General features: G+C 35.1%; 2 protein-coding genes across 2 annotated transcripts; one reads left to right on the forward strand and one right to left on the reverse strand.

The window, feature by feature from the left end:
- The first annotated feature begins 31,382 nt into the window (after positions 1–31,382).
- LOC145243608 (histone-lysine N-methyltransferase SETMAR-like) lies at positions 31,383–36,567 on the forward strand. Its single transcript, XM_080106594.1, has 2 exons — positions 31,383–31,590; positions 36,206–36,567. Exons 1-2 carry the CDS (start codon positions 31,504–31,506, stop codon positions 36,428–36,430), a joined length of 312 nt encoding a protein of 103 aa, XP_079962720.1. The 5' UTR covers positions 31,383–31,503; the 3' UTR covers positions 36,431–36,567.
- On the reverse strand, positions 32,078–48,401 carry LOC145243607 (transcription termination factor 3, mitochondrial-like). Its single transcript, XM_080106593.1, has 5 exons — positions 47,533–48,401; positions 40,817–40,982; positions 38,126–38,193; positions 35,527–35,617; positions 32,078–32,458 (listed from the first exon to the last, which is right to left on the reverse strand). The coding sequence occupies exons 1-5, from the start codon at positions 48,382–48,384 to the stop codon at positions 32,181–32,183; spliced, it is 1,455 nt and encodes a 484-aa protein (XP_079962719.1). The 5' UTR covers positions 48,385–48,401; the 3' UTR covers positions 32,078–32,180.
- Between the last annotated feature and the right edge of the window lie 23,688 nt (positions 48,402–72,089).

Raw genomic sequence — 72,089 nt, forward strand, 5'->3', positions numbered from 1 at the left:
TCGTAGAGGGGATGTAGTTCGGAGATCCATTTTAATGTATCATTTCTAAAACGCAAGACAATATCCCGGTTAGCTGTTGGTTCATTCTCCATTAATATTCCAATCTCATACGTTGTTGTTGGAGCATTGAATCGCCGTGGATGCTCTTCTTGCGGCCTTCGGTCTTCCCTTATGACAACTTTATGTTCTACCAAGTGTTCTTCTTCAATCCTCTCCTTTGTTGTTTTCAGCTGACAAATGAAGCTGTTGTTCTCATGTAAAAATTCAGTCAGACTTTGGAGAATGTCTCTATTGAGTCTACTGTCACGTCCCCGATTATGTAGTTCCTCTTCTAGACTATCCAAGAAGTAGACTTGAATAAACTTTGCTGTTTCATCTTCAGGTGGTAAAAGACTCCCAATCTGGTGGCAAACCTGGCCTCGAATTCTAAAAGAAGGATTCCACCCATGTACTGCCACAATTTTGTGACCAAATGATGTCATTGCAAAACAATTGTTATAACTGCGTAGATTTTGCAGAAAATCTTTAGAGATGGGACCATTGCCGGAGAGCAAATCTTGAAGCAACTGAGGCAGTGGTGGAAAGCTATCAAGCACAACTTTGCCAGAAGAACAACAACAACCAGGGGGTTCTCCTTTAAATTTTACAGCTGAGCAATGTTGACATACTTTGTCCATTTTTCCTATATCAGCTGTAGTGAGAGAGTCATTTTTGTTGTAGAGCAATCCTTTTCTATTGCAGTGTTCTATTTCATGGTGTCTCAAAGCAGTCATTCGTTGTCTAGCTGCCTCGTTTTCTGTCAATTGCTGGGGCAAAGTCATACTCTCTCTCCATGCAGCCTCTCGTTGTTGCCCTTGGTATAGGCGAAAGCTTCATTGGGTTTCCGATTCATTCTGATGTCGTTGAGCCACTCTCAACTGACCTTGTGTACGTCTACTTACCTCATATAATTCATTCGATCGTAATATTGCTTCTCTTTCCAGTGCATATCTTTGCCTTTCTTGAATTTCATCTTGTGATGAATTTAACCGCCTTACAGCATGTCTAGTTCTGTCAGCTTCACGTTGGGTTTCTCTTTCCAAATCTGACAGTCTTGCTCTCCTTTCTCTTTGACGTATCCTGTTAAGTTCTAGACGTCTTTCTCGATCTGGATTGTTTTCATTGGAGCGAACTGCAGCAACTCTTAGTCTATTAGCTTCCAATCTTTCCATTCTTTCTTCCTCACTTTCGTTTCTACTTCGTTTGGGTGGCATAATTTCGGTTTTAAACGGAATTGTTTAACGATATTAATGATTGTAAATTAATTAAGCGTAAAGGAAATGTATACTAACTGAAATGGACGAACTATAAATAATATTTCTGAATAGTACAATTATAAACAATTATATTGTACCTATTTACTATGCCTCCCCACGGGACAGAGTTAGACACCAGGGTCGTTTTTTAACGTGGAGAAAAGGTACAAAAATAAAAATTGTCTCAGTCGTGAAGGATTTCTCCTCCACCGAAAGAGAACAAGAAAATGAAGTGCAGCATCTGAAGAACAGATACTACACTTTGATCTTGACCAAAAGGAATGAATAAAAGCGACCTACGTGTGACTCATTACTTCCGGGTGTAAACGTCACAGTCTAAAAGTAATAATTAAAAAAAAAAAGTAAATGTAAAATAAATGTAATACCAACTTAGGTTAACTAAGTAAACAGTACAATTAAAACAGTTCTATTAAAACAAATAATTACTAAGATCTAGGTAATTGTTAGTCTCATTGTTATGGTTTTAAAGAAAAAAATGTGTAAAAAAGTTCTGCTTTTGTGAGTACGTGTATTTCTTTTAAATTACATAACCTTTTTATTTTATTATTTATATCTCTTTTAAATTTATATATTTTGTTAGTAAACTGGAAGAAATTCAGTTGAATAAAACCTTGTTCGTGTTCTTTACGTTAAACTCATATTTTTATAAAAGGTTCATCCGGTTTAAAGAAAGCACTAAGTTTAAATAAGACTGGAAATAACTAATTCAATATATAAATAGAAAAATGAAATAAATATAAGCTTTAAGTCTTAAGATAGTAATAATCAAAATGTAATAAATTATTTGTAGTTCAAATCTATGATAAGACAGGCTTTCGAAATAGGCTCGACCAGAAAGATTAAATTGGAACGAAATTATAATCTCCGTGCCATTTTCAAAACAACCCCACAAAAGTAACGGTATCCTGCAGTTGGTTAAAATGACAACGTTGGTTGTAAGAAAAATGTAAAAGAAAATGCGCTTATCTGTTTATTTTGACCTGTTTTATTTAATTAAAAAAAAATTGGCTATAACTGGAAGAGAGCGTTATGTTTTGGGGGTTGTTTAAAAAATAGAATGGAAATAAAGTTAGTTCCGTTTTAATTGTGTTTAATTGCGGCAAGCGCTAACAAAATCGAAAAATCACTGTTTACATTCGAAATGTTAACTTTTATAGGTTTACAGGTTTGCTGACAAGGCTGGGGGTGTTTAATACAATTATTTTACTAAATTGATTTTTTTCATTTAAAAATAAAATTATTTCTTTTTTAATAAAGTTTTATTTTAAAATATTTGTTTTTGTTTATTTATATAAAATTACGATAGTTGAATTGTATTCTTTCAATAATATTGGCAAGTAAAATATAAAAGATTAAAACAGAACGAAATTGAAATTTCCATTACATTTTCAATACAATCCCAAAACATAAAGCTTTCCTCGCAAATGAATTGTTTTGATAATATACGTAAAGTGAAATAAATCGAATATAAAATTAAATGAAAATATATTAAATAATTAAATGTTAAATAGATTTTGTAAATAGTACAGTTGAAATGATTAGAATATTTCCAATATGTAATAAGGTCGAGGTAATTAGTTAAAGAGATTTAATATAATGTGATATGCAAATGAGCATAAGTCATTCGATACGGGGGTGGTTTGTAGACTAGTATATAAAGAAATTAGGCAAAGATTCTTATATCTCCTATAACAGAAACATCCTAAAATGGGTTCTAATGTTTCTCTACCCGGAGAGATCTACCCTCTTACCTCCTTTATATTTCGTTGATGATGGAGAGCTGTACACACAGACCGAAACACACGAACCCTATTACTTTATAAAAATATAGATAGATATATATTATAATTATTTTTTTATTTTTTATAACTTTTCAAAGTTTCGGCTGCTAACCTCTCTCTCTCTCTCTCTCTGTCTCTTTGTCTCTCTCTCTGTGTCTCTGTCTGTCTGTCTGTTGGTCTGACTGTCTGTCTGTCTGTCTGTCTGTCTCTGTCTCTGTCTCTCTCTCTCTCTCTGGCTTCTCCGTGCCACTGCCACTAAGTTATATATATATATATATATATGTGTGTGTGTGTGTGTGTGTGTGTGTGTGTGTGTGTGTTTGTATATATATATATACTTATATATATATGTTTACATATATGTGGAAGTATATATCTAGAGAGAGAGAGAGAGAGAGAGAGAGAGAGAGAGAGAGAGAGAGAGAATATGTGCTTCCACATCAAAGAGGGGCAGGAGCATAAGCAGAGACAGAAGCACACACTCTAACACACTCGCACAAACACACACATACAGAAAACACACACATACATACGCACTTTCATAAACGCACATACAAACACTCGCATAAACACACACATACACGAACACGCACGTACACACAAATACTCAAACACACCAACGCAAATCAACTTTCCGTTAAAAGCTGTCATGAGGTGGGAGAGGTGGGGGTCATAAGTGTAAATCGAATTTGAAAGTTTGTTAACGAAATGGATTTATTTCAACTTCGTTTGACACGTGCCAATTCTTCTGCCCTTCCCCCCCCCACCACCACCACTTGCCTCTCACTTTACTAAGACTTTTCGGGTTGGGGTGTTTATGCTTGCTACGCTGGGGTATGTCGTAAAAATAACCGGTTTTTTTTTCGTTATTAAATTGTAATTTTTTAAGAAATCATTACCTTAAAAGTTAAGAAAGCCATTCTTAATGTAGAGAGGGGCATGTTAACTATTCTGGACTTTCATCCAATAATTTAATAAGCAAAAGATAGGATAAAATTGAATTTAACTTGAAAATTTTACCCAAAAATGTCGCAGAAGTTTTCTTTGATATTTCTTATTTTACAAGCTGCCCCAGCGTAGTATTAACACCTCCAATCTCTCCATGATACGAACGGCTTTCTGAAAAAAAAACACCCCCAAGAAAGCCGTTCTTAACATGGAGAGATTGGAGGGGGTATTCCGGAAGTCGTTCTTAAAATGGGGAGAGGAGGGCGTTTTGTAACTATTCCGTACTTTCACCTAACAATTTAATAAAAAACATCAAATGTTAAATAAAAATAAATAAAAATAAGATAAATAAAAAATAAATAAAAATAAAAATAAAAAACATCAAATCAAATAAAAAAAACGATCAATGTATAGTATCTGTTAACGAAAATATTTTTTTTTAATTATTAGCAAATAATTCAAAGAATAGATTTCTAAATAATACCGTTTTTATTTCGGCATGGTAGCATAACTGCATAGGATGCATATACTTTTTAACGTTTTCGTTTTTTCCTATTATAATCATACGTATATTTTCTTGTGTCTATGACGTAACTGTTCCTTACTTTGTCTGTATCAATGTTACAGCATATTCCAAATATCACATCAATCTATAGAGTGGTTTAGTTAAGTGATATTTTAAGTTTTAATTAAAGAAAAAAAAAACAGATACTACAGTTTGATTTTGTCCAAAATGTATGGATAGAAATATTTCTTTCCACGTGGCTGTAGATTCCCACTAAATTTCGTCTTATGATAAATAAATACATGTATATATATATATATATATATATATATATATATATATATATATATATATATATATATATATATTATATAATTATTTTATAATTTTTTATAACATTTCAAAGTTTCGGGTGCTACCCCCCCCTCTCTCTCTCTCTCTCTCTCTCTATCTATCTCTCTATCTATCTCTCTCTCTCTCTCGCTCGAATGCTCGCTCTCGAGCACGCGCGCTTTTCCGTGTCCTTATATATAAACAGAGAGAGAGGGAAAAGGGGGGAGAGACCGAAAGAGACAGAGAATGTGTCTACGCTCCCCGCCACCATGCTTGCACGCCAACGACACACACACCCACATACACACACACTTGCATTAACACACACATACACAGACACACACACGTCTACATGCACTCTTCAAACTAAACAAGTTTAAATCAACCAATGAAAAGGCAGCTACGTACCACAAACTCCATAAAAGGTAAAAAGTTTGTAACGTCGACTGGGAAATGTTTGAATTTCCCCGCCGATGGTGAAATATAAAAGAGCCCCAAAACGGGCTGTAAATTCAGTTTGACCGTGGCAGCGAGAAGAGTTCGAGGAGAATAGATGACCAGCCAGAAGACCCAGCTAAGCCGCCGCCCTGCCGCTGCTTTTATTTCTGCCTACTTCTCTGATGTCAAACAAATTTAAAGGTATTTATATTTTATTATACAAAATACTGTTAGAAACCTAGCTAATCGATATTACCGTGATAATTGTGCAGTTTATAAACCGTGGTGTTCTTGGATAAAATATTTTTAATTTAAATCTAAATTAACGTCTTTTAATATAATTTGTTAGATGAAAATATATATATAATATTATTTAAGGGTGGTCGATAAACTTTAGAATTACCGTGACAATTGTGCAGTTTATACACCGTGGTGTTCTTGGATAAAATATTTTTAATTTAAATCTAAATTAACGTCTTTTAATTTAATTTGTTAGATGAAAGTATATATATAATATTATTTAAGGGCGGTCGATAAACTTTAGAATTACCGTGACAATTGTGCAGTTTATAAACCGTGGTGTTCTTGGATAAAATATTTTTAATTTAAATCTAAATTAACGTCTTTTAATTTAATTTGTTAGATGAAAGTATATATATAATATTATTTAAGGGCGGTCGATTAACTTTAGAATTACCGTGACAATTGTGCAGTTTATAAACCGTGGTGTTCTTGGATAAAATATTTTTAATTTAAATCTAAATTAACGTCTTTTAATTTAATTTGTTAGATGAAAGTATATATATAATATTATTTAAGGGCGGTCGATAAACTTTAGAATTACCGTGACAATTGTGCAGTTTATAAACCGTGGTGTTCTTGGATAAAATATTTTTAATTTAAATCTAAATTAACGTCTTTTAATTTAATTTGTTAGATGAAAGTATATATATAATATTATTTAAGGGCGGTCGATTAACTGTATAATTACCGTGACAATTGTGCAGTTTATAAACCGTGGTGTTCTTGGATAAAATATTTTTAATTTAAATCTAAATTAACGTCTTTTAATTTAATTTGTTAGATGAAAGTATATATATAATATTATTTAAGGGCGGTCGATAAACTGTATAATTACCGTGACAATTGTGCAGTTTATAAACCGTGGTGTTCTTGGATAAAATATTTTTAATTTAAATCTAAATAACGTCTTTTAATTTAATTTGTTAGATGAAAGTATATATATATAATATTATTTAAGGGCGGTCGATAAACTTTAGAATTACCGTGACAATTGTGCAGTTTATAAACCGTGGTGTTCTTGGATAAAATATTTTTAATTTAAATCTAAATTAACGTCTTTTAATTTAATTTGTTAGATGAAAGTATATATATATAATATTATTTAAGGGCGGTCGATAAACTGTATAATTACCGTGACAATTGTGCAGTTTATAGACCGTGCTTTCCTTGTATAAAATTCTGGATGTGTATTTTCCCTCCTAAAGTCCAACCCTATCCTCACCGTGGTAGGGGGGTGTAACGTTGTAGTTTAACAGCTACACGGCTAAATGGGCTCTGGCAAAAAAAAAAAAAAAAATCCAGAAAATGTCGGCATGAGTTTGTTGCGTCCGTCATCTGGTCGTCTTTTTATATGCTTGCATGTGGCGAGCAAAAAGGCGTGAAGGGGGCAGGCTGAAAGGAGAACAATACCCGAAAGATGTAAACCGAACGAAAGAGAAAAATGGGCCTCCCTCCAAGGCCCTGTGTTCTCCCCAGCCTGCTCCCAGTTTCCCCGACTTTGCATGCAACTGGTTTTGAGCTTTTGGAAAGCTCTTTTCTCAGTGTCGGGGTGTTGACTCCACTTCCAAGTTAACAAATAGCTGCAAGTCTGGGTACGGTCCGATTGGTTCCGAAGCTCTTCCGCTGTGAGGTGCGCTTTCGAATCTCCCGAAGGGGGCTACCCTCTAAGCAGGCGACACGTGCTCGTGTTACTATGTAATGCATGCTTGCCTCGACTCGACTAAGGACGACTAGAGTTCGACTAGATTGTGTGCTCACAAGCCGCTTTAAGGCCGCTTTTATTATTCCTACTGTCTACGAACTCCGAAACGGTATGGTAGTGCAATTATATATGACCGTCCTCCAATACGAAATGGTAGTGCAATTATATATGACGGTCCTCCGATATGATAGTAGGAATGCCAGTTTTGTGAGCGATCATCGCCGTCTTATGAACACAAACTAGTGGTATCTTTACGAATCCTGTTGGGTAGAGAGAACACCTCTGTTTTCTGCTCCGCCTGTTATTCTGAGTAGAAACCGCTTTTTAGTAGATGTTCGCAGCAAAGCTTGTTTTTATATAGTGCCCCTCCTTTCGGGAGTTCATCACCTCGCTGCCCAGACAAGAGCTTTCCCCGGCGGAACCTGTTTTTTTTCTTTGTTTTTTTGTTTTACTTTCCAGTTTAATAGCGAACGAACAGTCACCAGCAAGTGGTCTGCACCGACAGGAAGATGAGTATAGTATCACCCTTTCTTCTTTCTATTTCGATTTCAGTCTTTGTGATTTGAAAATTTAATTTAACTGTTTCCATTGTTCCAGCTTTCACACAGCAGTAGATTATCAACACTATAAATATCATCTCTTTTTTATAGATTGGAACAAGCAATGAAACCTAGCAGCATCACCGTTCCTGTCTGCAACATGTCTTGTGCACTTTGAATCAAGTTTTTCTTTCTTTGCGTTCAAGCACATCTGGGTACAATCAAACTGTGTATGATGTATGTCTATCTGTTTCTTCCAACATTAGCATCTCGAAGTGTTGGCAGCCATCATTGTCATAGAAATAGAGTAAGTATTCTTTTTCTTTCCTTCTGTGTGTATATTTTTGTAATTTCAGGTACTCCTCTTGATCATGATGGAATTCTACTATCAGCTATTGTGAGAATTATGTGGATTAGAAAAAACAACTGAATCCAGCAGCATCAGCTATCCTAGCTGCCACATGTTTCCTGTAGTTACAGAAGTCCTCAAGTAAGTGTTTCTTTCTTTGTGTACATGCACATCTGGGTAAAATCAAATTCTAAACTATTAGCTTTATTTAAATGAATTCAGTTCTGCTTGTATTTCTTCTCATCAGCTAACTTATGCAACTACAAAAAAAAGTAGTACATGGGTGTTTGATCATAGCCAGAAAGTTAAATATATCATTTTAAAAAAATCCATTAGTTATGTTGTCTCTCTTTATTATATAAATAAAAAAAAAAGTTTTTAAATAATCAAAAGAAAAAAAATCATCACAGTAAAAATTATATATATGTAACAAAGAACACAAACAAACATGAAATTGCCATGAGTTTCAGCAAGAAGCAGAAAAGAGAAAAAGTGGAGATAACACCTGGGAAGTAACAGGTAAGAATTTTCTGTATTTCTTTTATTTCTTGTCTCGAATAGCACATAGATTTTTTTCATGTATCAATTAAAAAAAATAACCTAAGTCAAACAATTGATGGAAAAACGAAGCATTAAAGTTCAATTAAGCATTAAAAACATAACTTCTAATAATTATGTGATCTTTATACAAATTGTCTCCCTTGAATATATATGTATATTAAAAAAATAACTTCTAATAATTATGTGATCTATATACAAATTGTGTCCCTTGAATATATATATATATATATATATATATATATATATTCAAGGGAGAAAATTTGTATATAGATCACATAATTATTAGAAGAGATCAGATAATTATTAGAAGTTATTTTTTTAATTGAAATAAATATATATATATATATGTATATATATTTATTTCATTTAAAAAATAACTTCTAATAATTATGTGATCTATATACAAATTGTCTCCCTTGAATATATATATATATATATGTATATATATTTATTTCATTTAAAAAAATAACTTCTAATAATTATGTGATCTATATACAAATTGTCTCTCTTGAATATATATATATATATATTATATATATATTTATTTCAATTAAAAAATAACTTCTAATAATTATATGATCTATATACAAATTGTCTCCCTTGAATATATATATTAAAAAAAATAACTTCTAATAATTATGTGATCTATATACAAATGGTGTCCCTTGAATATACATATACATATATATATATATATATATATATATATATATATATATATATATATATATATATTCAAGGGAGAAAATTTGTATATAGATCACATAATTATTAGAAGTTATTTTTTTTATTGAAATAAATATATATATATATAAATATATATTTATTTCAATTAAAATAATAACTTCTAATAATAATGTGATCTATATACAACTTGTGTCCCTTGAATATATATATATATATATATATATATATTCAAGGGAGAAAATTTGTATATAGATCACATAATTATTAGAAGAGATCAGAAAATTATTAGAAGTTATTTTTTTAATTGAAATAAATATATATATATATTTATTTCAATTAAAAAAATAACTTCTAATAATTATCTGATCTATATACAAATTGTCTCCCTTGAATATATATATAAATAAATATATATATATGTATATATATTTATTTCATTTAAAAAAATAACTTCTAATAATTATGTGATCTATATACAAATTGTCTCCCTTGAATATATATATAAATATATATATATATATATATATGTATATATATTTATTTCATTTAAAAAAATAACTTCTAATAATTATGTGATTTATATACAAATTTTCTCTCTTGAATATATATATATATATATATTATATATATATATATATTTCAATTAAAAAGATAACTTCTAATAATTATATGATCTATATACAAATTGTCTCCCTTGAATATATATATATATTAAAAAAATAACTTCTAATAATTATGTGATCTTTATACAAATTGTGTCCCTCGAATACACACACACACACACACACACATATATATATATATATATATATATATATATATATATATATATATATATGTGTGTGTGTGTATTCGAGGGACACAATTTGTATAAAGATCACATAATTATTCGAAGTTATTTTTTTTAATATATATATATATTCAAGGGAGACAATTTGTATAGAGATCATATAATTATTAGAAGTTATTTTTTTTTATTGAAATAAATATATATATATATAAATATATATATTTATTTCAATTAAAAAATAACTTCTAATAATTATGTGATCTATATACAAATTGTCTCTCTTGAATATATATATTTATTATATATATATTTATTTCAATTAAAAAATAACTTCTAATAATTATATGATCTCTATACAAATTGTCTCCCTTGAATATCTATATATATTAAAAAAATAACTTCTAATAATTATGTGATCTTTATACAAATTGTGTCCCTCGAATACACACACACACACATATATATATATATGTATATATATATATATGTATATATATTTATTTCATTTAAAAAAATAACTTCTAATAATTATGTGATCTATATACAAATTGTCTCCCTTGAATATATATATATTATTATATTTATTTCAATTAAAATAAAAGTTCTAATAATTATGTGATCTATATAAAAATTGTTTCCCTTGAATATATATATATATATATAATTATGTGATCTTTATACAAATTGCCTCCCTTGAATATATATATATATATATATATATATATTCAAGGGAGGCAATTTGTATAAAGATCACATAATTATTAGAAGTAATTTTTTAATTGAAATAAATATATATATATATATAATTATACTAGCATATGTTCCTGGCGTAGTCCCGGTGGTTGGCGATGTATGCTGCCCCCCTCCCCAACTAAAAAAAAAAGCAAAAAAACGGTTAATTTTTTAAAATTTGACCCCTATTATTAACCCTTAAAATTTATTTTTTTTGGGCTCAAAGATATTAATTTAGATCCATGTCCAAGGAAACTATATCTAAATCTCAATCTAATTGTCGGAGCAGATTTTAGAGTTCTCAAAGGCCAAATCATTGAACTTTTACCTCTTAATCGCCAAATTTCTGTCCAAATACCAATTGCATAGATTTTCCAAAATCTCAGTACTCTGTACATCAAAATTTTGAATCTGTAGACTAAAGTTGACAGAGTTATTGCTAAGAGAAATGTACACACAGACAGATATTTTAACTTCTATAGATAGATAGATAGATAGATATATAATGAGAGACAGAAAGATAAATATATACAATGAATTAGTAGAGATAGTTGTTAAATTTTTGGAAATATGTATGGCAATTTGATGGCAAGACTTAGAGCTAACTGTTAAGATTTAAAATATATACATAGAAATTCAAATGCCAGGACTTATATGTAGAGTGCTCAATACATCAGTAGAGCAAGGTAATAAGTTAGAAAAATGCATACGTCAATTTAGATAACCACTTTTTTTGGTATTCTTGTGTGAATATGACATAATGTAATATAAATTGTAATAATTTTATTCTAAATGTTATGGTTCTCAATGAAAAATCTAAAATGTCAATATTACTCTATGTATGATAAAGCATTGACATATAATTTTCTTTCAATAAAATAAACGTTTTATAATGTCAGCTCTGTCTAGTGTTGAGCACTTATTTAAAGTGTAATTATTAAGTAAAATTCTACATAAAATGTCTTTATTGCTCTATATCTTATTGAGCACTCTTATATAAGTCTGGTTAAATCTTAATGTTTATTTAGCCTGTAATAAAATAAACGTTTTATAATATCAGCTCTGTCATGTGTTGAGCACTTATTTAAAGTGTAATTATTAAGTAAAAATCTAAATAAAATGTCTTTATTGCTCTATATCTTATTGAGCACTCTTATATAAGTCTGGTTAAATCTTAATGTTTATTTAGCCTGTAATAAAATAAACGTTTTATAATATCAGCTCTGTCTTGAGTACTATTTAAAGTATAATTATTAAGTAAAAATCTTAATAAATGTCTTTATTGCTCTATGTCTCATTGAGCACTCTTAATTAACTCTGATAAATCTTAATATTTATATCTCTTGTAATAAAATAAACGTTTTATAATATCAGCTCTGTCTAGTGTTGAGCACTTGTTTAGAGTGTAATTATTAACTAAAAATCTAAATAAAATGTCTTTATTGCTCTGTGTCTCATTGAGCACTCTTCTATACCTCTGGGTAAAGCTCTTTCGTACGTTTAAACAATATATATATATATATATATATGCCAATGATGCTTGCATGTGCTCCATAGTTTAATATAGCTGTGTAGTAAATTTAACAATTGTGTTGTTTAATTATGCAAGACGATTTTACTTTAAGAGTGCTCAATGCATTTATAGAGCTTTGTAGTAAGATTTGGAAACATTTTGCCAATTATTTTAGACAAATCTACTTCCAGAGTGCTCAATATATTAGTAGAGCTAAATAAAACATTTGAGAAACAGATATGGCATTTCAACTGCATAAATTTATTTTGACAGAGTTCAATACATTAGTAGAGCTAAATATAGACGTTCAAAAACCTGTATGGTAATTCAGCTACACGAATATACTTTGAGAGTGCTCAATACATTAGTAGACGAAAGCATAAAATTCAGAAAACATGAAGAGCTCTGCAGTATGTTTTGAAAACCTAAATGTCAATACATAAGTATAGATATACTGTAAGTTTTTGATATATATATATGTATATATATATGACAAGTATTTGAAACAAGTTTCCTATTTGAGTGCCTAATATATTTGAGAGCTCTATGGTAACTTTAAAGAACATATTTCAAAATTATGTTAGACAAATTGTCTTTTAGAGTGCTCATTTCTAAGTAGAGCTCTGTAGAAAATTTTTGAGACATGTTCAGCAATTTAAGTTCATATCAGTTAATAAATAGAGCTATATAGTGACTTCTGCAAATTTATATGGCACTTATCCTAGACAAGTTAACTCTTGTAGCTGTGCAATAACATAAGAGTTCTGCATTAGTTTTGGGGTATGGTTCTCACTTTATTAGGGCAATAACTTGGACACATTATACTCTGGACAAATCCATTGAGGACAACCAAAGGTAACCTGTTTTTTTTCCACTCTGCTGAATAAGACTCATCTGTCTTGGTGGTTCACTCTTGGGACATTAAAACAAAAAAGGTGAAGAATTAAAAAAGAATGCAAAAATGTAAATGTCTTTGCAAGTCATTCATTTTCACTTTCATAACACAAAAACATCTGTAAGAACTTGATAAAAGAATGCACAAACAATAAAATACAACTTTGCTGTCTTGGAATCTGAAATCAGTAGAAACTTCCCCTACTGAAATTCCCACACACCTCAAAAAAAAAAAAGAATCCTTCCCAATGCAATACATTTCAAGCAATTACAGTGTCAGACTTGGTACTGCAATGACTCTGTAAACTGAAAATATATATAAAAAATGTTAAGCAAAATTGATTCATGTTAACACCTCTCCCAACACCACAGATTAACTACAAACATACTTGATAAAGCAAAACACAATTACAAATGTGTATGAAAAAATAAAAATTTAAAAAATCAACCAAGCAATGGATCATGATTTTCTGGTGTTTGATGGAATGTGAGTAGGCATACAGCCTGGATATTTTTCCAAGGTAAGTGATGATATTCATTATTATTGTCTTTTTGGATTAGTTCAGATATAACTATAATTGTTTTATGTATATATTTATATGTCTAGATGTTATGTGTGCTATTTGCATGTTCCCTATAGAAAAAAATCTACATAAAATCTAAAAGTGTATTCTGATGTAAAATTAACCAGTAAAAACAATGCTTGTGTTCCTGATACACCAACTATTTCTTATTAGCATATAAGTTGAATCATGAAATTTATCTCCCTTGCCTGCCTCTCTCTCTTTATACCTCTGTATTTCTCTAGATCTGTCTATCTCTCTTTTCTTATTCTTTATCCCTATTCCCCCTCACGCCATCCCCTATGTGCTAACTGATAAATTTCAGCATGTCTAGATTGATAAGCTTCTCATTTACCGGTACCAAACTCCCGTTTTGAAGTTAGAAGTTTTAACTTGAATACACGTTGATATGTCAAGGTAACAGTAGGCATCGATGAGGCACATCCAGACGCCAACCTACACGGTGCAGAGAAAGAACAGAAAAAAAAACTAAGTCCCGATGTGCCTAGCAGATTAAAAGGCATTTTGCTACGCCTACATGCACCCAAGCTGGCAGTAGGCGTCGATCAGGCACTTCCAGACACTTACTAACAGTGTTTTGAACTTAGAAATTTCAATTGAATACACGTTGACATGTGTTGGTCTCATCTACCTATACCTACGTCCCCTCGGTTGGACTTAGAAATTTTCACTTAAATACAATCTGAGATGACTTGGTCTATAGGAATCTCATCTACCTATACCTACATCCCCTCTTGTTTGGGCTTTGAAATTTTCAATTGAATAAACGCTGAGATGACTTGGTCTAAAGGATTCTCATCTACCTATATCTACGTCCCCTCTTGTTTGGACTTAGAAATTTTCAATTGAATAAACGTTGAAATGACTTGGTCTATAGGATTCTCATCTACCTATACCTACGTCCCCTCTTGTTTGGACTTAGAAATTTTCAATTGAATAAATGTTGAAATGACTTGGTCTATAGGATTCTAATCTTCCTATACGTACGTCCCCTCTTGTTTGGACTTAGAAATTTTCAATTGAATACAATCTGAGATGCTTGGTCTATAGGATTCTCATCTACCTATACCTACGTCCCCTCTTGTTTGGACTTAGAAATGTTCAATTAAATACACGTTGACTTGACTTGGTCTATAGGATTCTCATTTACCTATAGGTACGACCCCTCTTGTTTGGACTTAGAAATTTTCACTTAAATACAATCTGAGATGACTTGGTCTATAGGAATCTCATCTACCTATATCTACGCCCCCTCTTGTTTGGACTTAGAAATTTTCAATTGAATACACGCTGAGATGACTTGATCTATAGGATTCTCATCTACCTATACGTACGTCCCCTCTTGTTTGGACTTAGAAATTTTCAATTGAATACACGTTGACTTGGTCTATAGAATTCTCATTTACCTATACGTACGTCCCCTCTTGTTTGGACTTAGAAATTTTCAATTGAATACAATCTGAGATGACTTGGTCTACAGGATTCTCATCTACCTATACCTACGTCCCCTCTTGTTTGGACTTAGAAATTTTCAATTGAATACACGTTGACTTGACTTGGTCTATAGGATTCTCATTTACCTATACCTAGGTCCCCTCTTGTTTGGACTTAGAAATTTTCAATTGAATACAATCTGAGATGACTTGGTCTATAGGATTCTCATTTACCTATACCTACGTCCCCTCTTGTTTGGACTTGGAAATTTTCAATTGAATACACGCTGAGATGACTTGATCTATAGGATTCTCATCTACCTATATCTACGTCCCCTCTTGTTTGGACTTAGAAATTTTCAATTGAATACACGCTGAGATGACTTGATCTATAGGATTCTTATCTACCTATACGTACGTCCCCTCTTGTTTGGACTTAGAAATTTTCAATTGAATACACGTTGACTTGGTCTATAGAATTCTCATTTACCTATACGTACGTCCCCTCTTGTTTGGACTTAGAAATTTTCAATTGAATACAATCTGAGATGACTTGGTCTATAGGATTCTCATCTACCTATACGTACGTCCCCTCTTGTTTGGACTTAGAAATTTTCAATTGAATACACGTTGACTTGACTTGGTCTATAGGATTCTCATTTACCTATACGTACGTCCCCTCTTGTTTGGACTTAGAAATTTTCAATTGAATACAATCTGAGATGACTTGGTCTATAGGAATCTTATCTACCTATACCTAGGTCCCCTCTTGTTTGGACTTAGAAATTTTCAATTGAATAAACGTTGAAATTACTTGGTCTTTAGGATTAATCTTCCTATACGTACGACCCCTCTTGTTTGGACTTAGAAATTTTCAATTGAATACACGCTGAGATAACTTGATCTATAGGATTCTCATCTACCTATATCTACGTCCCCTCTTGTTTGGACTTAGAAATTTTCAATTGAATACACGCTGAGATTACTTGATCTATAGGATTCTCATCTACCTATACCTACATCCCCTCTTGTTTGGACTTAGAATGTTCAATTGAATACACGTTTACTTGACTTTGTCTATAGGATTCTCATTTACATATACCTAGGTCCCCTCTTGTTTGGACTTAGAAATTTTCAATTGAATACAATCTGAGATGACTTGGTCTATAGGATTCTCATTTACCTATACGTACGTCCCCTCTTGTTTGGACTTAGAAATTTTCAATTGAATACAATCTGAGATGACTTGGTCTATAGGATTCTCATTTACCTATACCTACGTCCCCTCTTGTTTGGAGTTAGAAATTTTCAATTGAATACACGTTGACATGACTTGGTCTAAAAGATTCTAATCTTCCTATACCTTCGTCCCCTCTTGTTTGGACTTTGAAATTTTCAATTGAATAAACGCTGAGATGACTTGGTCTAAAGGATTCTCATCTACCTATACCTACGTCCCCTCTTGTTTGGACTTAGAAATTTTCAATTGAATACAATCTGAGATGATTTGGTCTATAGGATTCTCATTTACCTATACCTACGTCCCCTCTTGTTTAAACTTAGAAATTTTCAATTGAATACAATCTGAGATGATTTGGTCTATAGGATTCTCATTTACCTATGCGTACGTCCCCTCTTGTTTGGACTTAGAAATTTTCAATTGAATACAATCTGAGATGACCTGGTCTATAGGATTCTCATTTACCTATACCTACGTCCCCTCTTGTTTGGACTTCGAAATTTTCATTTGAATTCAATCTGAGATGACTTGGTCTATAGGATTCTCATTTACCTATACCTACGTCCCCTCTTGTTTGGACTTAGAAATTTTCAATTGAATACAATCTGAGATGATTTGGTCTATAGGATTCTCATTTACCTATACCTACGTCCCCTCTTGTTTGGACTTAGAAATTTTCAATTGAATACAATCTGAGATGCTTGGTCTATAGGATTATCATCTACATATACCTACGTCCCCTCTTGTTTGGACTTAGAATGTTCAATTGAATACACGTTGACTTGACTTTGTCTATAGGATTCTCATTTACCTATACCTACGTCCCCTCTTGTTTGGACTTAGAAATTTTCAATTGAATTCAATCTGAGATGACTTGGTCTATAGGATTCTCATTTACCTATGCGTACGTCCCCTCTTGTTTGGACTTAGAAATTTTCAATTGAATAAACGTTGAAATTACTTGGTCTATAGGATTAATCTTCCTATACGTACGTCCCCTCTTGTTTGGACTTAGAAATTTTCAATTGAATACACGCTGAGATGACTTGATCTATAGGATTCTCATCTACCTATACCTACATCCCCTCTTGTTTGGACTTTGAAATTTTCAATTGAATTCAATCTGAGATGACCTGGTCTATAGGATTCTCATTTACCTATACCTACGTCCCCTCTTGTTTGGACTTAGAAATTTTCAATTGAATACAATCTGAGATGACTTGGTCTATAGGATTCTCATCTACCTATACCTACGTCCCCTCTTGTTTGGACTTAGAAATTTTCAATTGAATACACGTTGACATGACTTGGTCTAAAGGATTCTAATCTTCCTATACCTACGTCCCCTCTTGAGATATGCAAGCACAAAATGGATACAATACTTCAGCTATTCTTCAAAACTGATTACTTTTGGCCAAAATATTAAGAACAGCTAAATTTTAGAATTCCCTCTTCCTGCCTGCTTCCCTGGCTGTACCGATATGCAAAAAGTTTAAATGTAACATAAACAAATATCTTGTTAATCTTTCGTAGACATGGCCCCAAATAGTCAAGTCGCTGCCTGATGATATCTGTTGTTTGATTGAAACAAGTGGCTATTTGTAGCAGCGGGATGTGAGCATGTTTATATAACAATAAACAAGTATATATATATATATATATATATATATATATATATATTTAAAAATTTTTTTATTTTATTTTATTATTATTTTTTTTTTTTTTAGTTTGCGGGGCTAACCTTGATATCCACAATTCTGCAACACCTCCCTGCAGTGACTTAGCCCACAATACATTGCAGTCTACATTGCATTAGAGAGAACCTACTACTGTAGACTTTATAAAATTATTTTTATACAATGACTTGAATTAGTTTAAAATGCAAAAGTCAAGTATCATGGTTCACTTGTGCTTTAAGCAAAAACATTCATTTCAAATGTGCCCCTGTCATTTCAAAGAATCTACTGTTGATTTTATATGCTGCTTGTGTAGTGATAAAATTTCTCAAATACATTTATGATGTTAGGTTGTATAAGAGTGTTAACTTTGGTCAAGATTGGACTGTTTGTTCTTCACTCAGATTTTTTTCAGTTATCGACTTTCAATACTTATGAAAGGTATTCCAATATAAAAGCTAAAGCCTATCTAAGGACACTCCCAGACACAAAAAATATATTTGTGTGAAATTTGAAAAAAAATCGGCCCAACAGTTTTGGAGTCCATAAGGAACGTGCTCACACACACACACACACACATACAGACACACAAAGTGCCTTTTAAATATAAGTAAAGATTCTCATTTGATTAAGTTATCAGGTTGTCAATTATTGCCACCACAGCGTTTTCATTGTCTTAGGGTGTTTGCAAAACAGCAACAATATATTTTCCAAACGAATCGATTAGAGGAACGCATCGGTTTTTCAGGGGTAAATAAAAAAGGTCATGGTGTATGAAACCAGACCCCAAGTTTCAAACATGGCGGCTGGTCTGTCAATTGAGATATGGAAGCACAAAATGGATACAATACTTCAGCTATTCTTCAAAACTGATTACTTTTGGCCAAAATATTAAGAACAGCTAAATTTTAGAATTCCCTCTTGCTGCCTGCTTCCCTGGCTGTACCGATATGCAAAAAGTTTAAATGTAACATAAACAAATATCTTGTTAATCTTTCGTAGACATGGCCCCAAATAGTAGCCCCTTACGTCCAAGTGCCTGTTTTACAAATATTTTAATGGAATGTGTTCTGATGAACTTGTTTCACTTGTACCCCCGCAACGTACATATCCCCGACAAACCCGTTTAGCAATAAGATCTCACCCCTTCACTGTTGTTGTCTCTAAATGCCAGAAAGCTTTCCATTCTAATAGTTTCCTCCCTAGAACAGCTAGACTTTGGAATTCCCTTCCTGCTGCCTGCTTCCCTGGCTGTACTGTTATGCAGAAGTTTAAATGTAACATAAACCAACATCTTGTTAATCTTTCCTAGGCATTGTCCCAAATAGTAGCCCCTTACATCCAAGTGGCGATATGCTTTGCAAACATGTGTAAAAAAAAAAAAAGTGGGTTTGTTTTACTGTACACATAGATTCGAAAAAGTTGTCAAAAAAACAAATATATAACAAATAAATGTTATCAAAGGCAAGATAAGTTACTTTTCTACCAAACTGGATATAATTTTCGTGTTTTTATTCAATGTAACATGTTTATTCAGCTCGAAAAGCATACAGTGTTTACCGATGTATTGGAAAATTCAAAATGGCGCCCGACTCTCTCTTTAACACGGTAAGTTCGGGAAAAAGTGTTATAAATAATAAACTAGACAAAATACTGTTAAAAATTCGCTCAACATATGTTACCGTGACATAACTTGACATATATTCGGTTGTTTTTTAATAGTATTTTATCTAGTTTATTATTTATAATACCTTTTCCCAAACTTACCGTGTTAAAGAGAGAGTCGGGCGCCATTTTGAATTTTCCAATACATCAGTAAACAATGTACGTTTTTCAAGCTGAATAAACATGTTACATTGAATAAAAACACAAAAAATATCTCCAGTTTGGTAGAAAAGTAACTTATCTTGCCTTTGATAACATTTATTTGTTATATATTTGTTTTTTGACAACTTTTTCGAATCTATGTGTACAGTAATACAAACCCAAAAATGTACTTAAACTCACCTTCTACCAAGAGAACTTTTAAATCATGTCTCACTGCAGCAAGCGTTTTGTTTTTGCCCATCCTCCCCAAAAAAACTTTACCAGCATCTCTCACATGGTCAGGTATTCTCGCTACAACACTTTTGTCTGTTGTCTTTTCTCTACCTTATAGCAGATGGTGAACAAGTCATTCAACAGGTCCAAGCAACACGGAGGTTTAACAAGACGCTCGAGTAGCCAACGGAGTTCTTTCACCCCAGGGATGAGTACGTGCACCACGCCCGATCAAAGTAGCTTAGCTGGACAGCAAGATGGTAGCGTGCCTGAAGAATCGTTGGATTTATCGGACGGAGATGACTCGCAGCAATGTAAGTTCACACTTTGTAAATAAGTTTATTTTATTTGTGGCATATCAACCCTCTTTTGGATTCCCTGATACTGAACCCCAGTGAAATGATTTATTACTTGTTGGATTCTGCGGAAATTCCATGATGTTTTCTATGTCGCTTTTAATTGCTTAATTAGCTTTAGTCTGACAGAAGGTGTTTGACAGAGTGTGGCATTCTGGTCTTTAACACAAACTTCAGAATTATGGTAAGGTTCTTGACATTATAAGGTTTTTTCTTTCTGATCAAAGCTTGTGAGTAACTCTACATAGTGTCTCTTCATTCTCTATTCTAGGCACAACACTGTTTTTTTTTCCATACATTCCTGAACAAATTATTCAGAAGATTAATATCTATACTAACACCATTTCTGTTCATCTCCTTTGGATCAGTTGAAATATACAGCTGATCTACAAGTTGATCTGGGTTCAGTAAGGGTGCAAAATAGCTGATCTTTTTTTTTTATATTACTAGCAGGGGTGCCCGGCGTTGCCCGGCGTTGCTCGGGTGTTTGGATATAAAAAAAAAGTGGTAGTAGGCAGGCAGACTCGAACCCGTGATGCGAAGGAGGAAAAGAAAGTGAAAGAAAAGCTTACATCTTACCGCTACGCTAAGATGTGACAGGAAGTGAAAAGCTTTTAAATTTAGCCATCTTATAATAAAAAAATTTGACTTTTTTTTTTTTTTTTTTTTTTTTACATAGGCATCACCACATTATCAAGGCCAAGAGGCCACTCAAGGATAAGGGTTAAAGAGTGTACAGTAGAAATTGGACAATATAGTAATCATTAGTAATGAAAATTTGGTAAATTTGATAACTTATATGGAACGGCTCATCAAGAGCTTATTTACGTTTGACTTGAAGACAACCATATTGTAGTCAGCCGGAAAGCAGGAAAAAGAAAAGATAATTCCACAGGCGTGCAGTTCTAAGAAAGAAGGTTTGTTCATGGAATCTACGTTTAGGTTTAGGCACAGATAAAGAGTGGGGGGAATTATTGATAGTGTTTACAGCTAGACGAGTGTTTGGCGAGGGGGGGGCCATAGACCGAAGCTCAGTCGAACACTTTCCATGAAAATAACGATACATCAGAGACAAACTCGCAATATCTCCTCTGTGAGATAGAGGCTGCAAAGAAGAGAAAAGGACATCTCCTACGAGGCTACGGAGTCTATCCTGAACTCTATCAAGGCAGGACAAGTCCTTTCTAGCAGCTCCTGCCCAAATGTGGCAACAGTATTCCATCCCTGGACGTACCTGGCTCTTATATAGATAGACTTGCACAAATAATTTAAGAATCACGCAGGTGCAGAAATGAACGTTGGCTGAAGGCCAGTTATGCTTTCAGCTTTCTGCCATTATTTGTTTCCTCACGATGTTGGGGAAAACCAGCTTCCTCTGAAAAAGGAGAACTTTCAAATGAATAGCAATTGTCTGATATGAAGGGTTTCCCCCACATTTATCAAAGCGGGAAGGCCGCTGACAGCTTTGCTTCGATGAGTTTTGCTTTATTTATACGAAAAAGACGAACAAGCACACAAATGGACGGAATAGAGGGAATATTTTAAAAGTCAATCAAAATGAATGTAGAGATGACGTCCATTCACAGATATTTATTGTTTTTTTTTTTACATGGAGGTCACCACTTATCAAGGCCCGGAAGCCACTCGGGGATAAGGGTTATTGCGTGTACAGTAATCAATTGGATAGTATCCTAGTAATCGTTAGTATTGGAGATTTGATAAAGTGTCTTACTTAAGGGGGCGGTTCATCAGGAATTTGTTTATGTTGGACTTGAAGACATCCAAGTTGTAGTTAGGTGGGAAACAGGCAAACAGAAGAGAGTTCCACAGGCATGCACTTCTAAGAAAGAAGCTTTGTTCATGGAATCGGAGATATCATAATCTAGGAAGTATAAGGAAAGTTCTAAATAAATGTAAGCTTGTCGAGAAGCCCGGCAAAAAAATTTCTTCTGGACATTTCTTCTCTGCAACCCTTCTCTCACAGACATGATGTTGCTAGTCTCAGTCTTTTCTCCAAATACTATTATGTCAAATGGTCTGACTCATTTGACTCGTTGGTCTAATGCTCTCCATCAATTCGCTGTTTTTTATACATCACTAGCAGTTCTACCCGGCTTTGCTTGGGCCCTATGTACTGTTCATATCTTTATGTGCATATGTATTAATATATTAAAATGTGTGACTTATGTCCAGGTAACCTACATCTAAAATTATAAGTGTTTAGACCCAAAATTGGTCGAAGAATTTGATAGAGTCTGCAAAGGTCAATTCTTTCAACTTTGACCTCTTAGCAGCCAAATTTCGCCCATAAACTGATTAAAAAGCTTGCTGCCTGTCTGAATACTCTTTATGTAAAGTTTCAAATGTTTACACCCAAAATTTGCTGAATAGTTTGCTAGAGACCGCAAAGGTAAAATCTTTTGAACTTTGACCCCTTAGCAGCAAAATTTTCACGCAAAAACTGATTAAAAAACTTGTGCTATGTCTGAATACACTTTATGTAAAATTTCAAATGTTTAGACCAAAAATTGGCTGAGTAATTTGATAGAGACCTCAGATGGTAATTTTTTATAAAACTTTGACCCAAATTTTGACCCCTTAACATTTATTGTTTTGGGCTCAAATGAAATTAAAAAGCTTGATCTATGTCCAAGTAACCTCCACCTAAAATTTCAAGTGTTTAGACCCAAAATTGGCAGAGGAGTTTGGTAGAGTTTTCAAAGGTCAAATCATTGAACTTTGACCCCTTGACAGCCAAATTTCTGGCCTAAAACCAATTAAAAAGATTTTCTCAAATCTAAATACCCCTTATATCAAATCTCGAGTCTGTAGACTGAAAATTGATAGAGTAGTTTGGTAGGGAAATGTACACACACACACACACAATTGCAGTTTTATAGATATATAGATTGTAATACAGCTTCCCATTCCAGCAGCTTCTTTCCAAGAACTGCAAACTTGTGGAACCCTTTTTTTACTGGCTGTTTCCCTTCCACCTAAAGCCTTGATTTTTCAAAGACTAATGTCAATAGATATTACTGTTTTTACAATCATAATCTTTTGTCCTAGTAGCCCATTACATCAAGTGCCTTCACGCCTTGTCTGGAGTAACTTCTATAAAAACGTGACCCATCTATTACAGTTTCTCTATATCACTCTCTTTCTCTCTCACCATATTTTGTTTGACCCCCCCCCCTCTTATTTTATATGGTATCTATCACTCTCTCTTCAATGATCCCCTCCCCCCTCCCTCTCTCTTTCTTTCTCTCCCTCCCCCTCTCTCTTTCTTTGAAAATAAGAATAACAAACACTTATATCCTCTGCCTATTTGTCTGTCTGTCGGTCTGTTTCTCTCTCTCTCTCTCTCTCTCTCTCTCTCTTTTCCCCTCCTTTCTCTCTCCCTCTCTCTCTCTCTGAAATAACAACCACTTATATCCTCTGACTATTTGTCTGTCTGTCGGTCTGTTTCTCTCTCTCTCTCTCTCTCTCTCTCTCTCTTTCCCCTCCTTTCTCTCTCCCTCTCTCTCTCTATTTCTTTCCCCTCCTTTCTCTCTCCCTCTCTCTCTCTCTCTGAAAATAAGAATAACAACCACTTATATCCTCTGCCTCTCTATATGTCTGTCGGTCAGTTTCTCTCTCTCTCTCTCTCTCTCTCTCTCTCTCTCTCTCTCTCTCTCTCTATCTCTCTCTGTCTCAACAATGTAAGCTAATAAAAGAAAGAATAAAAAGACAGAAATAGTTTCTGGCACACAAGTAGTAATACTATTTAACCCATAGCTGAGAGATGAGAGATGAGCACACTTCCTGGCTGGACAGATTGTTATTGGATATGCGGCAGATGGAATATGTTTGCTACTAGTATTTCTTCTTTGTAAACTAAATGATAAAACTTAAATTGCATCAGTTTTTATCTAAAAATACTTATTCCAGCTAAGAAAATAATCATACAACTGATATATGCCCACCTTGTTCCCCATGTTTCCCTATCTCTTAGGGTCCAAAAAAGTTTCCAATCTAGTAGATCTCACATTACCAACCCAGCTCCGACCCCTGTCTCATCGCCACAATGTTGCATCCCTTTTAATAGTATCTTATTGGAATGTGCTCTGATGAACTCATTACACTTGTACCCCCTCGACATACATATCCTCGACAAACCTGTTTAGCAACAAAATCCCACCTGTTCACTGTAAAGGTTCCTAGATGCTGAAAAGTTTTCTAGGCTAATAGTTTATTCCTTTAGACTGCTAAACTTTGGATTTCCCTCCTTGTTTCCTGTTTCCCTAACTTTACTGACATGCAGAAGTTTAAATGTAATGTAAACAAACATCTTGCTATATAGTCCCCTGGAAACATGATCCCAAATAGTAGCCATTTATGTGGAAGAGTAAAAAAAAAATTATGCTGAAAATCCTTGTGAACACATGAATCAACCCACAACGCAGCCATTTTGAATTTGACAAGAATCAAAGCAGGCATAAAGATTTCCATGTGAAATTGCTTATCTCTCTGGTCATCTTAATAGAGGTAATTAAAGGGTCTTGAAATTTATGATGCAACTAACCAGCCGGTGATTGTTAAATTGACTTAATAAATTAATGACACTGTACTTTTTTGTTTGTTTTTACTTACAAGACATCATTGATTAAGGTCAAAATCTGCTTGAAGATGAAGGTCAGAACAAAGATGGGGGATTCAGATCTTGGGAGCTTGCTTCAATTATTGTCAATTCTGAAGTCATCGGTATTATATTTCTTGGTGCTTGTGCACTTTTGCCACCGCGCTATTTTTAAATAGTTTTTTTGGATTAAATTCAAGTTTCACAATACTTTTTTCATATTATTTTGATTCATCGGACTACTGTTCTCATCTTGAGTGTGATTTTCACAACGTTTTTGGACCGCTTGTGAATTTCATACTCCCATGAAACTTTCTCCTTTGGAGGAAACCAGTTAAACCTGAATATGGTTAATGCTGACCGACACAATGAAACAAGTTACAAAAACAAGAGTTAATTTTTTTTTAAAAAGAAAAAGCATGGTTTCCTCAAATAAAGTTTACAGCAGAAATGACTGGTTTTAGTACACAATTAGGGATTAATGGGGATTAGTCACCATAGTACCATATTTGCTTCCACTTTTTCTTGGAAACTATGGACCTTAGGTATAATAAAGTGCAGTGAACTAAGTATTATGATATCCATTTAATGCAGAGTTAGGCATTAGTATTTAATGCAAAAATGAACACAAATTTGACCATATTAAAAACCTTAAATTTAGCATAAATGGGTTATATCTTTTTGTTGTGCCTGCACAAATAATTAACAAGAACACGAAAGTAAAGGTATACAATAATATATTAGGAAGAAAAGTTATATACATATTTACATGTCTTCAGATATACTTCAGTTGGAGATATTCCGGCAGGTGGCGTGTTGCATGTCTTACTGGAGGCAGCATAAGCATCTTGCCTATTTGACGGTCGTTGCCGGACTCCCCCGGTATTGGTGATTGATACCTTTATATATCTCACTCACCCGCCTATGTTATTTAGTGGGCGTCTCCACAACACTTTTGACCTAAAACGTTTTTATTTTTCTCATTGTGCCAATCTTCAACTTAAAGTACTTGCACTTTTCGTTTATCCTACCTTTTGGGATGTAATTTTTTCTGTCTAATGTTCTTATATGAGACAAGGCCCCCAGAGACCAGCTTCCAAGACCTCCAGTCCGTCTGACCTTATTTATTTATAACATCCATCCATACAATAATGTCTAAAGATAACTTAGTTAATAAGAATACAAGAAATAGTACAAAATTGTTTACATCGCTCTTACATATCAGTCGGGCTGTGACAACAGTATATTCTCTTCATTGTTTTGACTTTTGAGCATATATCTGTCAATATCTTATATGTTTTTATATAGACTGATGTGGTTCTCAGTTGATTAACTGTGTCAGATATATACTCGAGAGTCAAAAGAATAAAAAGAATATGCTGTTGTCACAGCTCTATCTATCAGTCACAAACATCAACTTCAACAAGTTTTCATTATTCATGTCAGGACAGTGTTTCTTTTTCTCATCAAGAAACACCTAGCAAATTTAGTTAAAATTTTGCCTCGACTAAGCCAGCAGATCTCCATATGCATACTCAATTCCTTGGAGAAGAGACTTGAACTGGCTATATACGGGTAAAGAATGAGAAACAATAAAGTTGACTATTCCAACAACAATAGTCATCAGCAGCCATATTCAAAGATAACTAATACACTAATACAATGAAAATTCAAATTTTGCAGACAATATGATTTTCAAGAAAATTTATAAATCCTTTCAACCTGCCAACCATTGCTTTTTTTCATGAAGTTGCAGCTAAATTGGCTGGTAAACAGCAAAATTAAACAAAATAAATACAATAAGCAAAAGTTCAGCCAGAACTCGTCACTGTCAACTCTCTCTCTCTCTCTCTCTCTCAGCTTCCAGCACGTGTTCCCCCAACCACCTCTGCCAACAGGCATTTTATTAGAAAACTGACTCCATTCCATTTGCATACGTGTGCAGTGGAAGATGAGATCTCGTGAGATTCCACAAGACTACACCTTATAAATCCATGGCTGCCATCTTTAATCTCTCTCTCTCAGTTCCCATCTAAAGGTAAGTTGTATAACCACACAATACACACACACACACAAGGGCGCTTTCTTCTTTGATTATTACATTCAACTTTACAGAAGTTTTAGCATAATCTATTGTCTTAAAAATCCATATTCTTTTTGACGTTAAATTTGAACTCAACCTCAGATCAAAAGTCTCAAACTCAAATCCGACTGTTGCCCAAAATAAAGAAAGTTTTAGCATAATCTATTGTCTTAAAAATCCATATTCTTTTTGACGTTAAATTTGAACTCAACCTCAGATCAAAAGTCTCAAACTCAAATCCAACTGTTGCCCAAAATAAAGAAGACGGCTCTTTTATAGAGAGACTCAACCACATCTCATTTGCATACCCCTTCTCGTCACATCACGTGATTTTCAGTCCATAAATACCAAGGGGCGGCCATTTTTATTTTCTCTTCTTTTTTTTTTCTTTCCTAACACAAGCCACACGATGCATGAGGTAAAGTTCTTTACTTTTAACCAATTTTCTTGAAATAGTTGATGATCAAGTTTCCTTTTCTTTACATGTATAATTAACAAAAATGTTTTTCTGAAAATATAAATAAATCAGCAACCATCAATGCTGATATTTACATATAATGAAACTATATTTACATAAATCAGTGCCTAAATCAAAACGTGGATTCCATGAACAAAGCTTCTTTCTTAGAACTGCACGCCTGTGGAACTCTGTTCCGTCTGCCTGCTTCCCACCTGACTACAAGCTGGATGTCTTCAAGTCCAATGTTAACAAATTCCTGATGAACCACCTCCTTAAGTAAACACTTCATCAAATCTCCACACTAACGTACTGTACTTGCAATAACCCTTATCCCCGAGTGGCTTCCGGGCTTTGATAAGTGGTGACCACCATGAAAAAAAAAAAAATCAACTATGAAATACATGTTATAACAACATAAACAAACCATGATTTTCATTTCAAAAAGGAAAATATGTTTTAGTAAAATTGAAAAAAAGAAAAATTGGGGGGGTTAACAAAGAAACACCCAATTAGTAATTTCTCTTCATTTAAAGGGAGAATACCTGAAGCATCTGCGTCCTATTAGAAATTGCTTGGTATGCCAAGTGCGGCAGGTATGTCATAGGTTTCCGACCCCCGATCTAGATAATGAGATGAAAATTAAGGGTGGAGGTCGCACCTGCAATATTACTATGGTTGTTTTGATAATTTCAAAGTTAGGAAAGGAGAACTATTTTCATAATTATGATCACTGGTCGAGAGAGAATTGGAGAAAAACGAGAACCTGGAAATCGAGGTTGATGTATGTTCCGTCTTTTTCTCTCTATGTAAAGTTGAGCGTACAAATAGAATATCAGCATATGATTAATTGGTACATTTTAGGTCAGGATTGGTTGTTGGTTGTTTTTGTTTTACGGCATATCAACCTTTTTCAGGTTATTTAATGCCGAATCTAGTTATTTTGAGGAACGATTTTTTATGGAGTATATTTTTTTTTTTAGGTCAGATTCTATTTAACCCATAGTTGGGACCCTAACAGGTACTACCACTCCGGGTCAGAGTGGACCTGGGAGCAATGCCAATTAAAGGGTGGCTCCACACTCCCCAAGGCCCACAAGGTGTGGCTTCACCATCGGACTTAGTTTTAGGTCATATCCAGGACCTTTAGGTCAGGAAGCCAATATCTTCAGACAGCCTAATCTGGTAGCAACAAGACAACAAATTGGAAATGATGTAAGACTCTTCTGGTTTTGACTCTTTGTATTTTGCTGAACGAAAATGTATATACAAACACCTCTCACACGTTATATGAGTGACATATGTGCATTCGTTGGCAATGGCAAAGGTGGGGAGTGTAGAGTGCAGAAAATATCTCTGGCCAAAGTCAGACCACCCAAGAGATATCCTCTTTGTTTAAAAAAATAAGTGCTTCATTTAATGGGAAAGTCATGCTGGGGTCAGCTTTTGTAGGATAAAACCCCTATGAATAGAGATAGTCCTAGACAGTCTTCAGTGGATGTCTCCTTTAAGCAGCCGAACAATAATTGCCAACAAAAGGCCAGGATTGTTCAGGTATAAAGAGGAAAAGAAAGAGAAAGAAGTAGGAGTTGAATTGAAAACAGTCTGATCTGGAAAACATCTCGTTTCTGCAAGTGTGCCATTCAACTTTTAGGGAGCGGACATTGTTGTTTGTTTATAGACTGAGCTTGCGGATTTTGGTTTTGTCTTTGACTGGATGAGCTAACAGACGGTTTTGGCCTGGCATAATATGTAAGAATCATGGCAATGCACAGAGTAAGTAGGTAGGGTGAACCGGGGTAATTCCACCTCCTTTACATATAATGGGAAATAACTGCTGTCAGGAATGTTGTTTCATCCCTAACTTGAGTTGTCCATTTAATAGAGTTGCTTCCCTTGAAAAGCATTTCCTTTCCAGAAGGCATGTTGGTGGGAAATTTGACTGCTTCAAGCTTGAAAACATCATCCTACTCCATCCATCAAGTAAGTAAAACCTTTCGCACTTTTTATGATGAGATCATAGAGTCAAGATGTTGATTTCTTAATCTGACACAGGTTATACGAATTTGTTATCCTTTTTTTCTTCATTTTGAAACGCTCAATCTTTCTATTTAAGGCCTAGTATAGTCAACAGGTGGGTTTTATCATTTATGCCTCTTGGTGGAAATCCACCCCCTAGCATTCTGTGGAGTCCTGAAGGATTATGCTAGTAAAAACAGTTGCCAGTTTATATGGGGAGAGTGAGAGTCTGACATCTGCTGAATTTATTCAGAGGATGGCACAAGAGAAAGAAAGGCAGCCTAAAAGAGCAAAACTCGGGCCAGCTAAAAAGAGGGAGAAAAAAGGAAGAGGGAAGAAATCAAGAGTGGAAATATCTGCTGATGACGGGTCCGAGCTGGAGTTCAATTGTGACACCGAAAGTGATGAAGATTGGCAGTCAAAACGGTCAGCCCGAGTTGGCAACAACGATGAAGATGAAACTTCCTCAGTAAGAAAGCAGAAAGTAAAGAGAAAGGGAAAGAAGGAACATGCTACCATCTCTGATGATGATTCACAAATCGGGGACAGTGATGAGGGCTGGTCAAACCAGTCACCCCATGGTGATGATGACAACAATGATGAACAAACTTTTCAGTCAAACAATAGGATAGCCTACTTTGTGTAGGGTGTAGAGCTCTATCTATATAAAAGCCAAGTACGTCCAAGGATGGAATACTGTTGCCATATCTGGGCAGGAGCTGCTAAAAACAGCCTATCCTGCCTTGACAGAGTACAAAATAGACTTTGTGGCTTTTCTCTTCCCTGCAACCTCTCTCCCACAGAAGAGACGTTGCAATCCTATCTTTGTTTTATCGTTATTTCCATGGCAGGTGCTCGTCTGAACTCCAATCTCTGGTCCCCCCCACGCCAATCTTTTACGAAAAACACCCGTCTAGCTGAATCTACTGTCAAAATCTTTCCCCACTCTTTATCTATGCCTAAATCAAAACGTAGATTCCATGAACAAAGCTTCTTTCTTAGAACTGCACACCTGTGGAACTCTGTTCCGTCTGCCTGCTTCCCTCCTGACTACAACTTGGATGTCTTCAAGTCCAACGTAAACAAATTCCTGATGAACCGCCCCCCCCCCTTAAGTAGACACTTTAAATATCCACACTAACGTACTGTACTTACAATAACCCTTATCCCTGAGTGGCTTCCGGACCTTGATAAGTGGTGACCACCTTGTAAAAAAAAAAAAAAAAAAAATGCTGGCTTTGATCATGTTAGTTACCTTTAAAAAGACACTGTAGGCAAGTTATATTGTTACTTACACTTTTGATGCTCAAAGGAGGCAAAGGGAATGGAAGGAAGATGGGGGGGGGGGGCTTTGCCCCCTTTTTTCGTAAATATTGAAATTGATTTAAAACATGTTTTTTTCACTGACCCTGTTACATGAGTTCAATTTTTTTTACATATTAAACTGTTTTGACCTATATATGTGTGTGTTAAGTTTTCTTTTAGTAAAATCTATTATTTTGTCTTTGGCAGCCATTTTTGTAAAGTTGGGGGTGGAATTACCCAGGTTCACCCTACATGTTCACAATAGGAGTAGGAAAAGAATGACCACAGCGCTATATCTCAAATGGAGTACTGTTGTTACATCTTGGTAGGAGCTGCTCGGTGCACTCTATCCTGCCTTAATAGAGTTCAAAACCAGCTTCAAAACCTAGTAAGTGATGCTCTTTTCTCTTCCCTGCAACCTGTTTTCCACGTTGCAAGCCTATCATTATTTTCATGGCAAGTGCTCGTCTGAGCTTCAATCTATGGTCCCTCCTAGCTGGAATTTCACAAAAAATAACTCGACTAGTTACAACCATTAGCAACCATTTCCTCCACTGTCTATCTATGCCTAGATCTAAATGCATAAGCCGTTAACAAAGCTTCTTTCCTAGAACTGCCCGCATGTGGAACACTGTTCTGCTGGTTTGCTTCCCAACCAACTACAATATTGAAACCTTCAAGTCCAATGTAAACAAGTTCTTTTTAAACTGTCCGCTTAAATAATCAAATTGTACTAACCTCACACCATTAACGTTTACTACACTACCACCTGACATTCATTAACTTCTATCCTCGAGTGGCCTTCAGACCTTGATAAGTGGTGAAAAATCTCACTTTAAAAATTCAAACAATCTAATCAGAGCTCAATGGCTGACTCAACGGATAATTTTTTTCTTGTTTATTTAGAAAATTAAGACAAAGATTAATATAAAAAGTCATTAAACAGACTTTTTTTCTTTCAAATATAAAAAAAAAAAATTACAAGGTTTTCAGAAATTGGTTGAATTCTGCTGTTGAAGATTTTGCAATATCAAAACAAAAGGTTTTATCATCCTGAGAGACGAGAGCTTTAAGTGATACATAGTTCTCCTTAGTGGCATCGTACTGATCACGTTTCATGTGCTTCAAGAATTCATGGCGTTCTTTAATTCGATGCAGTCGCGTTCGGAAGATCTTCGGCCACTTTATCAACTGGGCATGAGTCAGGCCCATCTCGTTGTGGACGTAGACAAATACGTTCGTCAAATTATATTTATCTGCAAAGGAATAAAAAATATGCATAAAAATGGCGTTTCAACATGGTAACAGAAAAAATAAAAATGAAAACAACAAATGATACTGTTTTTCGTAATACGTGGACAGATTGAAAAGTCAGATATGGCTGACCATATATGGAAGGAAAAGGGAAACCATCTATTGTTATGAAACCATCTATTGTTATAAAACCATCTATTGTTATGAAACAAAGCAAAAAATTATAGGTCCTGGATATGACCTGAAACTATATCCGATGGTGAAGCCACACCTTGTGGGCCTTGGGGAGTGTGGAGCCACCCTTTAATTGCCATTGCTCCCAGGTCCACTCTGACCCGGAGTGGTAGTACCTGTTAGGGTCCCAACTATGGGTTAAATAGAATCTGACTTAAAAAAAAAAATATACTCCATTAAAAATCGTTCCTCAAAATAACTAGATTTGGCATTAAATAACCTGAAAAAGGTTGATATGTCGTAAAACAAAACCAACCAACCAAAAAATTATAGACAAAGATGACTCAACAAAGAGGCAACATATATACTGAGTAACAATCGATTATTTAGTAGACTTAGTACAGAATTTAACATGATATGGGAACCATCTAATATATAAAAAGGAAAATGTATGTTAGTTTGTGTATGTCTGTGTTTTTTTTTTTGTTTTTTTTTTACATGGAATTCACCACTTATCAAGGCCCAAGGGCCACTCGGGGATAAGAGTTATTGAGATGAGTATTACTTATTAATTTTATTTTATTACGGACCGTTATCCTCATCTTTTTTTAGTTGTTGTCTCACAACGTTTCGACCAACTATTCCTCTGGCCTTCGTCAGGTGGTATCTGCGACGGGATAGGAACTCCGAATCTTCCAACTGCATTCTCGGCAATTACTGCCTTCTATAGTTGTTGTATTTGTATGTCTGCCAAAAACTTTTGACAGACGCATCGGACCATGATAAAAATTGGTATCGTTAGAAAGATCAATCTCTTGGATGAAAAATATCTATAAATTGGCCAAAAAGATTAATTCTGTGCTGGTCAACTGGGCTATTTTTTGCAAGGACGGGTCACTTTTTGTGTCGACATTTTTGCAAATCATACACCTACCAATCTCAGCGTAGGTCTATAAAATGTTATTTTGAAAGCCCGTGACGTCATAAGTCACCGTGGCCGTGACTGTGACAGCTTTTTTTCACCTCCTTTTCCTCTTTCACGTTACATGTTCGAGTCTGCCTACTGCGGCTAATTTTTTTTTGTGGGTACTTGTTACAATTTTGATTGAAACAAAAGTTATTTTGATTTTTTTTTCTGGGTGTTGGTTGCTTAATAGCCGTAGTATACCACTTCTCTCCACTCGGGCAATGCCAGGTAGTCATGATAGTCTATAATATAAATTTTAGCTGTCTGTGTGTGTGTTTATGTGCATGTTTGTATGCCCGCAAAAAACTTGTCATCTGCATCGAAGCAGCATGAATGTGGTTCCGTAAAAAGAGCGATCTCTTGAACACATAATATCGAAAAATTATAAAAAATCATCATTTCATGTAGAAATGTTGGGGGATCAGTTGTTTGTTAATTGTGCAAACAGTTCATTTGTTGTTTCATTTTAAAAAGTTAAACTTGCAATGTTATTAGATTAGGTTGTCGTGGTCCGATCGATAACGTGTTCGCTTGCGAACTTAAGTTTTGCAAGTTCGTGCCCAGCATGCAGCATTTTTTTTTCAATTTTTTCTTCTCCTATCATTTAAAATTCTCTGCTTTTTTACGGGCGTCCACAACATGACATTTTTTTTTCTTTTAATTACATGATAAGATGGCACCCAAGTCTCGTTTTTCTTTTATTTGTTTAACCATATTTTACAACCGGGCAATGCCAGGCGTCCCTTCCCCAAAGAGTTATCGCAAAGTATAGACAAACAAAATTATATAGAAATCAGTTAGTTACAACTATTCAGAAAGTTTTATAAAAATCCAAGGCATCAATTTTTTTTTAATAAGCACAAAAGTGTCAATTTTAGCCATTTTGACCCGAAAGGCACCAGAGTTTTCCCGTTAGCTAACAAACGGTTCCCCAGTTCGATACAAAACACCTGACGAAGGCCGGAGGGCAAAACGGCCGAAACGTTGTGACAATAACAACCAAGATGAGGAAGTCAGTCCGACAATCTCAATCAATGAAAACACCTCATCTAATAATTTTCAGACAATTACAAAAGTTAGCTAGTTAATTATAGATAACAGATAATATGGTGCTTGTTAAGATAGAGTTGACAAATCAATTTTTTTCAAAATATATCATTTTAAGCAAAAACAATATTACTTACTTAATTGTCATGTCGAAAATAGTAATATATCCAAAAATTATGAAAATTCACTCAATCTAGCGGGTGGATATAGAAAATCAGATTTTTCTTCAGTGAACAAGTTGACCAGAGCCCTTGAACCGGCGCCACCTCTGTTGGGCCCTGGAGAATGCTGCTATGCCTCAACTCACACCTACATTAGTGAACACACAAACATACACAATATTTAAACCTTCTTTATCATCTGCTGATCTTGAAATATTCCCAACCTTTCTCGTTGAACTATATTTCTAATATGAAAAACAATGAACATTGACTCTTATTAAATATAATTTGTATAATTCTGTAATAATTCAATTGCTGTGATCTTCTATTTTTAAACACATAAAATATTTATTTATTTTGTTTTGTTTTATCATATAACGTTTCCCGTTTTTCTCACATTTGATTATAAACCCTGTGAAACTTTTTCAATAAAATCATTTCTCTAAACCGAAAATACTTCACCCAAATCCAAACTGCAAAATGTAACCCTCAGAAAAAGTGATGACTCCCCAAAGTAGGGATCCCCAAACTGGTGACTCCCAAAACTGGCACATCCCTAAAGATCCGCACAAAGGGAAGTTCTGCCTAAGAATAAGATATCTTGGGAGTTGTTGCTAATTTCCTTTGATTAACTAAAGGTTGTAGTTTAAACCCCTGCAGTGGGAAGTACATATTTTTCTTCCTTCTTCGCCCACAAAATAAAATACTGATTTATACTAACTGGAAAGAAAAACCCGTGGAGTGATCAGGAAAATCTTTTGGAGATCAAAATTAGTAAATCCAAGGAACTCCTTCATCTGGAAGTGGATCTCCTGAAAAAATAAAAGGTGGAAATTAAAATGATGATTTTTTTTTTACAAGAATTAAAAAAGACAAAGAAACATTAAAAGAAAGTTTGAGGAGTTTTTTATTGGTACCCTCTCCCTGCATAACTATTTTTCAGACCCGTGTGACATCACATGGCCCCACCATGGGGAAAACTGATGGAGGGAAACGGTTTTGAAAGTCGATTTATCATATTTTTTTTAGGTTTTCGATTACTTTTTTTTATTGTATTTGAAAGATTAAAGCCTAAAGTTAATTCCTAAAAGGAAATAATATTTTTACATGTGAAAAAAAGTTTATAATGAAAAATGTTTTCATGGCGATATTCGGAAACCAACAAGTAAACTAAATTTTGAAGGTAAATTCATTGTAAAAATCTCTTGAAAAATAACAATTAGTTTTCTGGGACAATTTCAAATTAATAAAGGCAAGTTCTTAAATATTGAATTAAAAAAAATTCCTTGCTTACAACGAATAAATACCCCAAAATATCATTTTGAAGTGCGTTTTTTGCTCTATCAAATTGTGATATTCGTTACCATTCTCAATCTTTTTACTTTTTTTTTTCTTTGCAGGCTTTTCAACAGCATCGACAAAATTTAAATCTACACGTTTTCTTATTCCAGTTCAAACTAGGCCGAAAAACTGCTAAGACAGTTCATGATATCAATGATGTGTTTGGCACAGGAACCACTAATGAACGTGTAGAACAACAGTGGTTCAAGAAATTTCGCAATGGTGACAAGAGCCTCGAAGTTGAAAACGGTCACAGCCAGCCGACTGAAGTTGATAACATTTGAAAGCCTAAATTGAAGCCGATCCTCGCAAAACCACATGAGAAGTTGCTGTTGAACTCAAGCTCGACCACTCAACAGTCGTTCATTATTTAAAGCAAATTGGGAAGTCAAAAAAGTTGGATAAATGGGTGCTGCATGAATTGAACGATAATCAAAAAAAAATCATTGTTTTGAGGTGTCTTCTATGCTCCTTCTGCACAACAAAAACGACCTATTTCTTGAGTGGATTGTAACGTGTGATGAGAAGTGGATCCTCTATGACAACCGGCAACATTTGGCACAGTGGTTGGATGCCAGAAAAGCTTCACAACACTTCCCGAAGCTGAAATTGCATCACAAAAAGGTTGTGGTGACTGTTTGGTGGTCTGCAGCTGGTCTCATCCATCACAGCTTCTTGAATCCAGGCGAAAAAAATATGGTGAAGAAGTACTGCTGACAAATTGACAAAATGCACCAGAATGTATGTGCCCGAGATTGGTCAATATAAAGGGACCAATTCTCCTCCATGACAACATTCACCCGCATGTTGCTCAACTAACCCTGCAGAACTAATTGGGCTCATGCGGCATATTCACCAGGTCTCTCGCTCAGGGTACCAACTATGGGTTAAATAGAAACAGACTTGAAAACAACAAATATGTTCTATTAAAAAAACTTTTCTTCAAAATCTTTGGATTCGGCATTAAATAACCTGAAAAGGATTGATATGCCGTAAAACAAAAACAACCAACCAACCATCAGAAGTTCCAATGTATGTGCCCGAGATGGGTCAATATGAAGGGACCAATTCTCCTCCATGACAACGCTCGCTCACATGTTGCGCAACTGACCATGCAAAAGCTGAACGAATTGGGCTCCGAGATTCTGCCTCGTCCGCCATATTCACCGGTCCTTTCTCCCACCGATTATCACTTTTTGAAGTATCTCGACAACTTCCTGTGCAAAAAATGTTTCAAAAGCCGAGATGATGCCGAATCGGCCTTTAATGACTTCATCGCTTCCAGAACTCCTGATTTCTATGCTAATGAGATAAATAAACTTGTTTCTCTTTGGCAAAAAAAATGTGTCGATTCTAATGGTTCTTATTTCGATTAATAAAGTTTATTATGAAAGGAGTTATGATCTTTTGAAGATGAATGTCAAAAAGCTACATTATTTTTGCACTAACCTAATAAAGCCATAAAACATAGCTATCTTCATCCTTCAAATTGAGAAATAAAATCGCATAGCTTAAATAGAAATAACTCATAAGTTAAATGAAAACTTCTGTTTTTAAATGCAGATGATGTCGATCATAATAATTAAAAATAAATTAAATTAAATGTAAAATAAATAAATCAATAAAATAAATCAGCTTTATATAATATTTCTAAATAGAATACTTAAAACAATTCTATTACTAATTTGTAATAAAAATTGAAAGCTAATTATTAAAACAGATTTTATTTAATGTAATATGCAAATTAGATAACCTTTTGAATGGTGATTCCTTTTGAATAAATAGTATATAAAGAAATCATGCAGAAATAAAAAAGTATGTGCAAGTCTGTTAAACAGTGTACCTTTTGTATATATTAACCAAATCGTGAACAAACAAGATACAACTTTATTATAATAGATATATGATGTAACAAATATGGAAAAAAATAAAATTAAAATTAATTCATTGTATCCCGGGCAACACTAGTATATACTAACCTTGATTGATTTTGCATTGTAACTGACCAATTTCGGAAGATGACAAACAACTTCACGTACTTGGCTGCCTGAAATCAATGAAAGAGGAAAAATGAGCAAAACAAAATGTAAGGAATACATTTATAAATTACCCCCTCCTCAAAAAAAAAAAAAAAAATCCTCCTGACGGACAATTAATTTGTTATCCCACTCAAAAAAAAAAAAAAAAAAAAATTAATTGTCTAAATTACAGCTTTCGACCACATAAATTATAAATCTTTCAAAGCCCGAAAAATACTTTTTATTTATTTATTTTTTTAATTAAAATCGGAATTTTTAGTTATGGAAGGTCTTAATAACTTATAATCTTGTACGTTTCTCCAACTCTCTAAATATTCTAATTTGTTATTTCACTTTTTAATCTTTCTATTTTTTTACAACTATGCATTACATAGACAGGAAAAATAGATTCATGTTTATTTTTTTTGGGGGGGGGGGACTTGTCCAGACCCCCCCCCCTTATATTAAAAAACAAAATCTGCATAATGTATATCCCCATGATGAAACGAAAACATCATGTTCTTAAAGTCATGTAGATTGATCAAGTAGTTTTGTTTTTAGATAAGAGAGTCAAATTTTATGAATATCGGAGAAGTGACTGTCTCACCTGCCATTTTAAAAAAAAAAGTGAAGAAACAAAGGGAGATAACATGAACTGCCCGCCTGTGGAATTTTCTTCCGTTTCTTTGCTTTCCAACTGACTACAATATGGTCGCCTTCAAGTACAACGTGAAAAAATTCTTGATGAAACATCCCCTGATGTAATCCAATTTACCAAATTTCCACACTCATTAACTCTTATCCTCAAGTGGCCCCCAGGCCTTGATAAGTGGTGACCCCTTTGTAAAAAATCAACTGTGCTCATCTGCCATTCTGTCTCCAATAGGATCTTCCAATCACTCAAATACCGGCATTAAAATCAAAACAAAATGTCCCTCTCTATCGCAGCCTATCAATACTTAATGGCTAACTGGGAACACCTCAGATTGTTCTAGTTATACTCTTGCATTGCATGTTTAAAAAGGATGCGTTGTCCTCTACTGCATCTGACATTAAATGATTGGTTAACCATTGGCATAGAGCAGAGGTTTGCAACCTTTTTGAGCGTGAGGTCTAAAAAGTTATACTGATTAAAAGGAGGAGGGCCAAACAGCTTTGGCTAAATTGTCATGGAGGACAACAATGTTATTAAATTATTTAGATTCTTAAGACTCCTATTTGTCATTTTCACAACGTTTCAGCCGATGTAACTTCTGACCTTCTTCAAGGTCCATCGTGCAGCGGTTAGAATACTTGGAAAAAATCAATTGTAAAATGTGATAGAAGGTTGAAGGTTCGATCCTCAGTGTGGCCGACCAAAAAATACAATTGCGAATTACTTAGGACCTCTATGCAGTCAGGGCTAATGAAACGAGAGCATACTACCGCCATGAAATAAATAAAGGGTCTCATTCGAAATTCCGTCCAAATTCCTGAGTTTGACAGAAACATTCCCAAGTTCGATAAGATACACCTGAAGAAGGTTGGAGGTTACATTGATTGAAATGTTGTGAAAATCACGCTCAAGATGAGAACAGTAGTCCAAAGAATCCAAATAATATAAATAATCAATCCACATCCCAAAAATCCATTTATTGTAAATAAATTTTTTGAGCATTTCAAGAAATCAAGTAATAAATACAATTATATCCTATATTACAATGATATAATTTATTTTACTATAGAAATATAGCCTTGTAGGAGATGTCCTTTTCTCTTCCCTGCAACCTCTTTCTCACAGAAGAGATGTTGCGAGTTTGTCTCTGCTTTATCGTTATTTTCATGGCAAGTGCTTGACTGAGCTCCAATCTATGGCCTCCCCTTGCCAAACTTTCACCTGTCTAGCAGAAAATACTATCAATAATTCCCCCCACTCTTTATCTGTGCCTAAACCTAAATTCCATGAACAAAGCTTCTTTCTTAGAAATGCACGCCTATGGAATTGTCTTCCGTTTTCCTGCTTTCCAGCTGACTACAATATGGCTGTCTTCAAGTCTAACGTAAACAAGTTCTTGATGAGCCGTTCCATATAAGTTAACAAATTTACCGAATTTCCATTACTAACGATTACTATATTGTCCAATTTCTACTGTACACTCTTTAACCCTTAGCCTCGAGTGGCCTCTCGGCCTTGATAAGTGGTGATGCCTATGTAAAAAAAAAAAAAAAAATATCGAAACAAAAAAAAAGAAATTCAAATGCATCGTGAGTAAGATGGCAGAACAAACAAAATTCACTCAAGGGCTGGATTTAAAAGGTTGTTGACCCCTGTTATAAAGAGCTTCATACCTTCCAAGAAATTTCAACAGAAACCAAACTGCCAACCCTGATACACATGTACATACACATACACACCCACACACAAACATACACACGCACACACACAAAAAAACACTAACACGTGTACACACACGCACACAAATACACACATAAACACATGCACAAAGACACACACAAACACACATGCAAAATGCCTTTATATATAAGTAGAGATAGGGATATATTTGTAATTTTTCATTATTTTTGTAAAATGTCTGATGTCCCTCGGATGCTGAGAACATCCTGTATAAACATTCTTTCTACGAACCCAAACACAAAAGAAAAATGATTTACCTGTGAGTTTGAAGAGTTTCTGATAAAACCCGAGTTTTTCATCAATATTTGGAACAGACATTGACAATAAACGTGGTGCTCGGATCAGAATTTGCGGGATGTCCGTCTTTGGGAAATTTTTGGATTTAAAATATTCAATAATGGCTTCTAAGTCTTCAATATTAGCCTGTCATTAAAGAAAGGAAAGAATAGCAAAATTAAGAAAAACGCTTAGGAACATTTTGATTCATACAAAGTGTCCCAAAATTAAGTGCCTATTTTGAACTAGTAATCAAAATAGATGGGAGAAAAGACAGTGCCAAATTTTGTTACTCTGTTTTTATGAGAATTGTTTTATAAATAGAAATTAAAATAGATGGTTGGGTTTAAGGACACTCTATTTGATGAAGGACTTAAAATCGCTAAAGCAATACAATATGATACAATACAATATACAATATGATACAATACAATATACAATATGATATTAGGTTGTCCGGAAAATAATGACCAATTTTAGAGAAAAAGTAATTATTAATCAAATAGGTGACACTAAACATTGAAATTAGTCAAAGTATGATCCTTGAACAGCCATGCATTTTTGCCATCTATCAACTAGATCATTTATGCCTTGTTGATAAAAATTCTTTGGCTTAGATGCTAAGAAATCTTTGAAAAAAGATTCAACCTCTGCATTAGATCTGAAAGTTTTATTGCTTAAAAAAGCGGCTAAATGCTTGAAAAAATGGTAGTCTGTGGGCGAAAGATCTGGAGAATAAGGAGGATGTGGTAAAGTTTCATATCCCAAGTCTGTGAGTTTCTACAGTGTCATTCTCGCAACATTAGGCCACGCATTATTGTGGAGCAGGATTGAACCACGCCTATTCACTAATGCAGATCTCAATTTTTGTAAATGATGATGCATTTCTTCGAGTTGATTGCAGGTAAACCTCTGCCGTGATGCTCTGATTAGCATCCAGAAAGCTGTAATGAATAACACCAATTGCACACCACCAAACAGTCAGCATAATCTTCTGTTGGTGAAACTTTGGCTTTGGAAAATGTTTGGGTGGTTCATCATAATCAAGCCATTGACCTGATCGTTTCCGATTACCATAAAGGATCCACTTTTCGTCACAGGTGACCATTCGGTCAAGAAATTGATCATTAATGTTTCGCAAAAAGAGCATCGAACACACTTCAAAACGTCGAGCTTGTTGATTTTCATTGAGCTCATGTGGGACCCATTTGTCGAACTTTTTCACCTTGCCAATTTGCTTCAGATGGTCCGACACTGTTGAACTGCTGACACCAAGTTCCCGAGACATTTCCCTGACACTTTGCCGTGGGTTTTGCTCAACAATGGCTCTCAAATTTTCATTGTCAAGATTAGATGGCCGTCCTCTACCTTCTCCATCTTTAAGGCTCTCATTACCACTACGAAATTTCTGAAACCACCTTCGTACTGTTCTATCACTTGCGATGCCTTCTCCCCATGCCCTATTGATATTTGCAGTTGTTTGAGAAGCATTGTTACCAAGCTTAAACTCATGCAGGAAAAGTAATCGTAAGTCTTCTTTTCTCATATTCCAAATTATGGGCTCATTCGCTCATAAAACGTTTTCTGAAAGAAAAAAGTAAGAAATTATTAAAGAGCACATATAAATCAGTAATCATGTTGATGTTTACCTGAAATATAATAAAAATCCTATGATAAAATCCAATTTCAAAACAGACTTTCTGAAATGGCCATTATTTTCCGGACAACCTAATACAATATATACAATATGATACAATACAATATACAATATATCTGGCGGATTGGAATGCTGTCATGCAGGAGGAGGATACCTTTGCTGATATTGCCCAGCTTCTTGATTTTGTTAGTTACTTTAGCCTGGTTCCAGAAAACTGTGGGCATGACGTTGTCAGCGGAGGGCTGCACTCTTGCGTTCTTTGGAGGTGGTTAGTCCAACTACTTTCACTGCATTGACTGGGCTTTCAATTAGTGTTGGGACAATTAATCGGAATTAGAATCAGGAATCAGAAAAATCGAACTTTTTGGGGTATCGGAATCGATATTGGAATCAGTATCAGAATCGGAAAAATTTGTATTTATTTTCCGATGCCAAAAACGATTCCTTTAATTATCTCTGTTTTTTATTTGATTTTGTTTGAAACAAAATCTTCACTGCTGGTAGTAATAATAAAATAATGAATATTTATTGATTCTAAATTACCAGTCAAACTAAAATCTATAGATCACCCCCCCCTTCACAAGTGTATTTTCACGTTTGAGCAAAATATCTGCACACTGAACATGTGTTTTTACAGTAATCGGATAAAAATAACACCTTTATTGTAAATATTTTGAGATTTATAAAGAATCGGAATCGGTAATTGTATCGGAACCGGGAAAAATATTAGAATCGTCCCAGCACTAGTTTGGCTATGAAATCCTTCCCATCTCTCTAATCATCTCTCTAAATTTCACGCTTTCCGAGCCATGAAGTTGCTTTTGAAAGGAAAGTATTTTCCAGATGATGCAACCTTGATTTCCAAACTCATGTCAAAACGGTCCCCAGAGCTGCATTAAACGATGGGAGAAAATTTTGTTACTCTGCTTTTCCGAGAAGTGGTTTTAGCTGCCCTGATGAGTTGTGATACAACGAAACAGTACTATATGTGGATGACAATTAAAGCCCCCCCCCTCTTTGGGTTGAGCACTTTGTAAATATATTTTCACCCGACGCGTATTTAAGCAATTAAGCGAAGTCCACTATTAATTTGTTTGTAAACAAACTTATGGTTTGAGCACTGTAAGTGACGGGCGGGTGTGGATTTAATACACACTCATGGAGAAATACTTACGGCACTGATTTGTGGTCCGATAGTTAGAACAGCCGACTGTCAACTCAACAGTTGTAGGTTCGATCCATGGCTGGGGAAAGGTGTATGTCTAGCCGCACTGATGAGTTGTGATACAACAAAACAATACTGACAATAACAATAATAATAAGGATACTAGAAAGCTGCTTGGCTAACGAAAATCTCAATAGAAGATGCGCATATAAAAACGACAAACAACCACAGAATTCGCGCATAAGCCTGAAGAGTCCTAGAGTGGATGAAACGCGGAATATTCAGTGTAGCTTAATCGCCATATACATTTTATAACTTACTAACTAGCTCTACCTACGTATTGAGCACTTTTGAAGTAAATACTTAAAGTTTACGCACAAATCTATACTTTCGTATATTAATTTTATGTGAGTAAATGAAGTAGTTATATATATATATACATACATATATATATTTATATACTCATTCCATTTGTGATTTTTTCCAAGGAACTCTACCTTTTAGATCATTTTGGACCATTTGGAACTTACCTGTTGGATTGGAAATTTTTAATTCTACCGTGTTTGGATTTTACCATTCTTGGATTTTTTACCCTTCACCGGACTATCCATTCATGTGAAATCTTTTTTATCATTTTTCTTTTACCTCCTACTCCCCTTACCTCACCCTTTTTTTAACTAAGTAAGATCTGTGACTTATCTGTAGTTTCACTAAATACTTTTACATGCAAAATCCGATCCCGCATTTTGCTAATTCCTGCCCTCTGATGAGAAGGAGACTATTTCAAGATGTTTTTTAACATGTTTTATTAATCATTTGTTCATATTATAAGCTCTATTTCCTTTTCGGTTTTATTGAGCTTTTACATCTGGTTGAGATTACTTTACTTGTAAATATTAACTCTTTAATATTTATAATATATTTTGAGTTTACCATTTTGATTACCTTGGTAAACTTATTGTAATTTTTATTTATATATATATATATATATATATATATATATATATATATAAGCATTCATTCTCAGACCTTGGTCTTTGTAATATTCACTCTTAGACAATAATCTTTGTAACATTCACTCTCAAACTTTGGTCGTGGTGACATTCACTCTCAGATATTTACTTTCCATAACATTTCTTCAAATCTTGTAACTTTGTTCGCAATGAGAGAAGTTTTTGGAACATCTGTTATATTCTGGGCATGGCAACCAGTTTCCTAACTCCCACTAGGTACATCCTTCTCAATTAAAGATTTAATTTCAATCCATCTTGACGGACCTTTCATTGGGTTTTCTGGGTTTGTTGCTGATTTTAATAGACAGAGTTTTCAGCATCATTATCATCTTGGCTGGTGCCGTGGTGCTGTCATTTGAATGTTTTTAATGAAGAGTAAACAGAATCTTTAAACTTTTGCAACCTACACCGAATGGTGTAAGTCATTCAAATAAATATAGCTTTATTAAAAAGTTTTGTTCAAATAATTTTATCAAAACGTTTTATTTAAATAATTTTATTAAAAAGTTTTGTTTAAATAATTTTATTAAAAAGTTTTGTTTAAATAACTTTATTAAAAAGTTTTATTTTAATAATTTTATTATAAATTTTTATTTAAATAATTTTATTACAAAATGTTGTTTAAATAGTTTAATTAAAAAATGTTGTTAAAATAATTTTATTAAAAAAATGTTGATTAAATAAAAATAATGTTTCCTAATAAAAAAAAAAATCTTGCCGGACCATTGCCCCCCCCCTCCCAACAACTCGTTTTTTTTTAATGTTTGTTTATAGAATGCCGTGTGAAGGACAAGGTCAACCAGTGTTGACCCAAAGCTGTTCGTATAGGTTTGCATATCTGATGGGGTCTTTAAACCCTAACGGATCTAGACTTGAAAACATTTAAACAAAATTCCATCGTATACTTTATGCATCGTGACATTGTTGTTAGATCCAATTACTACAGGGTGACCCCCCCCAAAAAAACGGGCCCAACTCTAATTAGACCTCGTTTCTTATTGTTTTGTCCTAATGAAAAGAAACTTTGGTCATAACTAGTTTATTATATCCAAAACATCACATCAAAACACATGGGTCTTTGGCCTTTTTTTTCTCCATTCTACAGCATATGTTCTAGATGGCCTCCATTTAGCTTTTCTTTTTTTGGGTCACCCTATATATATATATATATATATATATATATATATTACACAAAGAGCATCGCTTAATATGCTAATGATAATTTGTATATCACTTCCCAATATGCTCAACCCAAGTTAGGGAGCAATATAGTCACCCACATTCAGTACTGTTTCGCTGTTTCACAGTTCATCAGTGCGGCTTGACAAGCAACTACCTCAAACCAGGATCGAAACCCGACCGCCCAAACAACAGCCGGAGCTTCTAACCATTGCGTTATTCAGCTGCTACTGTTGCTTATATACATATATATATTTACGAGGTGACCCCCCCCAAAAAAAAAAAAATGGGCCCCAACTCTAATTAGGCCCTGTTTCTTAGTTTTTTGTCCGAATGAAATGAAACTTTGGTCATAACTAGTTTATTATATTTAAAACATCACATCAAAACACTAGGGTCTTTTGCCTTTTTTTTCTCCATTAGACAGCATATGTTCTAGATGGCCTCCATTTAGCTTTTGTTTTGTTTTTTTTTGGTCACCCTGTATATATATATATATATATATATACAGGGTGACCAAAAAAAAAAAATATATATATATATATACAGGGTGACCAAAAAAAATATATATATATATATATATATATATATATATATATATATATACAGGGTGACCAAAAAAAAAAAAATATATATATATATATATATATATACAGGGTGACCAAAAAAAAAAAAAAAAAAATATATATATATATATATATATATATATATATATATATATATACAGGGTGACCAAAAAAAAAAAAAAAAATATATATATATATATATATATATACAGGGTGACCAAAAAAAAAAAAAAATATATATATATATATATATATATATATACAGGGTGACCAAAAAAAAAAAAAATATATATATATATATATATATACAGGGTGACCAAAAAGAAAATATATATATATATATATATATATATATATATATATATATATATATATATATATATATATATATATATATATATATATACAGGGTGACCAAAAAAAAAAAAAAAAATATATATATATATATATATACAGGGTGACCAAAAAAAAAAAAATATATATATATATATACACACACATACATATATATATATATATATTCACACATACAGTGATGCTTTACAGTTGTGTAGTATTCCAGTCGAATCCGGATAGTTTCTCAGTTGGCTGATAAAACCAAACTGATGTAAAATGACGTTAATACCTTCCCTGATTGTTTCAAGTAATCGAACTCCTGTATGCGTGACATTCTTTGTTCAATTTACAGTCGACCAATAATAAGAACAGTTGCGCATGACGGAAACAGCTGAAGTCTTGTGTACATTAGATGTAGTAGTGTATAAAGTTGACCTGTCTCCTTTTTGCTGAAGCCGGCTTCTCTTTTCCTTGTAACCAATGAATCGGACCCACGAATTTGATTTTAATGGGTACTCTAGGAAATTTTAATTTTTTAAACTTTTTTTTAGTAAATTTTAATGGCTTTTTTAAAAGTAAATTTTGATTGGTTTTCTAATAAATTTTAGTTAAAATTTTTCTGATAAAGTTTAATGGGTTTTCTGGTAAATTTGTTTTTTTGGGGGGTTGTAGACACAATCCTAAATAGTAACGACTTACGTCCAAGCGGCAATATGGCTTTTTTGGCGTGAAAAAAGTAAAAAAAAAACAACAAGAAGAATTTAATGAGAATCATACATACTTTAAAGATAAAAGGATTCTTTGTGATGATCACGGCAAGCTGGTCGCTCGGAACTCCGACGTCCTTCAAGAAGAGCAAATAAGGTTTGACATCCGATTCAAAATCGAGTTTGAGGATAAGATTAGCAGCTTCATTGAACTTCTCGATGCGCGACAAATCAACACCGAGGCTGATCAATTGTTTGAGGGTCTCGGATTCACTAACATAAACGGTTAGATTAGAGGAGGTTGCCATGTCGGTATATCGGCTCCGATTCAATTCTATCGTTGCTTCTTCAGCTTCCGAAGGTGACATGACCTCTGAATCTCTAATAATGGTAGATATTTTATCACTTTCAAAAAAAGGTCTGGAAATTTCTCGGGTGTCTTTGAAATTGGCTGGTTCTCTGCTGGAATCAATACTAAGTGATAGCTTGCGATGAGACGTTTCAGCATCATTAGATTGGAACGCTTCAGGTTGTGCCTCAGCATATTCTGTTTTGTGGCTGGGGTCTTTTATTTGAAATGTCGTACAGCTGTCACTTTTAATCGCCTCTGGTAATAAATCGGAGCGATTTTCATGCTCAGCTGTTTTTAATTCAGGCACCGTCGTCTTATCAAATTGTTTGATGGTGCTGACAAGTTTCCTGTAATAATCATAATGTTCTTTAGGGTCTCGTCTTTTATGGAGAATGCTTTCATTTTCCGATGGAATTTCTGCTTCTTCTACTAAAGAGGGGGATTCTTCTTTATTGTGGCATTGAAAAGCCGACAGAGACACGGGACGTAGACCATATTTGTAAAGGCTTTGGTAAACAGTTAGCACTGTTCTTTGCTTTTGACGAAGGACAACCAGTAAACACCTCAAAGACATTGTGACGGACCTAGAAATATAAGAAATGAAATAAGCATGAAAACTTGTAATTTATAAAGAATTTCATATAATAATTTGGAAATTAAACACTAAGACAAATCTATATATATAAAAACGAAAATGTGTGTGTGTGTGTGTGCACACTTTTTGTGTATGTCCACTATCACTTACAAGTGTTTATATACACCCTAGATAATAATATTTACAATTTGCGAACGCGCGTCGCGTCTAGATTTATTTACATCGAAATTTTACACGATTCTTGCTATTTCGGCCGTCTCATGTTGATTCGGCTTTTTCGTATAAAATCGAAACTGATGTGAAACTAGGGAGAACTTCTCAATGTTTGGTCAATGTCAGTTTTCACCGTCATATCAGACAATTGCTTTCATTTGGATACTCCCCTAATAAAGGGGGAGCTAGTTTTAAAGTTGGGTAAAAACAAAAACCCAAAACAACTACCTTGCAGTTAAAATTCACTGCGGAAACATTAAGTGCGTTTGACCTCATTAAACACGCACATCACTTTTTAATGATTTTATTTCACACATTCTTAATTCTCTGCCATCGTAGTGTGGTAGGAATCCATCAGCCTATTAACCTCAAGGGTTCGGGTTCGAGCCTAACTGCCTACCAAAACTTTTTTTTTTCTTAACACTGGGTACCCCACCCCTCGCTAGTAAAGATATAAAATAAATTATCTATATATATAAAAGCGAAAATGTGTGTATGTATGTATGTGTGTTCGCTTATTGTGTATGTCTGTAAAAGGTTTTTTCCGTTGGACTTTTCGGTCGGCTCATTCCTTCTTAAAACTTTTTATATCACATCTAAATGATAATATATATGAGTTACGAATGGGGTTCGCCTATCTATTCAATTTGTCCGACTTTCACGTTTTATTTTTTCCAGTCAATGTCGACTTCGTCATATCAGACAGGGGAGCGAGTTTTTAAAAACAAACAAACCGATTTATTGACCTCATTAAAAACTGTCCCGCACAAAATGCTAACTGCTGAATACCTATCGCCGTCACGTCAATCAAAAACGCGCACCTGTTTTTTTTTTCACATTTTACTATTTTCCAACTGCGCGTTGTCAAGGCTTTGTTTTTTTTTTCACGGGCACCTGTTTTTTTCACACACACCTGCAAACACCCGGGCAACGCCGGGTACCCCTCGCTAGTATATATATAAAAGGCAAAATGTATGTGTTTTTGTATGTCTCACAAAAACTTTCGACACAGGTGACGGATTTTCACGATATTCATATCATTTTGAAGCTCGACCCTTCGGACGACAAATATCGAAAAATTGGCTAAAAACATTAATTCCTTCACTCTCAACTGGGAACATTTCCACAGGGAGCGGTAGCAAAAAATCGTTCCTTCATGACAAGTTAGCCATATACACATGTGCAAAAAACGGTCTTTCTTGAATTATTTTAACTATTAAAAAAACGACCCAATTTTGCTGACGTGCTCATAGCTCAGTCACTTAAGGAGCAGCGTCGTTATTTTAAGATTACACGTTCAAACCGAGATGTAAGATCTTTTTTTTTTTTTTTTAATTTTTAAAGTTTTAATATTGGAGCAGGGTTATTTATGTCATTTTTTTCGTGTTTTTTTCCATCACGTTAGCTGTTTTTTTTTGTTTTTGTCTTTCTGATTTTTTTAAGAAGTTTTAAAATCGTTCGCTTACATGTTCGGTTTTTTTTTTCATCACGTTCGCTGTTTTTTTTGTTTTTGTTTTTCTGATTTTTTTAAGAAGTTTTAAAATCGTTCGCTTACACGTTCGTTTTTTTTTTTTTTCATCAGGTTCACTGCTTTTTTTTGTTTTTCTGATTTTTTAAAGAAGTTTTTTAGCTTACACGTTCGTTTTTTTTTTTTTCATCAGGTTCACTGCTTTTTTTTGTTTTTCTGATTTTTTAAAGAAGTTTTTTAGCTTACACGTTCGGTTTTTTTTTTTTTCATCAGGTTCACTGCTTTTTTTTTGTTTTTCTGATTTTTTAAAGAAGTTTTTTAGCTTACACGTTCGTTTTTTTTTTTACTTTCGCTTATTCTTTATTTTCCATTTTGTTTTTATTTACCCCTACAACACACCTCCAAACACTCGCTAGTCTAAAGTTGGGTTTTCTTTTTATTAAAAGCCTACTGTTTCTATTTAAAAATTATCAAAATAAACTTTTTTAATATACTGTTATGGATATGCAAACGGCGTGAAAGTTAACCAATTTGCAAATTCCTTTAAAAACGAGCATTAATTAATTACTTATTCAATTTTTTTTATGGTTTCTTTTGCATAGAATTTAAGACCGAAAATGTACTAGCACAAAGAAATATTTTTATATTTATCTATCTATCTATCTATATATATAAGTGACTGTGTGCGTAAAAAGTCTCTATCTGAGCAAAAATTGCTTCTAAGGGGCTAAAATTGAAAACAAAACAGTTCATTTTAGCAGGGTAAATTGAATAAAACATATCTCCTACTGTTACTTTTGCACAAAACTAAACATTCATAGTTCAAAGTCACTTAATTTTCAACCTTTCATATCCATCTGTCGGTAGGTCAGACAGTAACGACTGTGGAGAGATAAATAACGACTAAGGCTGGAGTGCTAAATATTCTGATTCTAGCGTCATATTTTGTTATAACTTTTGAAATCATTACGCTATATTGAATAATCAATAAAGAATTAACTTGGCCATTTTACAATTGACAGCCTAGAGAGTGGAAATGCATTTCTCCACTGATAATGAATGATGCACTCGGAAGGACCATTCACAGTTTAAAAAAAAAACAATCAGGTAAATAAAAAATATTATTGAATTGTTTGAAATTTATCACAAATATATTTCAGAGGTATACTCCATCTTCAGTGTGTTGTTTTGTTTCTTTTTTTTCCATTTCTTCTTCCTTGCTATGTTGTAAATTTGGAGAAAGGAGTTTGTTTGTAAAGAGCCGTGCGTTGTTTCTAGTGGTTGTATTTTGAAATGTTTGAATTGTGCGTAGGCAACGCGAGAATAACATCAAGGATGAGATGAGGGTTCATATAGAAACGTTGTTTTAATTTGAATAAATTAAAATACGCATCAAGTTACAAAGTAATATTAGGAAAACAAATATTTTACTTGTTTGAAATTTATCACAAATATATTTCAGAGGTATACTCCATCTTCAGTGTGTTGTTTTGTTCCTTTTTTTTTCCTTTTCTTCTTTCTTGCCATGTTGTAAATTTGGAGAAAGGAGTCTATTTGTAAAGAGCCGAACATTGTTTATTTTATTATTGAATTAATTATCTTCTCATAACGACTGTACATTCCTGCATTGTAAGACTTTAAAAACACCTTATATATATATATATATATATATATATATATATATATATATATATATATATATATATATATATATAACTCAGAATTTCCATTTATATTATTGCTCTATCTCGCATATTGAGCTTTCTTTATCTGCTTAAGATTGTCTTATAAATATTGATACTAATATTTATTTGGACTTTATGTTTACAGTAATACACAATCCTACGGCATTTCAGTATTTCATATATATATATAAGGAGTTAAAATAAAAAGAATAAGATCGATTCTTTAAGAGGAGACTTATCGGGACAATGCAAAGCTCAACAAACAGTTTCGGAGCTCATATAGAGTATCAATAAAACAAGAAAACAACAATATAAAAACGTATACAGATTTATTCGTTTATTAAATAAGGATGATACACCAATTAGGGGTGTAAAATATTTAAAACTATATCATGGTATTTCGAAGCCTAATGCTTCTCATCAGAAGAGGAGAGAAAATGCTAAGTAACATAACAGGTATGTGACGTCTAGCGATAGTTACATAAAAAGTGAAATAATTGTGCAGCGAGAGGAGAATATAGAAACTGTTTGGGAGGGGGAAATGAGAGAAATAAGACCGTTTTACTTATCCTACACCCCTAATCGGATAAGGGTTAAAGTGTGTACAGTAGTCAATGGGACAATATCATAGTAATCGTTAGAAGTGTAAATTTGGTAAATTGGATTACTTAAGAGGAACGGCTCATCAAGGACTTGTTTGCATTGGACTTGAAGACGACGAAATAAAAATATAAAGTTGAAAGAACTAACGAAAAATATCATTTTAACGATGCCTTTCAAATCGTAAACTGCCTTTTTACATTTTTTTACATTTTTCGAAGATAATAAAAAGTGTAAAAAAAAGCAAACCTTTAGAATCCTAAAAAGATCTCCCGGGAGCATTTTTGCAACATGAAAAATATACAAACCAAAATAAAGAGAGGAGGCAACCCTACTCCAAAATATGGTTTATTACATCGCCTAAAAAAAAGAAGAATCGGGGGCTCCAATAATACGATAATTTGGTGGGGAAGTAAATTGTTTTCGTTTTTCTAACTTGATTGTAAAAAGTTTTTATTGCTAACATTTATTTTCATGAACTCTAACCACACCTCACAACCCTAATCCGGCCGGTCGGTAAAAAAGTTTTTATTTTTTAAAATTTTGTTGAAACCGACAACACACATACGCACGCACGTACACACATACACACACACACACACACACACACACACACACACGCACGCACACATAAGCATCGCTTCCGTGTTCTCTGCACTGCACGTGCCGGGGTCAAACAGAAGTTAAATGATCAATTAAAAATGGCTCGAATAAGTTGTGTCTGAACTTTTTATTCTATGAAACTTAAGATTAATAAAACGAAATAATCGTGACCCGTGGAAATTCCACGGCGAATATTTCGCATTCAATAAGAACAAAACGAAAAAGTAGTTAACAAATAAATATATAAGAAAATGAATGTTACCAAAGACAAGATAAGTTACCCTTCTACCTACCTAGATCACATTTTTGTTGTTTTAACTTATTTTAAAACGTTTATTTAACACAAACAAAAGTAGCGCACAGTTTTACGTTAGAACAATAAAGATGACATTTTACAGACATCTTGTGAGACTCGATAATCGCTCCAAACTCGAAAATTAAGCAAAATACTGGTAGCAACACATCCAATAAATGTCAGCAAACGATCGAACATGTTTTCTTTTTCACATTAGCGAAACTCTTATCAGAGCAAAAGCGAAAATGAGGAGCAAACACAAATGAAGAAGTCGTTTTTTATCGTTGAGCACAAAAACAAAAACAAAAAGAGTATCTAATCTAATAGGCCCCGTGCTATAGGTCAATCTCCAAAGTCTGTCCCATCGCCTCAGTGTTGCATCCCCGTTTACAAGTACTTTAATGGGATGTGCTCTGATGACCCCATAGCACTTATACCAGTGCCAGGAAAACTTGTCCCGGGAAAACTCGTCTCCGGAAAAACCGTACCCGGAAAACTCGTACTGTTCAGTTTGTTCAGGTATGCTGAAAACGAATATCGCTAGGAAAATTAGCAGAGAAAAATAGTTTTGGAGTTAGTTTTATTAATGCGTGTATTGTGAAATGTAAATCACTGGCGACCATGTTTGAACAGGCGGCATATGAAAGGGGCAAACCCTCAGTTTGTTCAGGTATGCTGAAAACGAATATCGCAATGGAAAATTAGCATAGTCTTACTATAGATTCACCATCAAAGTATTGAAATGTTTTTATTTTATTTTACAAAGGAATCACTGCCTATCAAGCCCCAGAGACCACTCGAGGGGTTAAAGAGTGTACAGTAGTCGATGGGACAATATCATAGTAATCGTTAGAAGTGTAAATTTGGTAAATCAGATTACTTAAGATGAACGGCTTATCAAGAACTTGTTTACATTCGACTTGAAGAGGACGAATAAAAACTATACAGCTGAAAGAACTCGCGAAAACTATCATTTTAACGATGCCTTTCAAATCGTAAACTGCTTGTTTACATTTGTGTACAGTTTTCGAAGATAATAAAAAGTGTAAAAAAAAAGCAAACCTTTAGAATCCTAAAAAGATCTCCCGGAAGCATTTTTGCAACATGAAAAACATACAAACCAAAATAAAGAGAGGAGGCACCCTACTCCAAAATATGGTTTATTACATCGCTTAAAAAAGAAGAATCTTAATTTAGACGCTCCAATAATTAATTGGGTGGGGGAAGCAAATGGTTTTCTTTTTTCTAACTTGATTGTAAAAAGTTTTTATTGCTAACATTTATTTTCATGAACTCTAACCACACCTCACAACCCTAATCCGGCCGGTCGGTAAAAAAGTTTTTATTTTTTAAAATTTTGTTGAAACCGACAACACACATACGCACGCACGTACACACATACACACACACACACACACACACACGCACGCACGCACACATAAGCATCGCTTCCGTGTTCTCTGCACTGCACGTGCCGGGGTCAAACAGAAGTTAAATGAAATCAATTAAAAATGGCTCGAATAAGTTGTGTCTGAACTTTTTATTCTATGAAACTTAAGATTAATAAAACGAAATAATCGTGACCCGTGGAAATTCCACGGCGAATATTTCGCATTCAATAAGAACAAAACGAAAAAGTAGTTAACAAATAAATATATAAGAAAATGAATGTTACCAAAGACAAGATAAGTTACCCTTCTACCTACCTAGATCACATTTTTGTTGTTTTAACTTATTTTAAAACGTTTATTTAACACAAACAAAAGTAGCGCACAGTTTTAAGTTAGAACAATAAAGATGACATTTTACAGACATCTTGTGAGACTCGATAATCGCTCCAAACTCGAAAATTAAGCAAAATACTGGTAGCAACACATCCAATAAATGTCAGCAAACGATCGAACATGTTTTCTTTTTCACATTAGCGAAACTCTTATCAGAGCAAAAGCGAAAATGAGGAGCAAACACAAATGAAGAAGTCGGTTTTTATCGTTGAGCACAAAAACAAAAACAAAAAGAGTATCTAATCTAATAGGCCCCGTGCTATAGGTCAATCTCCAAAGTCTGTCCCATCGCCTCAGTGTTGCATCCCCGTTTACAAGTACTTTAATGGGATGTGCTCTGATGACCCCATAGCACTTATACCAGTGCCAGGAAAACTTGTCCCGGGAAAACTCGTCTCCGGAAAAACCGTACCCGGAAAACTCGTACTGTTCAGTTTGTTCAGGTATGCTGAAAACGAATATCGCTAGGAAAATTAGCAGAGAAAAATAGTTTTGGAGTTAGTTTTATTAATGCGTGTATTGTGAAATGTAAATCACTGGCGACCATGTTTGAACAGGCGGCATATGAAAGGGGCAAACCCTCAGTTTGTTCAGGTATGCTGAAAACGAATATCGCAATGGAAAATTAGCATAGTCTTACTATAGATTCACCATCAAAGTATTGAAATGTTTTTATTTTATTTTACAAAGGAATCACTGCCTATCAAGCCCCAGAGACCACTCGAGGGGTTAAAGAGTGTACAAGTAGTCGATGGGACAATATCATAGTAATCGTTAGAAGTGTAAATTTGGTAAATCAGATTACTTAAGATGAACGGCTTATCAAGAACTTGTTTACATTCGACTTGAAGAGGACGAATAAAAACTATACAGCTGAAAGAACTCGCGAAAACTATCATTTTAACGATGCCTTTCAAATCGTAAACTGCTTGTTTACATTTGTGTACAGTTTTCGAAGATAATAAAAAGTGTAAAAAAAAAGCAAACCTTTAGAATCCTAAAAAGATCTCCCGGAAGCATTTTTGCAACATGAAAAACATACAAACCAAAATAAAGAGAGGAGGCACCCTACTCCAAAATATGGTTTATTACATCGCTTAAAAAAGAAGAATCTTAATTTAGACGCTCCAATAATTAATTGGGTGGGGGAAGCAAATGGTTTTCTTTTTTCTAACTTGGTTTTAAAAAGTTTTTATTGCTAACATTTATTTTCATGAACTCTAACCACACCTCACAACCCTAATCCGGCCGGTCGGTAAAAAAGTTTTTATTTTTTTAAATTTTGTTGAAACCGACAACACACATACGCACGCACGTACACACATACACACACACACACACACACACACACACGCACGAACGCACGCACGCACGCACGCACACGCTTCTTGTCACCAAGCTGAAGAAGAGAGAAAGTGGGGGAAGGAGAGAAAGGGTCGTGTTCTCTGCACTGCACGTGCCGGGGTCAAACAGAAGTTAAATGAAATCGATTATAAATGCCTCGACAAAGTTGTGTCTGAACTTTTTATTCTATGAAACTTAAGATTAATAAAACGAAATAATCGTGACCCGTGGAAATTCCACGGCGAATATTTCGCATTCAATAAGAACAAAACGAAAAAGTAGTTAACAAATAAATATATAAGAAAATGAATGTTACCAAAGGCAAGATAAGTTACTTTTCTACCTACCTAGATCACATTTTTGTTGTTTTAACTCATTTTAAAACGTTTATTTAACACAAACAAAAGTAGCGCACAGTGTTAAGTTAGAATAATAAAGAAGTGTCTGACATTTTACAGACATCTTGTGAGACTCGATAATCGCTCCAAACTCGAAAATTAAGCAAAATACTGGTAGCAACACATCCAATAAATGTCAGCAAACGTTCGAACATGTTTTCTTTTTCACATTAGCGAAACTCTTATCAGAGCAAAAGCGAAAATGAGAAGCAAACACAAATGAAGAAGTCGGTTTTTATCGTTGAGCACAAAAACAAAAACAAAAAGAGTATCTAATCTAATAGGCCCCGTGCTATAGGTCAATCTCCAAAGTCTGTCCCATCGCCTCAGTGTTGCATCCCTGTTTACAAGTACTTTAATGGGATGTGCTCTGATGAACCAATAGCACTTATACCAGTGGCCGGAAAACATGTACCGGGAAAACTCGTCTCTGGAAAAACCGTACCCGGAAAACTTGTATCGTTCAGTTTGTCCAGGCATGCTGAAAACGAATATCGCAAGGAAAATTAGCACAGACAAATAGTTTTGGAGCTAGTTTTATTAATGCGTGTATTTTGAAATGTAAATCACTGGCGACCATGTTTGAACGGGGGGCAAATGAAAGGGGGCAACCCTCAGTTTGTTCAGGTATGCTGAAAACGAATATCACAAGGAAAATTAGCACAGACAGACGAATAGTTTTCGAGATAGTAATGCTTGTATTTTGAAATGTAAATCACTGGCGACCATGTTTGAACAGGCGGCATATGAAAGGGGCCAACCCTAAGTTTGTTCAGGTATGCTTAAAACGAATATTGCAAGGAAAATTAGAAGAGACAGACAGACTACTAGTTTTGGAGCTAGTTTTATTAATGCGTGTATTTTGAAATGTACATTAGTTGTTACCATGTTTGAACAGGCGGCATATGAAAGGGGCCAATCCTCAGTTTGTTCAGGTATGTTGAAAACGAATATCGCAAGGAAAATTAGCACAGACAGACTACTAGTTTTGGAGCTAGTTTTATTAATGCGTGTATTTTGAAATGTACATTAGTTGTTACCATGTTTGAACAGGCGGCATATGAAAGGGGCCAATCCTCAGTTTGTTCAGGTATGTTGAAAACGAATATCGCAAGGAAAATTAGCACAGACAGACTACTAGTTTTGGAGCTAGTTTTATTAATGCGTGTATTTTGAAATGTAAATCACTGTCGACCATGTTTGAACAGGCGGCATATGAAAGGGGCAAAACCTCAGTTTGTTCAGGTATGCTGAAAACGAATATCGCAAGGAAAATTAGCAGTGAAGGACAGACTACTAGTTTTGGAGCTAGTTTTATTAATGCGTGTATTTTGAAATGTAAATCACTGTCGACCATGTTTGAACAGGCGGCATATGAAAGGGGCAAAACCTCAGTTTGTTCAGGTATGCTGAAAACGAATATCGCAAGGAAAATTAGCAGTGAAGGACAGACTACTAGTTTTGGAGCTAGTTTTATTAATGCGTGTATTTTGAAATGTACATTAGTGGTTACTGGTTACCATGTTTGAACAGGCGGCATATGAAAGGGGCCAATCCTCAGTTTGTTAAGGTATGCTGGAAACGAATATCGCAAGGAAAATTAGCAGAGACAAATAGTTTTGGAGCTAGTTTTATTAATGCGTGTATTTTGAAATGTAAATCACTGGCGACCATGTTTGAATAGGCGGTATACGAAAGGGGCCAACCCTCAGTTTGTTCAGGTATGCTGAAAACGAATACCGCAAGGAAAATTAGCACAGACAGACGAATAGTTTTCGAGATAGTAATGCGTGTGTTTTGAAATGTAAATCACTGGCGACCATGTTTGAACAGGCGGCATATGAAAGGGGCCAACCCTCAGTTTGTTCAGGTATGCTGAAAACGAATATCGCAAGGAAAATTAGCACAGACGGACAAATAGTTTTCTAGATATTAATGCGTGTATTTTGAAATGTAAATCACTGGCGACCATGTTTGAACAGGCGGCATATGAGAGGGGCCAACCCTCAGTTTGTTCAGGTATGCTGAAAACGAATATCGCAAGGAAAATTAGCAGTGACAAATAGTGTTGGAGCTAGTTTTATTAACGCGTGTATTTTGAAATGTAAATAACTGGCGACCATGTTTGAACAGGCGATATATGAACGGGGGTAACCATCAGTTTGTTCAGGTATGCTGAAAACGAATATCGCAAGGAAAATTAGCAGAGACAGACAGACTACTAGTTTTGGAGCTAGTTTTATTAATGCGTGTATTTTGAAATGTAAATCACTGGCGACCATGTTTGAACAGGCGGCATATGAAAGGGGCCAACCCTCAGTTTGTTCAGGTATGCTGAAAACGAATATCGCAAGGAAAATTAGCAGAGACAGACAGGCTACTAGTTTTGGAGCTAGTTTTATTACTGCGTGTATTTTGAAATTTAAATCACTGGCGACCATGTTTGAACAGGCGGCATATGAAAGGGGCCAACCCTCAGTGTGTTCAGGTATGTTGAAAACGAATATCGCAAGGAAAATCAGCACAGACTGACTATAGATTCACCATCAAAGTATTGAAATATTTTTTTTTTATCTTATAAAGGAATCACTACTTATCAAGCCCCAGAGGCCACTCGAGGATAAGGGTTGAAGTGTGTACAGTAGTCAATGGGACAATATCATAGTAATCGTTAGAAGTGTAAATTTGGTAAATTGGATTACTTAAGAGGAACGGCTCATCAAGGACTTGTTTGCATTGGACTTGAAGACGACGAAATAAAAATATAAAGTTGAAAGAACTAACGAAAAATATCATTTTAACGATGCCTTTCAAATCGTAAACTGCCTTTTTACATTTTTTTACATTTTTCGAAGATAATAAAAAGTGTAAAAAAAAGCAAACCTTTAGAATCCTAAAAAGATCTCCCGGGAGCATTTTTGCAACATGAAAAATATACAAACCAAAATAAAGAGAGGAGGCAACCCTACTCCAAAATATGGTTTATTACATCGCCTAAAAAAAAGAAGAATCGGGGGCTCCAATAATACGATAATTTGGTTGGGAAGTAAATTGTTTTCTTTTTTCTAACTTGATTGTAAAAAGTTTTTATTGCTAACATTTATTTTCATGAACTCTAACCACACCTCACAACCCTAATCCGGCCGGTCGGTAAAAAAGTTTTTATTTTTTAAAATTTTGTTGAAACCGACAACACACATACGCACGCACGTACACACATACACACACACACACACACACACACACGCACGCACGCACACATAAGCATCGCTTCCGTGTTCTCTGCACTGCACGTGCCGGGGTCAAACAGAAGTTAAATGAAATCAATTAAAAATGGCTCGAATAAGTTGTGTCTGAACTTTTTATTCTATGAAACTTAAGATTAATAAAACGAAATAATCGTGACCCGTGGAAATTCCACGGCGAATATTTCGCATTCAATAAGAACAAAACGAAAAAGTAGTTAACAAATAAATATATAAGAAAATGAATGTTACCAAAGACAAGATAAGTTACCCTTCTACCTACCTAGATCACATTTTTGTTGTTTTAACTTATTTTAAAACGTTTATTTAACACAAACAAAAGTAGCGCACAGTTTTAAGTTAGAACAATAAAGATGACATTTTACAGACATCTTGTGAGACTCGATAATCGCTCCAAACTCGAAAATTAAGCAAAATACTGGTAGCAACACATCCAATAAATGTCAGCAAACGTTCGAACATGTTTTCTTTTTCACATTAGCGAAACTCTTATCAGAGCAAAAGCGAAAATGAGAAGCAAACACAAATGAAGAAGTCGGTTTTTATCGTTGAGCACAAAAACAAAAACAAAAAGAGTATCTAATCTAATAGGCCCCGTGCTATAGGTCAATCTCCAAAGTCTGTCCCATCGCCTCAGTGTTGCATCCCTGTTTACAAGTACTTTAATGGGATGTGCTCTGATGAACCAATAGCACTTATACCAGTGGCCGGAAAACATGTACCGGGAAAACTCGTCTCTGGAAAAACCGTACCCGGAAAACTTGTATCGTTCAGTTTGTCCAGGCATGCTGAAAACGAATATCGCAAGGAAAATTAGCACAGACAAATAGTTTTGGAGCTAGTTTTATTAATGCGTGTATTTTGAAATGTAAATCACTGGCGACCATGTTTGAACGGGGGGCAAATGAAAGGGGGCAACCCTCAGTTTGTTCAGGTATGCTGAAAACGAATATCACAAGGAAAATTAGCACAGACAGACGAATAGTTTTCGAGATAGTAATGCTTGTATTTTGAAATGTAAATCACTGGCGACCATGTTTGAACAGGCGGCATATGAAAGGGGCCAACCCTAAGTTTGTTCAGGTATGCTTAAAACGAATATTGCAAGGAAAATTAGAAGAGACAGACAGACTACTAGTTTTGGAGCTAGTTTTATTAATGCGTGTATTTTGAAATGTACATTAGTTGTTACCATGTTTGAACAGGCGGCATATGAAAGGGGCCAATCCTCAGTTTGTTCAGGTACGCTGAAAACGAATATCGCAAGGAAAATTAGCACAGACAGACTACTAGTTTTGGAGCTAGTTTTATTAATGCGTGTATTTGGAAATGTAAATCACTGTCGACCATGTTTGAACAGGCGGCATATGAAAGGGGCAAAACCTCAGTTTCTTCAGGTATGCTGGAAACGAATATCGCAAGGAAAATTAGCAGTGAAGGACAGACTACTAGTTTTGGAGCTAGTTTTATTAATGCGTGTATTTTGAAATGTACATTAGTGGTTACTGGTTACCATGTTTGAACAGGCGGCATATGAAAGGGGCCAATCCTCAGTTTGTTCAGGTATGCTGGAAACGAATATCGCAAGGAAAATTAGCACAGACAGACAGACAAATCGTTTTCGAGATATTAATGCGTGTATTTTGAAATGTAAAGTAAAATAGATGGCCCATCAAGCCAGAAATAAATTAATGACAGTTTAAAGGCTTCAAAATCGTTTTCGAATTGTCTATGACATAATCGTGATTTTCTCATAAAATTCAACATCAACTGTCGATTTATTCGTCGCATTAACTCGCATCCTAGACTTGATTTAACCCGTAAGTGTCGACTCATAAATCAATCGAAATATATACATAAAAAAAAAATTATTAGGATTATTTTTTATTAATAGTAAATTACTGTTTCTTAAATTTCAAATCTATATAAAAACACGAACTTAATTTTCCGTTTCAGCGTATATTTTGTAAATTTAAATCCAGCCGAGAATGGTTTATGTAAGATTACTTGCATGGGGTAAATGTGGTATTTTGGTGATTGTTGGCTAAAGGTGGCGGGCAAACTCCGAAAGTACTTGGACGAATTGGTATGCAGGTGTCCAGTTATGAGATGGATCGTTAGAAGATCTTTCTCCCTCCTCCGGGGTCCCGCAGCGTAAGGAAAGGTGACTGTAGCTGAGGGTACACATCTAATTATATATCGCTTAAAATATATTGACAACTAAACATGGGAAAAGCAGTGTTGAGTCTTAAGTTAGAACAAGACAAAATGGCTGACATTAGACGGTCATATGGTGAGACTCGATACTTGCCCAAAACTCGAAAATCAAGCAAAATACGGTTAGAAACTCACCCGATAAATTTTACGATAAAATATTTATTGGCTGGGTTTCTAACAGTATTTTGTTTTATTGCCTATTTTGCAGCTATTATCAAGACTTCAAAGATGTAAGAGTCGCATTTAATGAGATAATCCCCCTCATTTTCGATGCAAGGAACCATTTCATCGAACCAAAGCGAAATTAGGGGAAAACGTTCGGATTTTGTCGAAATTGTTAAACAAGTTAAGAAACAAGGGAAGTTTCTGCAGTTTACGGACCGTGCTGAAATAATAACGTTATTATTTAGAAAGGCATTCTTGACACAGCCGCCTTTTCCATCTTCTCATCACCTATTTTGTACTTTCACCTAACAATTTAATAAGAAAAAGGGTACTTTTCCAGTTTACGGTCCATGTTGAATCAGTAACTTTGTATTTAAGAAAGCCATTCTTAATATAGGGAGGGACATGTTAACTATTCTGTACCTTCATCCAATAATTTAATAAGCAAAAGACATAGTAATAATTGAATTTAACTTGAAAATTGTATCCAAAAATACCGCAGAAGTTTTCTTTGATATCTTTTTTTACAAGCTGCCCCAGGGCCCAGCGTAGTATTAACACTTCCAATCTTTCCATGATAAGAACGGCTTTCTGAAAAAAAAACAACAACAAAAAACAAACAAAAAAAAACAACCTTGAAAGCCGTTCTTAACATGGAGAGATTTGTAGGGGGTATTCAGAAAGTCGTTCTTAAAATGGGGAGGTTTGGGTGTTTATACTACGCTGGAGTATGTCGTAAAATAACCTTTCTTTTTTTACTGTTCCGTACTTTCACCTAACAATTTAATAAATAAATAAACTTGGGAAATTGAAACACTCGCTGAAAGTTATATTACTGAAGAAGTTTGATATCAGGAATAGAATCTGACCAAACACCGTTTGCTGCTAAACCTCCCTCCCCCTCTCTCTCTTTAGCTTCTCCGTGCCCCTGCCACTAAGTATGTGTATATATATATATATATATATATATATATATATATATATATATAGAGAGAGAGAGAGAGAGAGAGAGAGAGAGAGAGAGAGAGAATATGTGCTTCCACATCAAAGAGGGGCAGGAGCATAAACAGAGACAGAAGCACACACTCTAACACACTCGCATAAAAACACACATACAGAAAACACACACATACATACGCACTTTGATAAACACACACACACACTCGCATAAACACACATATACACGAACACACACGTACACACAAATACTCAAACACACCAACGCAAATCAACTTTCTGTTAAAAGCTGTCATGAGGTGGCAGGGGTGGGTGTCATAAGTGTCAATCGAATTTGAAAGTTTGTTAACGAAATGGATTTATTTCAACTTCGTTTGACACGTGCCAATTCTCCTGCCCTTAACCCCCCCCTACCTGCCTCTCTCTTTACTAAGACTTTTCGGTTGGGGTGTTTATGCTACGCTGGGGTAGGTCGTAAAAATAAACTTTTTTTTCGTTATTAAATTGTAATTTTTTAAGAAATCATTACTTTAAAAGTTAAGAAAGCCATTCTTAATGTAGAGAGGGGCATGTTAAATATTCTGTACTTTCATCCAATAATTTAATAAGCAAAAGATAGGATAAAATTGAATTTAACTTGAAAATTTTACCCAAAAATATCGAAGAAGTTTTCTTTGATATTTTTTATTTTACAAGCTGCCCCAGCGTAGTATTATCTCCAATCTCTCCATGATAAAAACGGCTTTCTGGAAAAAAAAAAACACTCCCAAGAAAGCCGGAAAATTAGCAGAGGCAGACAGACTACTAGTTTTGGAGCTAGTTTTATTAATGCGTGTATTTTGAAATGTAAATCACTGGCGACCATGTTTGAACAGGCGGCATATGAAAGGGGCCAATCCTCAGTTTGTTCAGGTATGCTGAAAACGAATATCGCGAGGAAAATTAGCAGAGACAGACAGACTACTAGTTTTGGAGCTAGTTTTATTAATGCGTGTATTTTGAAATGTAAATCACTGGCGACCGTGTTTGAACAGGCGGCATATGAAAGGGGCCAACCCTCAGTTTGTTCAGGTATGCTGAAAACGAATATCGCAAGGAAAATTAGCAGAGACAGACAGACTACTAGTTTTGGAGCTAGTTTTATTAATGCGTATTTTGAAATGTAAATCACTGGCGACCATGTTTGAACAGGCGGCATATGAAAGGGGCCAACCCTCAGTGTGTTCAGGTATGTTGAAAACGAATATCGCAAGGAAAATTAGCAGAGACAGACAGACTACTAGTGTTGGAGCTAGTTTTATTAATGCGTGTATTTTGAAATGTAAATCACTGGCGACCAGGTTTGAACAGGCGGCATATGAAAGGGGCCAACCCTTAGTCTGTTCAGGTATGTTGAAAACGAATATCGCAAGGAAAATTAGCAGAGACAGACAGACTACTAGTTATGGAGCTAGTTTTATTAATGCGTGTATTTTGAAATGTAAATCACTGGCGACCAGGTTTGAACAGGCGGCATATGAACGGGGGCAACCCTTAGTCTGTTCAGGTATGTTGAAAACGAATATCGCAAGGAAAATTAGCAGAGACAGACAGACTACTAGTGTTGGAGCTAGTTTTATTAATGCGTGTATTTTGAAATGTAAATCACTGGCGACCAGGTTTGAACAGGCGGCATATGAACGGGGGCAACCCTTAGTCTGTTCAGGTATGTAGAAAACGAATATCGCAAGGAAAATTAGCAGAGACAGACAGACTACTAGTGTTGGAGCTAGTTTTATTAATGCGTGTATTTTGAAATGTAAATCACTGGCGACCAGGTTTGAACAGGCGGCATATGAAAGGGGCCAACCCTAAGTCTGTTCAGGTATGTTGAAAACGAATATCGCAAGGAAAATTAGCAGAGACAGACAGACTACTAGTGTTGGAGCTAGTTTTATTAATGCGTGTATTTTGAAATGTAAATCACTGGCGACCAGGTTTGAACAGGCGGCATATGAACGGGGGCAACCCTTAGTCTGTTCAGGTATGTAGAAAACGAATATCGCAAGGAAAATTAGCAGAGACAGACAGACTACTAGTGTTGGAGCTAGTTTTATTAATGCGTGTATTTTGAAATGTAAATCACTGGCGACCAGGTTTGAACAGGCGGCATATGAAAGGGGCCAACCCTAAGTCTGTTCAGGTATGTTGAAAACGAATATCGCAAGGAAAATTAGCAGAGACAGACAGACTACTAGTTATGGAGCTAGTTTTATTAATGCGTGTATTTTGAAATGTAAATCACTGGCGACCAGGTTTGAACAGGCGGCATATGAACGGGGGCAACCCTTAGTCTGTTCAGGTATGTTGAAAACGAATATCGCAAGGAAAATTAGCAGAGACAGACAGACTACTAGTGTTGGAGCTAGTTTTATTAATGCGTGTATTTTGAAATGTAAATCACTGGCGACCAGGTTTGAACAGGCGGCATATGAACGGGGGCAACCCTTAGTCTGTTCAGGTATGTAGAAAACGAATATCGCAAGGAAAATTAGCAGAGACAGACAGACTACTAGTGTTGGAGCTAGTTTTATTAATGCGTATTTTGAAATGTAAATCACTGGCGACCATGTTTGAACAGGCGGCATATGAAAGGGGCCAACCCTCAGTGTGTTCAGGTATGTTGAAAACGAATATTGCAAGGAAAATTAGTAGAGACAGACAGACTACTAGTGTTGGAGCTAGTTTTATTAATGCGTGTATTTTGAAATGTAAATCACTGGCGACCAGGTTTGAACAGGCGGCATATGAAAGGGGCCAACCCTTAGTCTGTTCAGGTATGTTGAAAACGAATATCGCAAGGAAAATTAGCAGAGACAGACAGACTACTAGTTATGGAGCTAGTTTTATTAATGCGTGTATTTTGAAATGTAAATCACTGGCGACCAGGTTTGAACAGGCGGCATATGAACGGGGGCAACCCTTAGTCTGTTCAGGTATGTTGAAAACGAATATCGCAAGGAAAATTAGCAGAGACAGACAGACTACTAGTGTTGGAGCTAGTTTTATTAATGCGTGTATTTTGAAATGTAAATCACTGGCGACCAGGTTTGAACAGGCGGCATATGAACGGGGGCAACCCTTAGTCTGTTCAGGTATGTAGAAAACGAATATCGCAAGGAAAATTAGCAGAGACAGACAGACTACTAGTGTTGGAGCTAGTTTTATTAATGCGTGTATTTTGAAATGTAAATCACTGGCGACCAGGTTTGAACAGGCGGCATATGAAAGGGGCCAACCCTAAGTCTGTTCAGGTATGTTGAAAACGAATATCGCAAGGAAAATTAGCAGAGACAGACAGACTACTAGTTATGGAGCTAGTTTTATTAATGCGTGTATTTTGAAATGTAAATCACTGGCGACCAGGTTTGAACAGGCGGCATATGAACGGGGGCAACCCTTAGTCTGTTCAGGTATGTTGAAAACGAATATCGCAAGGAAAATTAGCAGAGACAGACAGACTACTAGTGTTGGAGCTAGTTTTATTAATGCGTGTATTTTGAAATGTAAATCACTGGCGACCAGGTTTGAACAGGCGGCATATGAAAGGGGCCAACCCTTAGTCTGTTCAGGTATGTTGAAAACGAATATCGCAAGGAAAATTAGCAGAGACAGACAGACTACTAGTTATGGAGCTAGTTTTATTAATGCGTGTATTTTGAAATGTAAATCACTGGCGACCAGGTTTGAACAGGCGGCATATGAACGGGGGCAACCCTTAGTCTGTTCAGGTATGTTGAAAACGAATATCGCAAGGAAAATTAGCAGAGACAGACAGACTACTAGTTTTGGAGCTAGTTTTATTAAAGCGTGTATTTTGAAATGTAAATCACTGGCGACCAGGTTTGAACAGGCGGCATATGAACGGGGGCAACCCTTAGTCTGTTCAGGTATGTTGAAAACGAATATCGCAAGGAAAATTAGCAGAGACAGACAGACTACTAGTGTTGGAGCTAGTTTTATTAATGCGTGTATTTTGAAATGTAAATCACTGGCGACCAGGTTTGAACAGGCGGCATATGAAAGGGGCCAACCCTTAGTCTGTTCAGGTATGTTGAAAACGAATATCGCAAGGAAAATTAGCAGAGACAGACAGACTACTAGTTTTGGAGCTAGTTTTATTAATGCGTGTATTTTGAAATGTAAATCACTGGCGACCAGGTTTGAACAGGCGGCATATGAACGGGGGCAACCCTAAGTCTGTTCAGGTATGTTGAAAACGAATATCGCAAGGAAAATTAGCAGAGACAGACAGACTACTAGTTTTATTAATGCGTGTATTTTGAAATGTAAATCACTGGCGACCATGTTTGAACAGGCGGCATATGAAAGGGGCCAACCCTAAGTCTGTTCAGGTATGTTGAAAACGAATATTGCAAGGAAAATTAGCAGAGACAGACAGACTACTAGTTTTGGAGCTAGTTTTATTAATGCGTGTATTTTGAAATGTAAATCACTGGCGACCATGTTTGAACAGGCGGCATATTAAAGGGGCCAACCCTAAGTTTGTTCAGGTATGCTTAAAACGAATATTGCAAGGAAAATTAGCAGAGACAGACAGACTACTAGTTTTATTAATGCGTGTATTTTGAAATGTAAATCACTGGCGACCATGTTTGAACAGGCGGCATATGAAAGGGGCCAACCCTAAGTTTGTTCAGGTATGCTTAAAACGAATATTGCAAGGAAAATTAGCAGAGACAGACAGACTACTAGTTTTGGAGCTAGTTTTATTAATGCGTGTATTTTGAAATGTAAATCACTGGCGACCATGTTTGAACAGGCGGCATATGAAAGGGGCCAACCCTAAGTTTGTTCAGGTATGCTTAAAACGAATATTGCAAGGAAAATTAGCAGAGACAGACAGACTACTAATTTTGGAGCTAGTTTTATTAATGCGTGTATTTTGAAATGTAAATCACTGGCGACCATGTTTGAACAGGCGGCATATGAAAGGGGCCAACCCTAAGTTTGTTCAGGTATGCTTAAAACGAGTATTGCAAGGAAAATTAGCAGAGACAGACAGACTACTAGTTTTTTTTTTTTTTTTTTTTTTACAAAGGCATCACCACATTATCAAGGCCCAGAGGCCACTCAAGGATAAGGGTTAAAGAGTGTACAGTAGAAATTGGTCAATATAGTAATCATTAGTAATGAAAATTTGGTAAATTTGATAACTTATATGGAACGGCTCATCAAGAACTTATTTACTTTAGACTTGAACACAACCATATTGTAGTCAGCCGGAAAGCAGGAAAACGGAAGACAATTCCACAGGCGTGCAGTTCTAAGAAAGAAGGTTTGTTCATGGAATCTACGTTTAGGTTTAGGCACAGATAAAGAGTGGGGGAAATTATTGATAGTGTTTTCAGCTAGACGAGTGTTTCTTGTGAAAGTTTGGCGAGGGGGGACCAAAGATTGAAGCTCAGTTGAACACTTTCCATGAAAATAACGATACATCAGAGACAAACTCGCAACATCTCTTCTGTGAGATAGAGGTTGCAAGGAGGAGAAAAGGACATCTCCTACGAGGCTACGAAGTCTATTTTGAACTCTATCAAGGCAGGACAAGTCCTTTCTAGCAGCTCCTGCCCAGATGTGGCAACAGTATTCCATCCTTGGACGTACCTGGCTCTTATATAGGTAGAGAATAGCATCAGCAGTGAGATATCTACTGGATCGATAGAAAGATCCCACCATTTTTCCAGCGGCCTTGGCAACAGATTTGATATACGTGTTCCATTTAAGATCAGGAGTAATGGTCAAGCCCAGAAGCTTGTCAAAACTTGAGGCCTCCTGAAGACGAGAGCCATTCATTTCAATTGATGACAAATGTGGATTAGAATGTTGATGATGTAAAGAGAGAAGCTTGGTTTTAGATGCATTAAAAGTAACCAGCCACTCCTTTCCCCATTGTACTACGTGCTCAAGATCAGAGGAGAGAGAATTGGAGAGAACTTGGTCGTTTACTGTCTTAGATGTGGTACCATAAATGGTAGTGTCGTCAGCATAAATGTCTACAAATGATGTAAGGATATGATTTGGAAGATCATTAATGTAGATCAGGAAAAGAGTTGGGCCCAGGATGGATCCCTGAGGGACACCGGCATTAATACTGTGAGCTTCTGATTTTTGCCCCTCAACTACTACTCTTATGAACCTATCAGAAAGAAATGATTTAATAATTGAGAAGACTTTTCCAGCTATACCATAGCTAGCGATCTTATGAAGTAAACCTTTATGCCATACCCTATCAAAGGCTTTAGATATGTCAAGAGCAATTGCTCTAGAAAGATTGCCACCGTCGAGAGATTTGCTAATCCTATGCGATATAACTGTAAGGACATCTGCTGTAGATCTAGCAGAACGGAAACCATATTGAGTGTCACTAAGAAGGTTATTTTTGTTGAGATGTTTGATTACTTCTGTATTTAACACAGATTCTAGCAACTTACTCATGACGCACAGGAGACTTATTGGCCTGTACTGAGAGGGGGATGAGCGATCACCTGAATTCTTAAATACAGGGCATACTGATGAGATTTTCCAGGGAGATGGGAAACTATTCTCCTTAAGACAACGTTTAAACAGTTTTGTAAGTATGGGCGCTAATTCAGGTTGAAGTTTTTTGAGTACTAAAATTGGAATACCATCAGGGCCAGTTGCTTTACTCGAATCAAGGTTTTTGATTAGCTTCGCAACATCACGTACAGATATACGTATATCACATAGCGTGTTTTCTGATACAGGAGGAAATATTGGGGTTGGCGGTCTTGGTCGCAGAGGGTAGAATTTGCTGCAAAGTTCTTGACAAAGAGTTTGGCTTTGTCTGATGCTGACGAGATTACCTCAGGTCCATTGATAATAGTTGGGATGGAGCACACGCTTCTGTTCAGGATTCTGTTTGCTATTTGCCAAAACTGGTGGGAACCAAGCCGCTGCTCAGCTACTTTGGACTTAACAGATTGAGCATACAACACTCTTGCGTTCCTTATTACTTTCTTACAATGGTTGCTGGCAGTCCTGAAAACGGCTTTAGTTTCCATACATCTATTACGTTTGAAGCAGTGGAAAAAGTGATTTCTGTGCGCAATGGCAGCAGCACATTCTGGAGAGAACCATGGCTGGCTGTTAGGTTTTTTCTGAAACTTTTTAGAGGGTATGAAATGGTCAATACCTACAATTAACCATTCAGTTAGGTCTAATACTATAGAGGACACATCCTTTTTAAACATGGAATGCAGAGGTATATCAGATATAAATGTACGGAAGCTATCCCAGTCAGCCTTAGTGTATCGATATACTGTACGATGAAGAGGTACGTCTGGGGACTTATTATATTTCATTTTTATCTTAATTGATACAACAGAGTGGTCGGAAGATCCAAGAGGCGACAGAACAGAAACTGAACATAGTTCAGGGCAAGTTGTGAGAAAAAGGTCTAGTAGGCTCGCATACTGGCCGTCATTATCGGGCACACGGGTAGGTTCCTGAACAATCTGAGTGAGGTCATAGGCAATGGAGAAATCATGACAGAACCTCCCCTCATCATCGGTCTTGTTTGAGTGGGTCAACCATTCGACGTTGTGAACATTGAAGTCTCCACATACGTGAATGTTAGCTGAAGGATAAGTAGAAAGGACTTGGTCAATTTTCTCAGATATGCTTTGAAAGATAGTAACTCCACTGTTGTGGGGGCGATAGAGAGTAAATATAAATGCAGTAGTGTGAGCTAAAGCAACCCGGAAGCACATATAGGGTAAGTTAGGATCTTCCCTGGAGATGTCCCTCCCACATGGAAAGCTATCTTTAATATAGGCACATATTCCATGCCCATGACGATCTTGGGGGTCAGATTTAGAAGTTAAGTTAGAGTATCCTGAAATTGCAAACTCATCTAGGGAAATAGCCTGTCCAATGCCAGTTTCACTTAAAAATAAAAGGTCTGATTTAGTCTCCTGTAATTGGGTTTCAACCTCTGGAAGGTTAGAACGAAGACCCCTGATGTTGGAGAAGGAGACATGGTAGTAGGGGTCTACGTTGGAAGTTGGAGAACCGGGTTTAATCGTGTATTTTTTCTTGAAACTTGTCATGATGAAATTTTGGAATTTGTGGACTAGGTCGACAGATTTACTTAGAGCAGGACAGAGAGGGGAAATTAAGAGAGAAAAAGAAACGAAGAATTTTTTTTTATTTTTTATTTGTAGTTAATGATAAGGTAAAGCCGTAACAATTACCCACTAGTATGGCATCGAGAGGCCCCACCAGAAGCTACTGCATGGTCCAGAATCCATTCACCAAATGGCAATGCAGCAGCCCCAGTACTTTGCACCTGCTGATAGGACAGCCTCCTTAGTGGTTAATCCAAGGTTCGGGTCCCTGACTATCAGGCGGATAACGTCAGCCCAGACAAAACGTTTACCTCCAGCACCCTTACTAGTGACATGGCTACAAGGATAGACATAGAAACAGAAAATTTCCGCCATCTCAGCCAACTGTTCGCAAAAATACTGCCAACCTAGAAAACAGCTTTTTCTTCTCCCTTTGTCCGAAAAATCACTCATTTAAAAAAATGAGGACTGAGGGACAAATAAGAAGAAGCGAGAGTAACAGGAGCTGCCGATAACGCATCCACAATGCGTTTTCTACT

This window comes from Euprymna scolopes, chromosome 22, assembly GCF_053919585.1.
Source record: "Euprymna scolopes isolate OS-2025 chromosome 22, ASM5391958v1, whole genome shotgun sequence".
NCBI lineage: Eukaryota > Metazoa > Mollusca > Cephalopoda > Sepiida > Sepiolidae > Euprymna > Euprymna scolopes.

Coding starts and splice junctions, on each gene's coding strand:
- LOC145243608 (XM_080106594.1), top strand. CDS start 31,504: ATGGAGTACTGTTGTTACATCTTGGTAGGAGCTGCTCGGTGCACTCTA. Junction 31,591..36,205: donor AAAACCAGCTTCAAAACCTA/GTAAGTGATGCT, acceptor TTTTCTTTGCAG/GCTTTTCAACAGCATCGACA.
- LOC145243607 (XM_080106593.1), bottom strand. CDS start 48,384: ATGTCTTTGAGGTGTTTACTGGTTGTCCTTCGTCAAAAGCAAAGAACA. Junction 40,983..47,532: donor AGAATCCTTTTATCTTTAAA/GTATGTATGATT, acceptor CTTTAATGACAG/GCTAATATTGAAGACTTAGA. Junction 38,194..40,816: donor GAAACTCTTCAAACTCACAG/GTAAATCATTTT, acceptor CATTGATTTCAG/GCAGCCAAGTACGTGAAGTT.